The following is a 64,649-nucleotide window of genomic DNA, read 5'->3' as shown; positions in this document are numbered from 1 at the left end:
CCCCTCACTCTGAGCTCCTCTCACACACAGGAGACAGGTCACCCCTCACTCTGAGCTCCTCTCACACACAGGAGACAGGTCACCCCTGACTCTGAGCGCTGTGCGATAATGACACTGTGACTCTGAGCGCTGTGTGATAATGACACTGTGACTCTGAGCGCTGTGCGATAATGACACACTGACTCTGAGCGCTGTGTGATAATGACACGCTGACTCTGAGCGCTGTGTGATAATGACACACTGACTCTGAGCCCGCCTCATCGTGAATACTATGTACAGTCATCTGCCGCAGGGTGGAACAGTGGTCTTCTTTACGCTAAGGGGGGTGGGAGTGTGCAACAAGCCTGGCTGGAGGAGACTGTTGGAAGAAATAGCTGGGCTGTATGTGTTCCCCACTCTCCCTCCCGCTGACACCACCAGAGACTCAGGGGTACGAAACCAAAGCATTTATTTGCAGTTGTTTTGAGTTCCTTACAGAGACATTGTGACTGGAGGATGGAGGAAGGGGTGCAGATGCAGGGTCCTCTGGCGCCCCCTCCTGTCTCTCCCTCTCCCCCCCCAGCAGCAGCCTCACTTTGTGAAGTCTGTCTTGCCCCCTCGTCCCTGCGCCTGCCCTGCTCTCTCGCGCTAGGGGGGGGTCTGTTATTGTAAAAGACCCCCCCAGCCTCTGCCTGCTGGCAGGAGGAGAGAGGGACACAGCTGAGGACGTCAGTCCTGCAGCTCCAGTACAAACTGGGCCCACTGATCACAGCCCCGAGACCAGATCAACGTCACCGCGGTCCTGCTGTCTCTGAGATCGGACCGGTGTCACTGTGGTCCTGCTGTCTCTGAGACCAGATCAATGTCACTGCGGTCCTGCTGTCTCTGAGACTGGATCTGTGTCTCTGCGGTCCTGCTGTCTCTGAGACCGGACCTGCGTCACTGCTGTCTCTGAGATCGGACCGGTGTCACTGCTGTCCTGCTGTCTCTGAGACCAGATCAATGTCACTGCGGTCCTGCTGTCTTTGAGACCGGACCGGTGTCGCTGCGGTCCTGCTGTCTCTGAGACCGGACCTGTGTCACTGCTGTCTCTGAGTCTGGATCTGTGTCACTGCGGTCCTGCTGTCTCTGAGATCGGACCGGTGTCACTGTGGTCCTGCTGTCTCTGAGACCAGATCAATGTCACTGCGGTCCTGCTGTCTCTGAGACCAGATCAATGTCAGTGTGGTCCTGCTGTCTCTGAGACCGGACCTGCGTCACTGTGGTCCTGCTGTCTCTGAGACCGGACCGGTGTCACTGCGGTCCTGCTGTCTCTGAGACTGGATCAATGTCAGTGTGGTCCTGCTGTCTCTGAGACCAGATCAATGTCAGTGTGGTCCTGCTGTCTCTGAGACCGGACCTGCGTCACTACTGTCTCTGAGACGGGATCTGTGTCTCTGCGGTCCTGCTGTCTCTGAGACCGGACCGGTGTCGTTGCGGCCCTGCTGTCTCTGAGACCGGACCGGTGTCGCTGCGGTCCTGCTGTCTCTGAGTCTGGATCTGTGTCACTGCGGTCCTGCTGTCTCCAAGACCGGACCGGTGTCACTGCTGTCCTGCTGTCTCTGAGACCGGACCGGTGTCGCTGTGGTCCTGCTGTCTCTGAGACCGGACCTGTGTCACTGCTGTCTCTGAGACTGGATCTGTGTCACTGCTGTCCTGCTGTCTCTGAGACCGGACCGGTGTCGTTGCGGTCCTGCTGTCTCTGAGACCGGACCTGCGTCACTGCTGTCTCTGAGACCGGACCTGTGTCACTGCTGTCTCTGAGACTGGATCTGTGTCACTGCGGTCCTGCTGTCTCTGAGACCGGACCAGTGTCGCTGCTGTCCTGCTGTCTCTGAGACCGGACCAGTGTCGCTGCGGTCCTGCTGTCTCTGAGACCGGACCGGTGTCACTGCGGTCCTGCTGTCTCTGAGACCGGACCAGTGTCGCTGCTGTCCTGCTGTCTCTGAGACCGGACCAGTGTCGCTGCGGTCCTGCTGTCTCTGAGACCGGACCGGTGTCACTGCGGTCCTGCTGTCTCTGAGACCGGACCGGTGTCGCTGCTGGAACGGGAGCTGCTCTCAGTCAGAGCTGAGGGAGAGAGAGGAGCAGGAGGGAGAGAGGGAGAGAGGCGGTTTGTTCAGAAGGTAGCTTTATTGGGTGAAGAGCTCCCTGCCCACACGCCCGCAGTCGCCTCTCTCTGCCGGTCCCGTTACGGGACAGTCCGGTGTGGGGAGGGGGATCTGTACAGCGCGACAGGGAGGGGCGGGGCGGGGCGGGGGGCAGGGAGGAATGCAGTCAGGACGGGGAGCGGAGGGAGAGGTCGGGACGAGACTCTACTCCTCCTTCTCCTCTCCGTGTGTGATGACGTAGCAGATGTTCTTGTAGTCGACATTGCCGGCCACATCTGGAGGGAAGGCAGTCCAGAGGTTCTTCATCTGAGAGAGAGAGAGAGAGAGGGGTTAATACAGACACACTGACTGGACACTCCAGTACATGAACACTGCACTGAGAGAGAGAGGGGTTAATACAGACACACTGACTGGACACTCCAGTACATTAACACTGCACTGAGAGAGAGAGGGGTTCATACAGACACACTGACTGGACACTCCAGTACATTAACACTGCACTGAGAGAGAGAGGGGTTAATACAGACACACTGACTGGACACTCCAGTACATTAACACTGCACTGAGAGAGAGAGAGGGGTTAATACACACACACTGACTGGACACTCCAGTACATTAACACTGCACTGAGAGAGAGGGGTTCATACACACACTGGACACTCCAGTACATTAACACTGCACTGAGAGAGAGGGGTTAATACACACACACTGACTGGACACTAGAGTACATTAACACTGCACTGAGAGAGAGAGGGGTTAATACAGACACACTGACTGGACACTCCAGTACATTAACACTGCACTGAGAGAGAGAGGGGTTCATACAGACACACTGACTGGACACTCCAGTACATGAACACTGCACTGAGAGAGAGAGAGGGGTTAATACAGACACACTGACTGGACACTCCAGTACATTAACACTGCACTGAGAGAGAGAGGGGTTAATACAGACACACTGACTGGACACTCCAGTACATTAACACTGCACTGAGAGAGAGAGGGGTTAATACAGACACACTGACTGGACACTGCAGTACATTAACACTGCACTGAGAGAGAGGGGTTAATACACACACACTGACTGGACACTAGAGTACATTAACACTGCACTGAGAGAGAGAGGGGTTAATACAGACACACTGACTGGACACTCCAGTACATTAACACTGCACTGAGAGAGAGAGGGGTTCATACAGACACACTGACTGGACACTCCAGTACATGAACACTGCACTGAGAGAGAGGGGTTAATACAGACACACTGACTGGACACTCCAGTACATTAACACTGCACTGAGAGAGAGAGGGGTTAATACAGACACACTGACTGGACACTCCAGTACATTAACACTGCACTGAGAGAGAGGGGGGTTCATACAGACACACTGACTGGACACTCCAGTACATGAACACTGCACTGAGAGAGAGGGGTTAATACAGACACACTGACTGGACACTCCAGTACATTAACACTGCACTGAGAGAGAGAGGGGTTAATACAGACACACTGACTGGACACTCCAGTACATTAACACTGCACTGAGAGAGTCAGAGAGCTGAAACAGTGATAACTAGACATACTCCTATTACCTCTTCTGGAGAGAACCTATCACACTGGGTGGTCAGGAGCTCCTCCAGGCTACAAAGAGAGACAAAATGGCTTTTCAAAAACTGGTTTACTGACTTGATTGTGGGTATTGTATACAGTGGAAGTTGAGTAAATACTATATATAAACGCTCCATATGATATTACAGAAATCTGTAGGTGATGGCTGGCTAGGCAGGTACTCACAAGGCCTTCTTGATGGTGCCAGTACCCTGTGGGTCGAGCACCTTGAAGGCACCAAGAATGACGTCTTCTGGGTCAGCGCCTGAAGAGAGAGAGAGGGGTTCATACAGACACACTGACTGGACACTCCAGTACATTAACACTGCACTGAGAGAGAGAGGGGTTAATACAGACACACTGACTGGACACTCCAATACATTATCACTGCACTGAGAGAGAGAGGAGTTAATACAGACACACTGACTGGACACTCCAGTACATTAACACTGCACTGAGAGAGAGGGATTAATACAGACACACTGACTGGACACTCCAGTACATTAACACTGCACTGAGAGAGAGAGAGAGAGAGAGAACCTTAAACAGACAATACACACTAGCTGAATATTTGACCAAAATAAAAAATAACAAACAGAAACAGACCCTGACGAAGTACAGGCTCAGTGACCACAACCTGGCCATAGAAACTGGGCGACACAGGCAGACCTGGCTGCCCAGAGAGGACAGGCTGTGCTCCCACTGCCACCAGGGAGAAATAGAGACAGAGGTGCACTTCCTACTGCACTGTGACAGATACTCTGGGATTAGAGAAACATTCTTCCCGAAATTCAGAAATCTAATCCCAGAGTTCCCACACCTGCCAAAACCACAACAGGTCCCAATCCTACTGGGAGAGGGAGGAGGGAACTCAGTTGATCTGGCAGCCCAGTATGTGATCTCCTGTCACAGCCTGAGGAACAGTGAGTCCGTCTCCCAATAATGCTCCAGCTGCCTACAGTATGTCAATATTATATAATATGTCTTTGTTGTAAATGTCTGTAACATGTCTGTAGATTTTATTTTACTTCTATTTTTTGTTTTGTTCTATGTTAATTTTATTATTTTTATTTGCTTTGGCAACACTGATTGTACCCATCGGTCATGCTAATAAAGCACCTTGAATTGAATTGAATTGAGAGAGAGAGAGAGAGAGAGAGAGAGAGAGAGAGAGAGAGAGAGAGAGAGAGGGGTTAATACAGACACACTGACTGGACACTCCAGTACATTAACACTGCACTGAGAGAGAGGGGTTAATACAGACACACTGACTGGACACTCCAGTACATTAACACTGTACTGAGAGAGAGAGGGGTTAATACAGACACACTGACTGGACACTCCAGTACATCAACACTGCACTGAGAGAGAGAGGGGAAGAGAATGTCACCTCTGAGTTTCTCTCCGAACATGGTGAGGAACACAGTGAAGTTGATGGGTCCACTGGCTTCCTTGACCATGGCATCCAGCTCCTCACTCTTCATGTTGGTGCCTGCAGAGAGCCAGAGGGTGGTAAGCACACTGTCGCACTGTCGCACTGTCGTGGCTCAGGGCTCAGGGGGCTCAGGGTTCAGGGCTCAGGGGACTCAGGGGGTGTGGGGGCTCAGGGCTCAGGGGGCTCAGGGTTCAGGGCTCAGGGGACTCAGGGGGTGTGGGGGCTCGGGGCTCAGGGGGCTCAGGGCTCAGGGCTCAGGGGGCTCAGGGGGTGTGGGGGCTCGGGGCTCAGGGGGCTCAGGGCTCAGGGCTCAGGGGGCTCAGGGGGTGTGGGGGCTCAGCTCAGCGGTGTCTAGGAAGAGAGGTTAAAGCAGTTACCCATGGCAGCCAGGGTGTCTCGGAGGTCATCCTTGCTGATGATCCCGTCTCTGTTCTGGTCGATCACAGTGAAGGCCTGCGAGAAACAGACAGGTCAGGGGAGAAGGATTCATGGAAACACTGGAAACACTGGAAACACTGGAAACAGTCCAGCTGGGTCCAGCTCTCTCAGTGTCAGTGGAGTCAGACTATAATCCCAGTTCAGAACTCATCCAGCTCCCAGTCCAGTCAGTCCAGTCCAGCCTGGAGAGTCTGAGACTGCTCTGTCAGTGTCAGTGGAGTCTGATTCTAATCCCAGTTCAGAACTCATCCAGCTCCCAGTCCAGTCAGTCCAGTCCAGCCTGGAGAGTCTGAGACTGCTCTGTCAGTGTCAGTGGAGTCTGATTATAATCCCAGTTCAGAACTAAGGCAGATCCCAGCAACTCTGCCAGTGTTAAAATATTCCCTTGGGAACCTGATCCCCTGCAGCTGTGCTCGGTGCTGTACTTATACGGCCGGGAGCAGTGTAGCCCTGCTGTGTAAGACATTCCCAGGAGTCTCTCAAGGTGCTGGTGTCAGTTACGCCTTCCTGACCCCCCGCCCCCCTGTTCGCGTCAGTCAACGGCCCCCCTCTCCAAATCAACAGCAGTCAGGACACCCCTACTCTTACTGACAGTGTCCTGGGATCTGTACTGACCAGTGGACTGGACACCCCTACTCTTACTGACAGTGTCCTGGGATCTGTACTGACCAGCGGACTGGACACCCCTACTCTTACTGACAGTGTCCTGGGTTCTGTACTGACCAGCGGACTGGACACGCCTACTCTTACTGACGGTGTCCTGGGATCTGTACTGACCAGCAGACTGGACACCCCTACTCTTACTGACGGTGTCCTGGGATCTGTACTGACCAGTGGACTGGACACCCCTACTCTTACTGACAGTGTCCTGGGATCTGTACTGACCAGCGGACTGGACACCCCTACTCTTACTGACAGTGTCCTGGGATCTGTACTGACCAGCAGTCAGGACACCCCTACTCTTACTGACAGTGTCCTGGGATCTGGACTGACCAGCAGACTGGACACCCCTACTCTTACTGACAGTGTCCTGGGATCTGTACTGACCAGCAGACTGGACACCCCTACTCTTACTGACAGTGTCCCGGGATCTGTACTGACCAGCGGACTGGACACCCCTACTCTTACTGACAGTGTCCTGGGATCTGTACTGACCAGTGGACTGGACACCCCTACTCTTACTGACGGTGTCCTGGGATCTGTACTGACCAGCAGACTGGACACCCCTACTCTTACTGACGGTGTCCCGGGATCTGTACTGACCAGTGGACTGGACACCCCTACTCTTACTGACGGTGTCCTGGGATCTGTACTGACCAGCGGACTGGACACGCCTACTCTTACTGACAGTGTCCTGGGGTCTGTACTGACCAGCAGTCAGGACACCCCTACTCTTACTGACAGTGTCCCGGGATCTGTACTGACCAGCGGACTGGACACCCCTACTCTTACTGACAGTGTCCTGGGATCTGTACTGACCAGCAGTCAGGACACCCCTACTCTTACTGACAGTGTCCCGGGATCTGTACTGACCAGCGGACTGGACACCCCTACTCTTACTGACAGTGTCCTGGGATCTGGACTGACCAGCGGACTGGACACCCCTACTCTTACTGACAGTGTCCCGGGATCTGTACTGACCAGCGGACTGGACACCCCTACTCTTACTGACAGTGTCCTGGGATCTGGACTGACCAGCAGTCATATATATGCCCACAGGGACAAAACTGTTTTTTCTCTGCTTTTCCTGACCAGGGCTCTGTGTGTGTCAGTGTGTGTCAGTGTGTGTCAGTGTGTGACAGTGTCTGACAGTGTGTGTCACTGTGTGTCACTGTGTGTCGGTGTGTGTTGGTGTGCATCACTGTGTGACAGTGTGTGTCAGTGTGTGTCAGTGTCTGACAGTGTGTGTCACTGTGTGTCGGTGTGTGACAGTGTGTGACAGTGTGTGTCAGTGTGTGACAGTGTGTGTGTCACAGTAACACGCACCTCCTTGTACTCCTGGATCTGGCTCTGCTCGAACATGGAGAACACATTGGAGGAACCGCCCTCTGCTGTCTGCCTCCTCTTGGCCTTCTTGGGTGCCTGTAGTGTAAAACAGACACTGCGTCAGACACAGACCTACACACTGTAGACACAACACCGACACTGCGTCAGACACAGACCTACACACTGCAGACACAGCACCGACACTGCGTCAGACACAGACCTACACACTGCAGACACAGCACCGACACTGCGTCAGACACAGACCTACACACTGTAGACACAACACCGACACTGCGTCAGACACAGACCTACACACTGCAGACACAGCACCGACACTGCGTCAGACACAGACCTACACACTGCAGACACAACACCGACACTGCGTCAGACACAGACCTACACACTGCAGACACAGCACCGACACTGCGTCAGACACAGACCTACACACTGTAGACACAACACCGACACTGCGTCAGACACAGACCTACACACTGCAGACACAACACCGACACTGCGTCAGACACAGACCTACACACTGCAGACACAGCACCGACACTGCGTCAGACACAGACCTACACACTGCAGACACAGCACCGACACTGCGTCAGACACAGACCTACACACTGCAGACACAGCACCGACACTGCGTCAGACACAGACCTACACACTGCAGACACAACACCGACACTGCGTCAGACACTTCTTCATTATTGAACACTGACCATCAAGTCACAACTGTCGACTGTCCTTTAACTTTCAATGAGAATCTGAGGGGAAATATTTATCTATGTTGGTTTTGAATATCAGCTTTAATTGCATCCATCAGGGATCAACTGTCTTCCAACTCCACTGAGATCAGGGCTGTAAAAGAGCTGTGTCTCTATGTGTGACAGTAATAGAGATCAGTGCTGTAAAAGAGCTGTGTCTCTATGTGTGACAGTAATAGAGATCAGTGCTGTAAGAGAGCTGTGTCTCTGTGTGGGACAGTAATAGAGATCAGTGCTGTAAGAGAGCTGTGTCTCTGTGTGGGACAGTAATAGAGATCAGTGCTGTAAAAGAGCTGTGTCTCTGTGTGGGACAGTAATAGAGATCAGTGCTGTAAGAGAGCTGTGTCTCTGTGTGACAGTAATAGAGATCAGTGCTGTAAGAGAGCTGTGTCTCTGTGTGGGACAGTAATAGAGATCAGTGCTGTAAGAGAGCTGTGTCTCTGTGTGGGACAGTAATAGAGATCAGTGCTGTAAAAGAGCTGTGTCTCTGTGTGACAGTAATAGAGATCAGTGCTGTAAGAGAGCTGTGTCTCTGTGTGGGACAGTAATAGAGATCAGTGCTGTAAGAGAGCTGTGTCTCTGTGTGGGACAGTAATAGAGATCAGTGCTGTAAGAGAGCTGTGTCTCTGTGTGGGACAGTAATAGAGATCAGTGCTGTAAAAGAGCTGTGTCTCTGTGTGGGACAGTAATGAGATCAGTGCTGTAAAAGAGCTGTCTCTCTGTGTGGGACAGTAATAGAGATCAGTGCCGTAAAAGAGCTGTGTCTCTGTGTGACAATAACAGAGATCAGTGCTGTAAAAGAGGTGTGTCTCTGTGTGGGACAGTAATAGAGATCAGTGCTGTAAGAGAGCTGTGTCTCTGTGTGGGACAGTAATAGAGATCAGTGCTGTAAGAGAGCTGTGTCTCTGTGGGACAGTAATAGAGATCAGTGCTGTAAGAGAGCTGTGTCTCTGTGTGGGACAGTAATAGAGATCAGTGCTGTAAGAGAGCTGTGTCTCTGTGTGGGACAGTAATAGAGATCAGTGCTGTAAAAGAGGTGTGTCTCTGTGTGGGACAGTAATACTGTTGGTAATAAGTAGTAGTAGTTCAGGTGGGTAGCTGCGTCAGCATGCGTAGGCTGCAAAGGAACAAGTAATAGGTTTATTCCATGCTGAAAAAAAGAAGAAAGAGAACACAACGTTTCGGCCGTGGAGCCTTCTTCACACCTGAAGAAGGCTCCACGGCCGAAACGTTGTGTTCTCTTTCTTCTTTTTTTCAGCATGGAATAAACCTATTACTTGTTCCTGTTGGTAATAAGGTTGTCAATAACCTGACGTGGAAAATTAGCTCTAGAACAGCCTGGTTTGGGACAGCAGAGAACTTCGTGTCTCTTAAGCCCTGTCCTCAATGAACTGACGCATGACTGACGTCTTCGCACAATAGCTCAGTCTACCCCCAGAAGAGTGAAACCCGTGTGTCTTTTGAAAGCCAGACTAGACGTTTCAGAAGGCGTGTGCGAGTGTCTCCTGTGTGCCCAGGCTCAGACAGCACTGGGGCGGTGGGGTGGCTCTGGGGCTCAGGACCTGCACCCGGGGCTGGGAGGTTGCTGGTACGAATCCCACGGCCGGGTGTGTGTGTGTCTCCTGGAGAGCTGGGGCCCCTGAGATAGGCCCCTGACCCCCAGCTCCTCTCCCTGTGTGTGTGTCTCCTGGAGAGCTGGGGCCCCTGAGCTAGGCCCCTGACCCCCAGCTCTTCTCCCTGTGTGTGTGTGTGTGTGTGTGTGTGTGTCTCCTGGAGAGCAGGGGCCCCTGAGCCAGGCCCCTGACCCCCAGCTCCTCTCCCTGTGTGCGTGTGTGTGTCTCCTGGAGAGCAGGGGCCCCTGAGCCAGGCCCCTGACCCCCAGCTCCTCTCCCTGTGTGCGTGTGTGTGTCTCCTGGAGAGCAGGGGCCCCTGAGTCAGGCCCCTGACCTCCAGCTCCTCTCCCTGTGTGTGTGTGTCTCCTGGAGAGCTGGGGCCCCTGAGTCAGGCCCCTGACCCCCAGCTCCTCTCCCTGTGTGTGCGTGTGTGTGTCTCCTGGAGAGCTGGGGCCCCTGAGCCAGGCCCCTGACCCCCAGCTCCTCTCCCTGTGTGTGTGTGTGTGTCTCCTGGAGAGCAGGCTGGGGTCTGAGACACGAGAGACAAGAGCTGGCCCATCCAGGGGGCTGATCTGATCCTGCTGCTCCGTCAGGGAATAGCCCAACAGCTGGGCTGCCCTGCGCCCCCACCCTCCCCCCTCACACAGACTCAACTCTCCCAGGAAACCCCTCGGAGCGTGCGTGGAGTGGCAGGAAAGCCAGGATACTCACCATGCTGTGCTGGGATCGGAGCTTGGAGGTTCGGGATGAGAGAGGAGCCTGCGCCGGACCACGAGGGAGAGCTGACTGACATGAGGGCACCGGTCCCCCGGGACTTATATACCCCGGCCTCCGGGGGCTAACTATAGCAGCGCCGTGGGGCTTGTCCAAGAAGGAGGGAGAGAGAGCAGGAGGGCTCGTCTTTCACCTCAGAAATAGCCCCGTGTCTTGGAATGGGACGGCAGCGCGTCGCTGGCGTGTACTAATATGGACAGAGCCGGGACCATCGGTGGGCATTCCTGAGTCAGGTCTGCCTGTCCCTCCCAGCAGCCTCCAGGAGTCTCTGAGCACAGCCCTGCGCTTTCTGAGCTGCTCAAGTCACCCCTCACTCCTCACCCCCTCACTCATCCCTCACTCCCCTCACACCTCACTCCCCTCACCCCCCTCACTCCCCTCACACCTCACTCCCCTCACCCTCTCTCACTCCTCACTCCCCTAACCCCTCACACCTCACCCCCCTCACCCTCTCTCACCCCTCACTCCCCTCACACCTCACTACCCTCACTCCCCCCTCACACCTACCTGTTCACCCCTCAGTCCCCTCACACTCCTCACACCTCACTCATCCCTCACACTCCTCACCCCTCGCTCTCCTCACCCCTCACACCTGTTCACCCCTCACCCGTCACTGTTCACCCCTCACCCCCTCATCCCTCACAAACCTCACCCCTCACACCCACTAACTCCTCTCACCCCTCACAAACCTCACCACTCACTCCTACCTGTTCACCCCTCACTCATCACCTCACACTCCTCACCCCCAACCTCTCACTCCTACCTGTTCACTCCTCACCCCCTCTCACTCCTCTCACCCCTCACTCCTACCTGTTCACCCCTCACTCCTCACAAAGTCCTCACCCCCTCCCACCCCTCCCCGCTCACTCTTCACATGACTGAACAGTAAACCACACACAGAGCACAGCTGTCCTGTCCAGGGTGTGTGTGTGTGTCCTGTGACGGACCGCAGTCAGGAAGAGAGGGGTCGAGAGTTGATAAAGAGATGGAGGGGTGGACAGATGGACAGATGGACAGGTGGACGTCGCCTCATGTCCACTGGCCCTGTGGCACTGGAGGCTGAGAGCAGGCAGAGGGTGAGTCTGGACAGCCCAGTTCAGCAGTCCCTGTGACCCCTGTGGCCCCTGTGGCCCCAGTCCCCGCCGGCCCCCAGCCCTCCGCACGCAGCCGTGACCAGAGAGAGTCTCAGACCTGGGTCACCCGCTGGAGCCTGACGGGGGCGATGATGGGGGCCACAGGTCTGGGGGTGCTCATTGGCTCTGCTGGGGTGACGTTCGTGAGACCGCAGTCAGGGGAGAGAGTTTCTCCACAGCAGGGGGGTCAGGACTCGCTGGGTCTCAGGGGCGCGGGGTGACACCCCGAGAGCTGTGCCCGGGGTGTTGGGGGTGTCAGGAGGTGTGAACGGGGGAGCAGTGGAAAGCAGTGGTCATGTTGACAGCTGATGATTTTATGTGTTGAGTGCGGGAGGGGGAGGAGGGAGACTCCGTTTGTTGTTTGTTGTTTGTTTTTGGTTTTGTTGTTCTAATGGAATGAAGGTCTTTTTAAAACCTCAACCCTCTCTCTCTCAGTGCAGTGTTAATGTACTGGAGTGTCCAGTCAGTGTGTGTGTATTAACCCCTCTCTCTCTCTCAGTGCAGTGTTAATGTACTGGAGTGTCCAGTCAGTGTGTGTGTATTAACCCCTCTCTCTCTCAGTGCAGTGTTAATGTACTGGAGTGTCCAGTCAGTGTGTCTGTATGAACCCCTCTCTCTCTCTCAGTGCAGTGTTAATGTACTGGAGTGTCCAGTCAGTGTGTGTGTATTAACCCCTCTCTCTCTCAGTGCAGTGTTAATGTACTGGAGTGTCCAGTCAGTGTGTCTGTATGAACCCCTCTCTCTCTCTCAGTGCAGTGTTAATGTACTGGAGTGTCCAGTCAGTGTGTCTGTATTAACCCCTCTCTCTCTCAGTGCAGTGTTAATGTACTGGAGTGTCCAGTCAGTGTGTCTGTATTAACCCCTCTCTCTCTCAGTGCAGTGTTAATGTACTGGAGTGTCCAGTCAGTGTATGTGTATTAACCCCTCTCTCTCTCAGTGCAGTGTTCATGTACTGGAGTGTCCAGTCAGTGTGTCTGTATTAACCCCTCTCTCTCAGTGCAGTGTTAATGTACTGGAGTGTCCAGTCAGTGTGTCTGTATTAACCCCTCTCTCTCTCAGTGCAGTGTTAATGTACTGGAGTGTCCAGTCAGTGTATGTGTATTAACCCCTCTCTCTCTCAGTGCAGTGTTCATGTACTGGAGTGTCCAGTCAGTGTGTCTGTATTAACCCCTCTCTCTCAGTGCAGTGTTAATGTACTGGAGTGTCCAGTCAGTGTGTCTGTATTAACCCCTCTCTCTCTCTCAGTGCAGTGTTAATGTACTGGAGTGTCCAGTCAGTGTGTCTGTATTAACCCCTCTCTCTCAGTGCAGTGTTAATGTACTGGAGTGTCCAGTCAGTGTGTCTGTATTAACCCCTCTCTCTCTCAGTGCAGTGTTAATGTACTGGAGTGTCCAGTCAGTGTGTCTGTATTAACCCCTCTCTCTCAGTGCAGTGTTAATGTACTGGAGTGTCCAGTCAGTGTGTGTGTATTAACCCCTCTCTCTCTCTCAGTGCAGTGTTAATGTACTGGAGTGTCCAGTCAGTGTGTGTATTAACCCCTCTCTCTCAGTGCAGTGTTAATGTACTGGAGTGTCCAGTCAGTGTGTCTGTATTAACCCCTCTCTCTCTCAGTGCAGTGTTAATCAGTGTGTCTGATGCTCTCAGCTGTAGATGGACAATCAGAGCCTGGATCAGCTCTCCCAGTGGGAGGGCGACAGCAGGCAGGCGAGATAATGAGGGAAGAGAATGAGGGGGGAGGGGGGAGGGGGGACAGACAAGGGAACAGCTGAAAGAGACAGAAATAGACTGACTTTCCCTGTCAGAACTGAGACCCCTCTCTCACTTTCCCAGCTGGCTTCAGTGTGAAAGTACTCTCGCATCCTGCCACTGTGCACAACGCCAATCAGTATCATAAACTTATATATAAACATTATATAGCGCCTTTAAAATAGCTTCTAAAGCACTTTAAAGACAAAGAAAAAGACACAGAGACAGGCGATTACAGAGTTCGAGGAACTGAAACCAGGGATTCAAACCGAAGTCGAAGAGGAAGAGACACAGACCTGAGTCAGTAAAAGCGTTTCCGAAGAGGAAGGTTGAGTCTGGATCTGAAGGGGTTTAGAGAAGGAGACTCTCTGATGTCCTTGGGGAGAGAGTCCAGAGCTTGGGGGCGCAGCAGGAGAAGCCCTGTCACCCCTAGAGTGTCGAGGGGCTTGGGGGACAGACAGGAGAGCAGAATCAGAGGAGCGAAGGTGGTGAGGTGGGGAGCAGGGCGACAGCAGCTCAGACAAGCAGAGCCTTACAGGCGAGCAGGAGGATTTCGAAGTCGACACGAAGCCTGACGGGAAGCCAGTGCAGGGACTCCAGGACAGGAGTGATGGGATCACTTGCATTGGACCTGGTCAGGATTGTGGCTGGCGGATTCTGGACAGACTGGAGTTTGTTCAGTGTGGATTTAGAAACCCCAGAGAGTAGAGCATTGCAGGAATCACTCTGAGAGAAAACGAACGTGTTGACCTGCTCTTCAGTTCTAGTCAGAGACAGCAAAGGCTGCAGACTGGCGATATCTCTGAGGCGGACGAATCATGGTTTTACACACCTCTGCCCACGAAGGTCAAAATTCAAGCCTGGATCAAAGATCACCCCCAAGTTATTCCATTTAGAGTGTGTTAATTTACTGTATGTGTTACTATAATTGAATTTAAATAATCTGTTAACTCCCAGGCAGTCAGTGTGCCTTTCTGCAGTGTATGACTGTGTGGTGGGAGACTCGGGGAAGGAAACGTGTTCAGAGGGGAGAGAAGGAAATCACTGTCCCTTCAGGCTCAGGTATGAAGTCTCCTGGCTTTGGAACGAAGGGACACCGTGGTGATCAGTAGCGCCATCTGGTGGTGACTCCCAAAAGGAGGGTCCGCAGGTGGAGACAGACTGTCTCTGAAACTGGAGGGCTCTGTGGTTTCTGGAGACACCAGTTCGACACGCTGGTCAGGCTGGGCTCCTGCAGGGCGCGCAGTGAGAAGCTGGACCTGATTCTCAGGGTGTCTGAGTCTGGGTAGTGATGTCCCGGCTGAACAGCGACACAGGCTTCGAAGACCGAGGGCAGACAGTGAGGTTCTGGTTCAGATCCGCTCCAGAGCACAGGTTCTGGAGCTCGAGATCCAGACTGTGTTCAGAGAGCCGGCTGTTCTGTTGTTTTGGGAAACTCGTGACTTCCTGTGTAGAGAACCCCAGAGGTAGAACCTGTCTCTCCTGGTTTGTGGGCGGAGCTGTCTTTGTGACTCAGGACCTGCGCCTGTGACTGGAAGGTTGCCGGTTCGAATCCTGCGGCCGGCAGAGGAATCCTACTCCGTTGGGCCCCTGAGCGAGGCCCCTGAACCCCAGCTTCTCTCCGTGTGTGTGTGTGTGTGTGTGTGTGTGTGTGTGTGTGTGTGTGTGTGTGTGTGTGTGTCTATACAGTGTGTCTGTACTCCAGGTGTGTGTGTGTGTCCTGGAGAGTTGGGCCCCTGAGCCAGGCCCCTGAACCCCAGTTGCTCCAGGGGTGCTGTATAAATGTGTGACCTTGCACTCTGACCCCCAGCTTCTCTCCCTGTGTGTGTCTCCTGGAGAGCTGGGGCCCCTGAGGGAGGCCCCTGAACCCCAGCTGCTCCAGGAGTGCTGTATAAATGTCTGACCCTGCGCTCTGACCCCCAGCTTCTCTCCCTGTCTGTGTGTGAGTCTCCTGGAGAGCTGGGGCCCCTTAGTGAGGCCCCTGAACCCCAGCTTCTCTCCCTGTGTGTGTCTATACAGTGAGTCTGTACTCCAGGTGTGTGTGAGTCTCCTGGAGAGCTGGGGCCCCTGAGCAAGGCCCCTGACTCCCAGCTTCTCTCCCTGTGTGTGTGTCTATACAGTGAGTCTGTACTCCAGGTGTGTGTGTGTGTCTATACAGTGAGTCTGTACTCCAGGTGTGTGTAATGTAACAGTAAGGGAATTATAAAAAATAGTGAAAACAGTCATAATTTGTAAAATAGTTTTCAATAATAATTTTGTCTATACACACTACGCTTCTTTGCATGTTGTTAATTTGTAGACGTCTGCCTGCTGTCCAGAAGCAGAGACGTTGGGAGCACAAAGTACAGACTCACTGTATAGACACACACACACACCTGGAGTACAGACTCACTGTATAGACACACACACACCTGGAGTACAGACTCACTGTATAGACACACACACACACACACACACACCTGGAGTACAGACTCACTGTATAGAGACAGACACACACCTGGAGTACAGACTCACTGTATAGAGACAGACACACACCTGGAGTACAGGCTCACTGTATAGAAACACACACACACCTGGAGTACAGACTCACTGTATAGACACACACACACACCTGGAGTACAGACTCACTGTATAGACACACACACACACCTGGAGTACAGATTCTTTTAGAGACACTCAAAACAAAAAAAAGTTTGAAAAAAAAGTTCAAAACAGGAACCTAAACAGGAAATTGCCCTGTGGTTCAAGCTGTGAAGTGGTTGATACAAAAACGGAAAGTATATATTTCCTTCCTGTATATCTTATTCTTAATAATACTTGTCTGTATCACTCCAGTACATTAACACTGCACTGAGAGAGAGAGGGGTTAATACACACACACTGACTGGACACTCCAGTACATTAACACTGCACTGAGAGAGAGAGGGGTTAATACACACACACTGACTGGACACTCCAGTACATTAACACTGCACTGAGAGAGAGAGGGGTTAATACACACACTGACTGGACACTCCAGTACATTAACACTGCACTGAGAGAGAGGGGTTAATACACACACACTGACTGGACACTCCAGTACATTAACACTGCACTGAGAGAGAGAGGGGTTAATACACACACACTGACTGGACACTCCAGTACATTAACACTGCACTGAGAGAGAGAGGGGTTAATACACACACTGACTGGACACTCCAGTACATTAACACTGCACTGAGAGAGAGGGGTTAATACACACACACACTGACTGGACACTCCAGTACATTAACACTGCACTGAGAGAGAGAGGGGTTAATACACACACACTGACTGGACACTCCAGTACATTAACACTGCACTGAGAGAGAGAGAGGGGTTAATACACACACACTGACTGGACACTCCAGTACATTAACACTGCACTGAGAGAGAGAGGGGTTAATACACACACTGACTGGACACTCCAGTACATTAACACTGCACTGAGAGAGAGGGGTTAATACACACACACACTGACTGGACACTCCAGTACATTAACACTGCACTGAGAGAGAGAGGGGTTAATACACACACACTGACTGGACACTCCAGTACATTAACACTGCACTGAGAGAGAGAGAGGGGTTAATACAGACACACTGACTGGACACTCCAGTACATTAACACTGCACTGAGAGAGAGAGGGGTTAATACACACACACTGACTGGACACTCCAGTACATTAACACTGCACTGAGAGAGAGAGGGGTTAATACACACACACTGACTGGACACTCCAGTACATTAACACTGCACTGAGAGAGAGGGGTTCATACAGACACACTGACTGGACACTCCAGTACATTAACACTGCACTGAGAGAGAGGGGGGTTAATACAGACACACTGACTGGACACTCCAGTACATTAACACTGCACTGAGAGAGAGAGGGGTTAATACAGACACACTGACTGGACACTCCAGTGCATTAACACTGCACTGAGCGAGAGAGGGGTTAATACAGACACACTGACTGGACACTCCAGTACATTAACACTGCACTGAGAGAGAGGGGGGTTAATACACACACACTGACTGGACACTCCTGTACATTAACACTGCACTGAGAGAGAGAGGGGTTAATACAGACACACTGACTGGACACTCCAGTGCATTAACACTGCACTGAGAGAGAGAGGGGTTAATACAGACACACTGACTGGACACTCCAGTGCATTAACACTGCACTGAGAGAGAGGGGTTAATACACACACTGACTGGACACTCCAGTACATTAACACTGCACTGAGAAAGAGAGGGGTTAATACAGACACACTGACTGGACACTCCAGTGCATTAACACTGCACTGAGAGAGAGAGGGGTTAATACAGACACACTGACTGGACACTCCAGTGCATTAATACTGCACTGAGAGAGAGGGGTTAATACACACACTGACTGGACACTCCAGTACATTAACACTGCACTGAGAGAGAGGGGTTAATACAGACACACTGACTGGACACTCCAGTACATTAACACTGCACTGAGAGAGAGAGGGGTTAATACAGACACACTGACTGGACACTCCAGTACATGAACACTGCACTGAGAGAGAGGGGTTAATACAGACACACTGACTGGACACTCCAGTACATGAACACTGCACTGAGAGTTATGAGTTGTAAATAGAGTTTATTCACAGAAAACAATATGAACACATGTGATAATTCACACTCACATTCACACACCGCCGGCCAGAGGACCAGCAGAGCGAAGCAGACTGGGACACCGGTCCGAGGTCCGGAGCCCGGTTCCCCGTCCGCTCGGGCCGTGACGCAGCGTGGGGGTACCTTGAGCCTAGAGGTCGGAGCAGCTCTGAGCCCTGTGATCCTGAGTCTTTAAGAATCTGTAGTTTCCGCTGACCTTGGGGAGAACTACAGGTCCCATGATGCCCTGGGTTTCCTGTCTCAGCCGTGAGGGACCGGCTGGCGTCTCACTGAGCGAAGACAAGTCAGAGTTTCTGCTGGACCGTAGAAGGGTCAGCGTGAGGTACTGGGGTGTCTCTCAGGGATCCCACTTGCTTTGATCTGTATTAGCAGAGGGAGCCTGCTGGAGCTGTGGTCCGGTTTCTGTAGAAGGCTTGAGCTGGAGAACTCTGCTGCCGTGTCCCTGGTACAGTGTTGTGACCCAGCGAACCCTGATGTCAACGAGTCCCTGTCCTCCCTCCTCCTGGAGGACGGCCTTCCTCACCCAGTACAGCCCCTGCGTCTCTCCTGCGTCTCTCTCCTGTGTCTTTCCTGCGCAGTCCCTGCGTCTCTCTCCTGCGTCTCTCCTGCGCAGCTCCTGGAGCAGGATTCTACTCTTGGGTGATGTCATCAGCGAGCGCCGAGACCGGGACAGCCCCTCGGTGACCTGGCGCAGCTGATACAGCAGGGGTCCGATGGCGAGAGAGCAGAGCACTCCTGAGAGCGCACAGCCCTGCTGCCCCCCTGCTCCTGCAGCACACTGAGGAGGTCACCGGTGCCGAAGGCCTCTTCCTGCTCCAGCCCAGTGAGACCAGTATCCAGGTCCAGTAGTCTGGAGGTGGCCAAAACTTGTTATCAAAGACTGACCAGCCAGGCGACTGGTCAGAGAACCACTGACCGCAGCACTACCCCCAGCCTGATGGCCAGCACCCTGGACAAGAGCTTAGAGTCCGCAGAGAGCAGGGAGACAGACGTCCAGCAGGAGGGTGAGGAGGTGAGGGGCTCCAGCAGGAGGGTGAGGAGGGTGAGGGGCTCCATCAGGAGAGTGAGGAGAGTGAGGAGGGTGAGGGGCTCCAGCAGGAGGGTGAGGAGGGTGAGGAGGGTAAGGAGGTGAGGGGCTCCAGCAGGAGGGTGAGGAGGGTGAGGAGGGTGAGGGGCTCCAGCAGGAGGGTGAGGAGAGTGAGGAGGGTGAGGGGCTCCAGCAGGAGGGTGAGGAGGGTGAGGGGCTCCAGCAGGAGGGTGAGGAGAGTGAGGAGGGTGAGGGGCTCCAGCAGGAGGGTGAGGAGGGTGAGGAGGGTGAGGGGCTCCAGCAGGAGGGTGAGGAGAGTGAGGGGCTCCAGCAGGAGGGTGAGGAGGGTGAGGAGGTGAGGGGCTCCAGCAGGAGGGTGAGGAGGTGAGGGGCTCCAGCAGGAGGGTGAGGAGGGTGAGGAGGGTGAGGAGGTGAGGGGCTCCAGCAGGAGGGTGAGGAGGTGAGGGGCTCCAGCAGGAGGGTGAGGAGGGTGAGGAGGTGAGGGGCTCCAGCAGGAGGGTAAGGAGGTGAGGAGCTCCAGCAGGAGGGTGAGGAGGGTGAGGGGCTCCAGCAGGAGGGTGAGGAGGGTGAGGAGCTCCAGCAGGAGGGTGAGGAGGGTGAGGGGCTCCAGCAGGAGGGTGAGGAGGTGAGGGGCTCCAGCAGGAGGGTGAGGAGGGTGAGGAGGTGAGGGGCTCCAGCAGGAGGGTGAGGAGGGTGAGGAGGGTGAGGGGCTCCAGCAGGAGGGTGAGGAGGGTGAGGGGCTCCAGCAGGAGGGTGAGGAGGGTGAGGAGGTGAGGGGCTCCAGCAGGAGGGTGAGGAGGTGAGGAGCTCCAGCAGGAGGGTGAGGAGGGTGAGGGGCTCCAGCAGGAGGGTGAGGAGGGTGAGGAGCTCCAGCAGGAGGGTGAGGAGGGTGAGGGGCTCCAGCAGGAGGGTGAGGAGGGTGAGGAGGTGAGGGGCTCCAGCAGGAGGGTGAGGAGGGTGAGGAGGGTGAGGGGCTCCAGCAGGAGGGTGAGGAGGGTGAGGAGCTCCAGCAGGAGGGTGAGGAGGGTGAGGGGCTCCAGCAGGAGGGTGAGGAGGGTGAGGAGGTGAGGGGCTCCAGCAGGAGGGTGAGGAGGGTGAGGAGGGTGAGGGGCTCCAGCAGGAGGGTGAGGAGGGTGAGGGGCTCCAGCAGGAGGGTGAGGAGGTGAGGGGCTCCAGCAGGAGGGTGAGGAGGGTGAGGAGGTGAGGAGCTCCAGCAGGAGGGTGAGAAGGTGAGGGGCTCCAGCAGGGGGGTGAAGAGGGGAGGGGCTCCAGCAGGGGGGTGAGGAGAGTGAGGAGGTGAGGGGCTCCAGCAGGAGGGTGAGGAGGGTGAGGAGGTGAGGGGCTCCAGCAGGAGGGTGAGGAGGTGAGGGGCTCCAGCAGGAGGGTGAGGAGGGTGAGGAGGTGAGGGGCTCCAGCAGGAGGGTAAGGAGGGTGAGGAGGTGAGGGGCTCCAGCAGGAGAGTGAGGAGGTGAGGGGCTCAGCAGGAGGGTGAGGAGGGTGAGGAGGTGAGGGGCTCCAGCAAGAGGGTGAGGAGGGTGAGGGGCTCCAGCAGGAGGGTGAGGAGGTGAGGAGCTCCAGCAGGGGGGTGAGGAGGTGAGGGGCTCCAACAGGAGGGTGAGGAGGTGAGGGGCTCCAGCAGGAGGGTGAGGAGGGTGAGGGGCTCCATCAGGAGGGTGAGGAGGTGAGGGGCTCCAGCAGGAGGGTGAGGAGGGTGAGGAGCTCCAGCAGGAGGGTGAGGAGGGTGAGGAGGTGAGGGGGTCCAGCAGGAGGGTGAGGAGGTGAGGAGCTCCAGCAGGAGGGTGAGGAGGTGAGGAGGGTGAGGAGGTGAGGGGCTCCAGCAGGAGGGTGAGGAGGGTGAGAGGCTACAGCAAGAGGGTGAGGAGGGTGAGGAGGTGAGGGGCTCCAGCAGGAGGGTGAGGAGGGTGAGGAGCTCCAGCAGGAGGGTGAGGAGGTGAGGGGCTCCAGCAGGAGGGTGAGGAGGGTGAGGGGCTCCAGCAGGAGGGTGAGGAGGGTGAGGAGGGTGAGGGGCTCCAGCAGGGGGGTGAGGAGGTGAGGGGCTCCAGCAGGAGGGTGAGGAGGGTGAGGAGGGTGAGGAGGTGAGGGGCTCCAGCAGGAGGGTGAGGAGGGTGAGGAGGTGAGGGGCTCCAGCAGGAGGGTGAGGAGGTGAGGAGCTCCAGCAGGAGGGTGAGGAGGTGAGGAGCTCCAGCAGGAGGGTGAAGAGGGTGAGGAGGGTGAGGAGCTCCAGCAGGAGGGTGAGGAGGGTGAGGAGGTGAGGGGCTCCAGCAGGAGGGTGAGGAGGGTGAGGGGCTCCAGCAGGAGGGTGAGGAGGTGAGGAGCTCCAGCAGGGGGGTGAGGAGGTGAGGGGCTCCAGCAGGAGGGTGAGGAGGGTGAGGGGCTCCAACAGGAGGGTGAGGAGGTGAGGGGCTCCAGCAGGAGGGTGAGGAGGGTGAGGGGCTCCATCAGGAGGGTGAGGAGGTGAGGGGCTCCAGCAGGAGGGTGAGGAGGGTGAGGAGCTCCAGCAGGAGGGTGAGGAGGGTGAGGAGGTGAGGGGCTCCAGCAGGAGGGTGAGGAGGTGAGGAGCTCCAGCAGGAGGGTGAGGAGGTGAGGAGCTCCAGCAGGAGGGTGAAGAGGGTGAGGAGCTCCAGCAGGAGGGTGAGGAGGTGAGGAGGGTGAGGAGGTGAGGGGCTCCAGCAGGAGGGTGAGGAGGTGAGGGGCTCCAGCAGGAGGGTGAGGAGGGTGAGAGGCTCCAGCAGGAGGGTGAGGAGGGTGAGGAGGTGAGGGAATCCAGCAGGAGAGTGAGGAGGTGAGGGGCTCAGCAGGAAGGTGAGGAGGGTGAGGAGGTGAGGGGCTCCAGCAGGAGGGTGAGGAGGGTGAGGGGCTCCAGCAGGAGGGTGAGGAGGTGAGGGGCTCCAGCAGGAGGGTGAGGAGGGTGAGGAGGTGAGGGGCTCCAGCAGGAGGGTGAGGAGGGTGAGGGGCTCTATCAGGAGGGTGAGGGGCTCCAGCAGGAGGGTGAGGAGCTCCAGCAGGAGGGTGAGGAGGGTGAGGAGGTGAGGGGCTCCAGCAGGAGGGTGAGGAGGTGAGGAGCTCCAGCAGGAGGGTGAGGAGGGTGAGGAGCTCCAGCAGGAGGGTGAAGAGGGTGAGGAGGGTGAGGAGGTGAGGAGCTCCAGCAGGAGGGTGAGGAGGGTGAGGAGCTCCAGCAGGAGGGTGAGGAGGTGAGGGGCTCCAGCAGGAGGGTGAGGAGGGTGAGGAGCTCCAGCAGGAGGGTGAGGAGGGTGAGGGGCTCCAGCAGGGGGGTGAGGAGGTGAGGGGCTCCAGCAGGAGGGTGAGGAGGGTGAGGAGGTGAGGGGCTCCAGCAGGAGGGTGAGGAGGTGAGGGGCTCCAGCAGGAGGGTGAGGAGGGTGAGGAGGGTGAGGGGCTCCAGCAGGAGGGTGAGGAGGTGAGGAGGTGAGGGGCTCCAGCAGGAGGGTGAGGAGGGTGAGGGGCTCCAGCAGGAGGGTGAGGAGGGTGAGGAGGTGAGGGGCTCCAGCAGGAGGGTGAGGAGGTGAGGAGCTCCAGCAGGAGGGTGAAGAGGGTGAGGAGGGTGAGGAGCTCCAGCAGGAGGGTGAGGAGGTGAGGAGGTGAGGGGCTCCAGCAGGAGGGTGAGGAGAGTGAGGAGGGTGAGGAGGTGAGGGGCTCCAGCAGGAGGGTGAGGAGGGTGAGGAGGTGAGGGGCTCCAGCAGGAGGGTGAGGAGGTGAGGGGCTCCAGCAGGAGGGTGAGGAGGTGAGGGGCTCCAGCAGGAGGGTGAGGAGGGTGAGGAGGGTGAGGAGCTCCAGCAGGAGGGTGAGGAGGTGAGGAGGTGAGGGGCTCCAGCAGGAGGGTGAGGAGAGTGAGGAGGGTGAGGAGGTGAGGAGGGTGAGGAGCTCCAGCAGGAGGGTGAGGAGGTGATGAGGTGAGGGGCTCCAGCAGGAGGGTGAGGAGAGTGAGGAGGGTGAGGAGGTGAGGAGGTGAGGGGCTCCAGCAGGAGGGTGAGGAGGGTGAGGAGGTGAGGGGCTCCAGCAGGAGGGTGAGGAGGGTGAGGAGGGTGAGGGGCTCCAGCAGGAGGGTGAGGAGGGTGAGGGGCTCCAGCAGGAGGGTGAGGAGGTGAGGGGCTCCAGCAGGAGGGTGAGGAGGGTGAGGGGCTCCAGCAGGAGGGTGAGGAGGGTGAGGAGGGTGAGGGGCTCCAGCAGGAGGGTGAGGAGGTGAGGGGCTCCAGCAGGAGGGTGAGGAGGGTGAGGGGCTCCAGCAGGAGGGTGAGGAGGGTGAGGAGGGTGAGGAGCTCCAGCAGGAGGGTGAGGAGGTGAGGGGCTCCAGCAGGAGGGTGAGGAGGTGAGGAGGTGAGGGGCTCCAGCAGGAGGGTGAGGAGAGTGAGGAGGGTGAGGAGGTGAGGAGGGTGAGGGGCTCCAGCAGGGGGGTGAGGAGGGTGAGGAGGTGAGGGGCTCCAGCAGGAGGGTGAGGAGGGTGAGGAGGTGAGGAGCTCCAGCAGGAGGGTGAGGAGGTGAGGAGCTCCAGCAGGAGGGTGAGGAGGGTGAGGAGCTCCAGCAGGAGGGTGAGGAGGGTGAGGAGGGTGAGGAGCTCCAGCAGGAGGGTGAGGAGGTGAGGAGCTCCAGCAGGAGGGTGAGGAGGTGAGGGGCTCCAGCAGGAGGGTGAGGAGGGTGAGGAGGTGAGGAGCTCCAGCAGGAGGGTGAGGAGGTGAGGAGCTCCAGCAGGAGGGTGAGGAGGGTGAGGGGCTCCAGCAGGAGGGTGAGGAGGTGAGGAGGTGAGGGGCTCCAGCAGGAGGGTAAGGAGGGTGAGGAGGGTGAGGGGCTCCAGCAGGAGGGTGAGGAGGTGAGGGGCTCCAGCAGGAGGGTGAGGAGGGTGAGGAGGTGAGGGGCTCCAGCAGGAGGGTGAGGAGGTGAGGAGCTCCAGCAGGAGGGTGAGGAGGGTGAGGGGCTCCAGCAGGAGGGTGAGGAGGTGAGGAGGTGAGGGGCTCCAGCAGGAGGGTAAGGAGGGTGAGGAGGGTGAGGGGCTCCAGCAGGAGGGTGAGGAGGGTGAGGGGCTCCAGCAGGAGGGTGAGGAGGTGAGGGGCTCCAGCAGGAGGGTGAGGAGGGTGAGGAGGTGAGGGGCTCCAGCAGGGCGGCGAGGGGCTCCTCTCTCTAACAGCACGTCCCCAGCTCCCACCCTCTCCTGTCCTCCGGCGCTCCTCTCTTCTCTTCTCCTCTCCTCTCCTTTCTTCCAGAGCTCCTCACCTCTAGAGCTCCTCTCCTCTCCTCCGGCGCTCCTCTCCTGTCCTCAGGTGCTCCTCTCCTCCAGAGCTCCTCTCCTGTCCTCCAGAGCTCCCGTCTCCAGAGCAGTGCTGTCCCCTTAGACCCCCGGTGGTGTGAAGTGGGGGGGACCAGCCCCCCCCGGCCACGGTGTCACACTGAATAAAACACAACACGCACAAACCCCACATTCCCCACAAACACACAGAAACACACTCCATGCACTTCCAGCCCCGCGGCCCCGGAGCGAGAGAGCTGGGGGTCGTGAGGGGGCGCCCCGGGGCGCATTGGGGCGCAGACCTCCTCACCCGAAGTCGATCAGGTCCAACGTCTCCGCCCCCTCCTCCTGACCCCTCCCACTGTCCCGCCCCTCGCGCCGGCCCAGCCAATCGGCTCGCAGCTCCCGGACCTCCCGCCCGTAGTGCTCGTGCAGTTCGCTGAAGGCCTCCAGTGGCTCCGCCCCCAGGCCGGGCCAAGCCCCTGGGCCCCAGCCCGTGGCCCCGGCGCAGGGGGGGCCCGGCTCAGGCAGGGGGGCCACCTGCGCCTGCCGCCGGGGCCACAGCTTGGGGGACCTCCGGCAGGGCCTGCTGGTGGGGGGCAGGGCCTGCAGGCGGGGGCCGCTGTCAGTCCTCGGCTCCCGGGGGCCCAGCCCCAGGCCCTGGGCGAGCCGCTCGGCGTCGGGTCCGATCACAGCGCAGCGCTGGTAGGAGGCCCCAGAGTAGGCTTCCCGTCGGGCCCCTGAGAGGGAGAGAGCCGAGTCAGGGGTCTTCCTCACAGCCGCCAGCTCCACACCTACTGCACACCCCCACACCCCTGTCAGACACTCGGGGTCACCCCCACACCCCCACACCCCTGTCAGACACTCGGGGTCACCCCCACACCCCCACATCCCCACACCCCTGTCAGACACTCGGAGTCACCCCCACATCCCCACACCCCTGTCAGACACTCGGGGTCACCCCCACACCCCTGTCAGACACTCGGGGTCACCCCCACACCCCCACACCCCTGTCAGACACTCGGAGTCACCCCCACATCCCCACACCCCTGTCAGACACTCGGGGTCACCCCCACACCCCTGTCAGACACTCGGGGTCACCCCCACACCCCCACACCCCCACACCCCTGTCAGACACTCGGAGTCACCCCCACATCCCCACACCCCTGTCAGACACTCGGGGTCACCCCCACACCCCCACACCCCTGTCAGAGAGCCCCCTCTGTACCACACCAGTCACCTCACACAGGGACACACTGGTGTATTCAGACAGTCCCTCTGTACCACACCGGTCACCTCACACAGGGACACACTGGTGTATTCAGACAGTCCCTCTGTACCACACCGGTCACCTCACACAGGGACACACTGGTGTATTCAGACAGTCCCTCTGTACCACACCGGTCACCTCACACAGGGACACACTGGTGTATTCAGACAGTCCCTCTGTACCACACCAGTCACCTTACAGAGGGACACACTGGTGTATTCAGACAGTCCCTCTATACCACACCAGTCACCTCACACAGGTGCAGCCATGACCACGGTCAACAGCACCGGGCGCGAGCTGCTCCAGCTCTGTCAAGGGCTGGGCCTGTACATCGTCAACGGCAGGACTAGAGGGGACTCTCTAGGCAGGTTCACCTACAGCTCAGCTCTGGGCAGCAGTGTGGTGGACTACGCCATCACCGACCTGGACCCCTCCTGTATCGGTGCCTTCACTGTCAGGTCACAAACTCCTCTCTCTGACCACAGCCAGATCACACTCTACATGAAGAGAGCACACCAGCACAGAGACACACTGACACAGCCCAGCCAGCTGTATGACCTCAACCAGGCATACAGATGGGACACAGACAGCCTAGACAGATACCAAACTGCACTGGGCCATGACGAAACTCAGACACTGATGGACACATTCCTAAACACTCCGTATCAAACCAACAAATTAGGCATAAACTTGGCCACACAAAAACTAAATCACCTATATTCCACAAACTAGCATCAAAATCTAAGCTAAAAACAACTAAATCAAAAAACTACCAAAAAACAAAAGCAAAAGAAAAGTGGTTTGATACGGAGTGCAAAAACATCAGAAATGCACTACGAAAAGTCTCAAATGAAAAACACAGACAACCACACAACACAGATCTGCGACTCAGGTACTGTGACATGGTAAAACTTTACAAACACACGCTGAAAAAGAAAAGAAACACATACATAAACAAACAACTTGCAGAAATTGAGGAGTCACTAAATCAGAACTGTTTCTGGGAGAAGTGGAACAATTTAAACAAATCAAACCCAGAAGAATTGGCCATCCAAAATGGAACAATCTGGCAAACATACTTTGAAAATCTCTATCAAAAGCTTCCAAATACTAATCAATCAGACCAAAACACCATTTATGAAAAACTCAAAAGTTTGGAATTGGCTATCAAAGACAACCAAAACCCCTTAGACTCCCCAATCACTGAGCAGGAGCTACTGGACAAACTCCAGGCCCTCAGACCACGCAAAGCCTGTGGCCATGATGGTGTCATAAATGAGATGCTAAGACACAGCAGCCCAAAGTTGCAACAAGCCCTGCTCAAACTCCTCAATCTCATCATGACAGCTGGATGTTTCCCCGAGGCCTGGAACCAAGGACTGATCACGCCCATCTATAAGAGTGGAGATAAACTCGATCCCAACAACTACCGGGGCATCTGTGTGAACAGTAACCTGGGGAAGGTATTCTGCAGTATCCTAAATACACGAATACTGGCCTTCCTTACTGAACACAATATCCTGAGTAAAAGTCAGATTGGCTTCTTGCCAGATCACCGCACATCTGATCACATTTACACCCTACACACACTGATAGACAAACACGTCCACCAAAAACACAAAGTAAAATTTTTGCCTGCTTTGTCGATTTCAAAGAAGCATTTGACTTGATTTGGCATGAGAGATTGTTTTATAAACTACTCCAAAGTGGCATAGGGGGCAAAGTGTACGACATCATTAAATCAATGTATTCAGAGAGCAAATGTGCAGTGAAAATTGGAAACAAAAGGACCAAATTCTTCACCCAAGGCCGCGGGGTGAGACAGGGCTGCAGCCTGAGCCCAACACTGTTCAATATCTATATCAATGAATTAGCAGGAATGTTGGAGCAGTCTGCAGCTCCTGGTCTCACACTACACCACACAGAAATCAAGTTCCTGCTCCACGCAGATGACCTGGTCCTGCTGTCGCCCACAGAACAGTGGCTGCAGCAGAGCCTGGCACTGCTGGAGCAGGACTGTCAGACCTGGGCACTGACAGCCCATCTGGACCCAGAACAGCAGAACCTGGCACTGCTGGAGCAGGACTGTCAGACCTGGGCACTGCCAGTCAATCTGGACCCAGAACAGCAGAACCTGGCACTGCTGGAGCAGGACTGTCAGACCTGGGCACTGACAGTCAATCTGGACAAGAGTGTAGGAGAAAGAGAGAGAGACTGGCACACTGCAAGAGAGAGAGAGAGAAAAGAGAGAGAGAGAGAAAAGAGAGAGCGAGAGACTGGCACACTGCAAGAGAGAGAGAGAAAAGAGAGAGAGAGAGACTGGCACACTGCAAGAGAGAGAGAGAGAAAAGAGAGAGCGAGAGACTGGCACACTGCTGTACTGACCCTCGTACTGCCTCTCCAGGTCCTGCACCAGCTGGCTCATGTAGCTGTGGCTGGCTGACATCAGTGCCTTGATCCAGCTCTCCTGCCCATCCGGGCTCTCCGCGGCCAGCTTGTAGGTCCTGAGGCCGGGGCCCGGGAAGACCAGGGCGAAGGCGAACTGCTCGTCCGACTCGCAGAGCTGCACGGAGCAGCCCTCCAGCACGATGACCCCCAGCGCCTCACCGCCCAGTCGCTCCAGGTAGAACAGCAGGTTCCCCTTGAGGACGAACCAGCGCTTCTGGTACGAGGTGTTTCTCTCGCCCTGAGAGAGACCGGGGCCAGGACACCGTTAGTCACAGTCCACCGCAGTACCCCAACTACACCACTGACCACAGTCCACCGCAGTACCCCAACTACACCACTGACCACAGTCCACTGCAGTACCCCAACTACAACACTGACCACAGTCCACTGCAGTACCCCAACTACACCACTGATCACAGTCCACTGCAGTACCCCAACTACACCACTGACCACAGTCCACTGCAGTACCCCAACTACAACACTGACCACAGTCCACTGCAGTACACCAACTACACCACTGACCACAGTCCACTGCAGTACCCCAACTACAACACTGACCACAGTCCACCGCAGTACCCCAACTACACCACTGACCACAGTCCACCGCAGTACCCCAACTACACCACTGACCACAGTCCACCGCAGTACCCCAACTACACCACTCATCACAGTCCACCGCAGTACCCCAGCTACACCACTGACCACAGTCCACCGCAGTACCCCAACTACACCACTGACCACAGTCCACCGCAGTACCCCAACTACACCACTGATCACAGTCCACCGCAGTACCCCAGCTACACCACTGATCACAGTCCACCGCAGTACCCCAGCTACACCACTGACCACAGTCCACCGCAGTACCCCAACTACACCACTGACCACAGTCCACTGCAGTACACCAACTACACCACTGATCACAGTCCACTGCAGTACCCCAACTACACCACTGACCACAGTCCACTGCAGTACACCAACTACACCACTGACCACAGTCCACTGCAGTACCCCAACTACACCACTGACCACAGTCCACTGCAGTACCCCAACTACACCACTGATCACAGTACACTGCAGTACCCCAACTACACCACTGATCACAGTCCACCGCAGTACCCCAACTACACCACTGACCACAGTCCACCGCAGTACCCCAGCTACACCACTGATCACAGTCCACCGCAGTACCCCAGCTACACCACTGACCACAGTCCACCGCAGTACCCCAACTACACCACTGACCACAGTACACCGCAGTACCCCAACTACACCACTGACCACAGTCCACCGCAGTACCCCAGCTACACCACTGACCACAGTCCACCGCAGTACCCCAACTACACCACTGACCACAGTCCACCGCAGTACCCCAACTACACCACTGACCACAGTCCACCGCAGTACCCCAACTACACCACTGACCACAGTCCACCGCAGTACCCCAACTACACCACTGACCACAGTCCACCGCAGTACCCCAACTACACCACTGATCACAGTCCACCGCAGTACCCCAACTACACCACTGACCACAGTCCACCGCAGTACCCCAGCTACACCACTGATCACAGTCCACCGCAGTACCCCAACTACACCACTGACCACAGTCCACTGCAGTACCCCAACTACACCACTGACCACAGTCCACTGCAGTACCCCAACTACACCACTGATCACAGTACACTGCAGTACCCCAGCTACACCACTGATCACAGTCCACCGCAGTACCCCAACTACACCACTGATCACAGTCCACCGCAGTACCCCAACTACACCACTGACCACAGTCCACCGCAGTACCCCAGCTACACCACTGATCACAGTCCACCGCAGTACCCCAGCTACACCACTGATCACAGTCCACCGCAGTACCCCAACTACACCACTGACCACAGTCCACCGCAGTACCCCAACTACACCACTGACCACAGTCCACCGCAGTACCCCAACTACACCACTGACCACAGTCCACCGCAGTACCCCAACTACACCACTGATCACAGTACACTGCAGTACCCCAACTACACCACTGACCACAGTCCACTGCAGTACCCCAACTACACCACTGATCACAGTCCACTGCAGTACCCCAACTACACCACTGATCACAGTCCACTGCAGTACCCCAACTACACCACTGACCACAGTCCACTGCAGTACCCCAGCTACACCACTGATCACAGTCCACCGCAGTACCCCAACTACACCACTGATCACAGTCCACTGCAGTACCCCAACTACACCACTGATCACAGTACACTGCAGTACCCCAACTACACCACTGACCACAGTCCACTGCAGTACCCCAACTACACCACTGACCACAGTCCACTGCAGTACCCCAACTACACCACTGACCACAGTCCACTGCAGTACCCCAACTACACCACTGATCACAGTACACTGCAGTACCCCACCTGGACCCAGAACAGCAGAGCCTGGCACTGCTGGAGCAGTACTGTCAGACCTGGGCACTGCCAGCCCATCTGGACCCAGAACAGCAGAACCTGGCACTGCTGGAGCAGGACTGTCAGACCTGGGCACTGCCAGTCAATCTGGACCCAGAACAGCAGAACCTGGCACTGCTGGAGCAGGACTGTCAGACCTGGGCACTGCTGGAGCAGTTCTGTCAGACCTGGGCGCTGACAGTCAATCTGGACCCAGAACAGCAGAACAGTACACTGCAGTACCCCAACTACACTGTTAATCACTGGGAATACTGGTACCTTCTTGTAGAGGTATCCCTCTTTGTCCACCGGTGAATCACAAGTCAGGTAGTGAACCAAGATCTTCTCATGCAGCTTCATACTGACAGCGCCCCCTGGCTGCAGGAAAGGTGTAGTACAGCAGCTGAAATAGGGAACAGCAGACAGATCTGTGAGCCCTAAGACTGACAGGAACATCTGTATGATCATTATGTGAATCCACAATCCTACACCAGGACTACTGTCAGTCTGACAGTATGCGCACTGTACACACAGGGTACAGAAACTGTATTGAATACTGTGCACTGTACACAGGGTACAGAAATTGTATTGAATATTGAATACTGCACACTGTACACAGGGTACAGAAACTGTATTGAATACTGTGCACTGTACACAGGGTATAGAAACTGTATTGAATATTGAATACTGCACACTGTACACAGGGTACAGAAACTGTATTGAATACTGTGCACTGTACACAGGGTATAGAAACTGTATTGAATATTGAATACTGCACACTGTACACAGGGTACAGAAACTGTATTGAATACTGTGCACTGTACACAGGGTATAGAAACTGTATTGAATATTGAATACTGCACACTGTACACAGGGTATAGAAACTGTATTGAATATTGAATACTGCACACTGTACACAGAGTATAGAAACTGTATTGAATATTGAATACTGCACACTGAACACAGTGTATAGAAACTGTATTGAATACTGTGCACTGTACACAGGGTACAGAAATTGTATTGAATACCACACACTGTACACAGGGTATAGAAATTGTATTGAATACTGCGCACTGAACACAGGGTATAGAAACTGTATTGAATATTGAATACTGCACACTGTACACAGGGTATAGAAATTGTATTGAATACTGCGCACTGTACACAGGGTATAGAAACTGTATTGAATAATGTGCACTGTACACAGGGTACAGAAATTGTATTGAATACCACACACTGTACATAGGGTATAGAAATTGTATTGAATACCGCACACTGAACACAGGGTATAGAAACTGTATTGAATACTGCACACTGAACACAGAGTATAGAAATTGTATTGAATACTGCGCACTGTACACACAGGGTACAGAAACTGTATTGAATATTGAATACTGCACACTGAACACAGTGTATAGAAACTGTATTGAATACTGCACACTGAGCACACAGTGTATAGAAACTGTCTTGAATACTGCACACTGAACACAGTGTATAGAAACTGTATTGAATACAGCACACTGAACACAGTGTATAGAAACTGTATTGAATACTGCACACTGAGCACACAGTGTATAGAAACTGTATTGAATACTGCACACTGAACACAGTGTATAGAAACTGTATTGAATACTGCACACTGTACACTGGGTATAGAAAGTGTATTGAATACTGCACACTGAACACAGTGTATAGAAACTGTATTGAATACTGCACACTGAACACTGGGTATAGAAAGTGTTTGCAAACTGGTTTCTTACCGGAGTCTCAGGTAAGCAGCTCCCGGTGCCCAGTCTGCGTGTCCGCGGCCGTGTGCTGACGTGCGCGTCACGGGCGGCGGTACTGTACCTGCGCGGGGTGGGGCAGCGGCGGCACACCTGCGCGTCACACCTGCGCGTCACTTCCAGGTGCGGCTCCGCGCGTGCGAGCGGCGCCTGTCGGCTCACCTGCAGCGCCGGCGGCGGAGCAGCAACACGCCTGCGGGTCGAGTCTGAGCGCCTTCCCTCCCGGCCGCCGCACTTCCCCGTTTCTCAACCACTTTCAAACTCACAGAGCTTTATTGGCATGACGGCTGAGTCACAGTGCCGCCAAAGCAGCAAAAGTGAGTCAACATTTAAAAAACTGTCGGCTACATGACACAACACTACTGAGAGACAGGCTGCGTGCTCCTCAGGCTGGGACAGGAGATCACACACTGTGTTATTATTATTGAGAGACAGGCTCACTGTCTGTTCCTCAGGCTGGGACAGGAGATCACACACTGTGTTATTATTATTGAGAGACGGGCTCACTGTCTGTTCCTCAGGCTGGGACAGGAGATCACACACTGTATTATTATTATTGAGAGACGGGCTCACTGTCTGTTCCTCAGGCTGGGACAGGAGATCACACACTGTATTATTATTATTGAGAGACAGGCTCACTGTCTGTTCCTCAGGCTGGGACAGGAGATCACACACTGTATTATTATTATTGAGAGACAGGCTCACTGTCTGTTCCTCAGGCTGGGACAGGAGATCACACACTGTATTATTATTATTGAGAGACAGGCTCACTGTCTGTTCCTCAGGCTGGGACAGGAGATCACACACTGTATTATTATTATTGAGAGACGGGCTCACTGTCTGTTCCTCAGGCTGGGACAGGAGATCACACACTGTATTATTATTATTGAGAGACAGGCTCACTGTCTGTTCCTCAGGCTGGGACAGGAGATCACACACTGTATTATTATTGAGAGACAGGCTCACTGTCTGTTCCTCAGGCTAGGACAGGAGATCACACACTGTATTATTATTACTGAGAGACGGGCTCACTGTCTGTTCCTCAGGCTGGGACAGGAGATCACACACTGTATTATTATTATTGAGAGACAGGCTCACTGTCTGTTACTCAGGCTGGGACAGGAGATCACACACTGTATTATTATTGAGAGACAGGCTCACTGTCTGTTCCTCAGGCTGGGACAGGAGATCACACACTGTATTATTATTACTGAGAGACGGGCTCACTGTCTGTTCCTCAGGCTGGGACAGGAGATCACACACTGTATTATTATTATTGAGAGACAGGCTCACTGTCTGTTCCTCAGGCTGGGACAGGAGATCACACACTGTATTATTATTATTGAGAGACAGGCTCACTGTCTGTTCCTCAGGCTGGGACAGGAGATCACACGACAGGCTCACTGTCTGTTCCTCAGGCTGGGACAGGAGATCACACACTGTATTATTATTATTGAGAGACGGGCTCACTGTCTGTTCCTCAGGCTGGGACAGGAGATCACACACTGTATTATTATTATTGAGAGACGGGCTCACTGTCTGTTCCTCAGGCTGGGACAGGAGATCACACACTGTATTATTATTGAGAGACAGGCTCACTGTCTGTTACTCAGGCTGGGACAGGAGATCACACACTGTATTATTATTGAGAGACAGGCTCACTGTCTGTTCCTCAGGCTGGGACAGGAGATCACACACTGTATTATTATTACTGAGAGACGGGCTCACTGTCTGTTCCTCAGGCTGGGACAGGAGATCACACACTGTATTATTATTATTGAGAGACAGGCTCACTGTCTGTTACTCAGGCTGGGACAGGAGATCACACACTGTATTATTATTGAGAGACAGGCTCACTGTCTGTTCCTCAGGCTGGGACAGGAGATCACACACTGTATTATTATTACTGAGAGACGGGCTCACTGTCTGTTCCTCAGGCTGGGACAGGAGATCACACACTGTATTATTATTATTATTGAGAGACAGGCTCACTGTCTGTTCTTCGGGCAGGGACAGGAGATCACACGCTGTATTATTATTATTGAGAGACAGGCTCACTGTCTGTTCCTCAGGCTGGGACAGGAGATCACACACTGTGTTATTATTATTGAGAGACGGGCTCACTGTCTGTTCCTCAGGCTGGGACAGGAGATCACACACTGTATTATTATTATTGAGAGACAGGCTCACTGTCTGTTCCTCAGGCTGGGACAGGAGATCACACACTGTATTATTATTGAGAGACAGGCTCACTGTCTGTTCCTCAGGCTAGGACAGGAGATCACACACTGTATTATTATTACTGAGAGACGGGCTCACTGTCTGTTCCTCAGGCTGGGACAGGAGATCACACACTGTATTATTATTATTGAGAGACAGGCTCACTGTCTGTTACTCAGGCTGGGACAGGAGATCACACACTGTATTATTATTGAGAGACAGGCTCACTGTCTGTTCCTCAGGCTGGGACAGGAGATCACACACTGTATTATTATTACTGAGAGACGGGCTCACTGTCTGTTCCTCAGGCTGGGACAGGAGATCACACACTGTATTATTATTATTGAGAGACAGGCTCACTGTCTGTTCCTCAGGCTGGGACAGGAGATCACACACTGTATTATTATTATTGAGAGACAGGCTCACTGTCTGTTCCTCAGGCTGGGACAGGAGATCACACGACAGGCTCACTGTCTGTTCCTCAGGCTGGGACAGGAGATCACACACTGTATTATTATTATTGAGAGACGGGCTCACTGTCTGTTCCTCAGGCTGGGACAGGAGATCACACACTGTATTATTATTATTGAGAGACGGGCTCACTGTCTGTTCCTCAGGCTGGGACAGGAGATCACACACTGTATTATTATTGAGAGACAGGCTCACTGTCTGTTACTCAGGCTGGGACAGGAGATCACACACTGTATTATTATTGAGAGACAGGCTCACTGTCTGTTCCTCAGGCTGGGACAGGAGATCACACACTGTATTATTATTACTGAGAGACGGGCTCACTGTCTGTTCCTCAGGCTGGGACAGGAGATCACACACTGTATTATTATTATTGAGAGACAGGCTCACTGTCTGTTACTCAGGCTGGGACAGGAGATCACACACTGTATTATTATTGAGAGACAGGCTCACTGTCTGTTCCTCAGGCTGGGACAGGAGATCACACACTGTATTATTATTACTGAGAGACGGGCTCACTGTCTGTTCCTCAGGCTGGGACAGGAGATCACACACTGTATTATTATTATTATTGAGAGACAGGCTCACTGTCTGTTCTTCGGGCAGGGACAGGAGATCACACGCTGTATTATTATTATTGAGAGACAGGCTCACTGTCTGTTCCTCAGGCTGGGACAGGAGATCACACACTGTGTTATTATTATTGAGAGACGGGCTCACTGTCTGTTCCTCAGGCTGGGACAGGAGATCACACACTGTATTATTATTATTGAGAGACAGGCTCACTGTCTGTTCCTCAGGCTGGGACAGGAGATCACACACTGTATTATTATTATTGAGAGACAGGCTCACTGTCTGTTCCTCAGGCTGGGACAGGAGATCACACACTGTATTATTATTATTGAGAGACGGGCTCACTGTCTGTTCCTCAGGCTGGGACAGGAGATCACACACTGTATTATTATTATTGAGAGACAGGCTCACTGTCTGTTCCTCAGGCTGGGACAGGAGATCACACACTGTATTATTATTATTGAGAGACAGGCTCACTGTCTGTTCCTCGGGCAGGGACAGGAGATCACACGCTGTATTATTATTATTGAGAGACAGGCTCACTGTCTGTTCCTCAGGCTGTGACAGGAAATCACACACTGTATTATTATTGTTAATATTAGAATTGAGGGACACTGTACAGTCAGGGGGCCATCTACAGTCTCTCGTGTGAGGAGTCTGTCTTGTCACAGATCCCAGCCTGCCCTCCAGGAGACACACACACACACACAGGGAGAGCAGCTGGGGGTCAGGCCCTGGCTCACGGGCCCAATGGAGTAGGATTCCTCTGCGGCCGCAGGATTCGAACCAGTAACCCCCAGCCACAGGCACAGATCTTGAGCTCCAGAGCCACCACACCATCCCGCCCCAATACAACGCCTTCCTTCGAGCAGTCAGTGGTACAATCTGGGGTACAGTCTGGGGTTCAGTCTGAGTTATAGTCTGTAATGAAGCAGTGCAGTCTGGGGTACAGACTGGGGTACAGTCTGAGGTACAGTCAGGGGTACAGTCTGGGGTACAGTGTGGGGTACAGACTGGGGTATAGTCAGGGGTACAGACTGGGGTACAGTCGGAGGTACAGTCAGGGGTACAGTCAGGCTGTGGAGTCTTCCCTGGGAGTGCGGGACACACTCTTCAGGACACACCTGGAGAAGACCCTGCAGCCGAAGCTGTGTTTTCTCTCTTCTCTCCTCAGCAGGATTGTGGGAATGGGAAGGCAGAAGCCAGAAATGTATTTTGGTTCTGTCCTGTTTGCTCGTGGCTATGACTGTGATGAGGCAGCGGAGCACTTTTAGTGACACACTGCTCCAGCTGCGGTGTTCAAGGGAACGTTTCCGCAGGTCCTTCCTCCCGGCATATACCCATGCACATTTTGCACATCTTTTATTGTTTGACAGTGACTATGAGCATATTTTGCTTACTCTATTTATTTGATTTTGTATTGCTGTACTTGTTTTAATTTTCCGTCTAGTCCGATGTCTGTTCTTGCTCGTCTTGGGCTGGGCTGCTGTAACGCCTCAGTTTTACTTCGGGATCAATAACTCATCTCGTCTCATCTATCTATTGTAAAAACCTTCTGGACTGATTTGCAAACTTATATAAAAAAGAGGCGAATATTAATCATATTTAAAGAAACAGACGTGATGTTGAACTTCAATCCCATTGGAACTAAACGAAAATATATTTTGTAATTGACGATTATTATACCGGGACGTTATTCTACCCAGGAAGAGTCCTGTGTCTGAACATAGATGTGAGGGCGTATTTGTAGACTGTTTCGAAATGTGAAAACATGAAAGCGGTGCGGACCTTATCTCTATTTACTCTGTTTAAACGATGTTATCGATATGTTTTACGAACTCTTGTTTATACTGTATTTCCTTTTGTTGTTTAAATAAAAAAAAGACTGTGGATCGGGGCTCAGACACGATGCTGTAAGATCTGTATCTTTTCCCAGATCGATGAGCACCAATGAGTCTTTTTTACTGGGGTTACTGGTAATCTCTCTTGAGCGGGCCGCGTCGTGCCTCGAGTCTGAGGCGAAAACGTCACTGTTATGATAAGAGCTAAATTTTGTGAGTTTGACATATGTTTGTAAAATATTTTAAAATATTTTATTTAAACACCAGAAATACAAAAAATGAGACAGAATAATGAAATATATACAGAAATAGACACTTCAAAGCCAGAGGAATCCACAGTTGTAAAAACTAAAAATTATACTTATTAGATATATCTTTTACAAAGGTCTGGCACGGCCGGATCGACATGACGTCAATAATCTGCGACTGTTCCCGTTCTTCTCAAAGGAAGGAGGTTACTTCCTCCCTCGGCGGCGCTGTTTATCTACGTCACTTCCTCTTGTTTGCGCATTGTGGCGCTGTAATAATTCACGTCGTGAGCACAGCTGTAAAATAAAGGTAAATAATATTACATATCAGTACTAATGATAAGCACAATCGTACGGAATTCTCATTGGGTCTGTCCTCATGTTTTTTTCTGTTTGGTGCTGTGAAAGTAACTCTGGATAGTAATACTGTTGGAGCTGTGTGATCATCTCCAGTAAATACTGGAGAGATTCAGAAATTAAAGAGACCTACTGTCACTTCAAAGTACACTTGTCTGTTGGGATTACATTCAGATTGTTATTCTGTGGTTAATCATGTTATTGAATCGTTAAATCAGTCAGTGCGTCTGTATTAACCCCTCTTTCTCTCTCAGTGCAGTGTTAATGTACTGGAGTGTCCAGTCAGTGTGTCTGTATGAACCCCTCTCTCTCAGTGCAGTGTTAATGTACTGGAGTGTCCAGTCAGTGTGTGTGTATTAACCCCTCTCTCTCTCAGTGCAGTGTTCATGTACTGGAGTGTCCATTCAGTGTGTGTGTATTAACCCCTCTCTCTCTCAGTGCAGTGTTGATGTACTGGAGTGTCCAGTAAGTGTGTCTGTATTAACCCCTCTCTCTCTCAGTGCAGTGTTAATGTACTGGAGTGTCCAGTCAGTGTGTGTGTATGAACCCCTCTCTCTCTCAGTGCAGTGTTAATGTACTGGAGTGTCCAGTCAGTGTGTCTGTATTAACCCCTCTCTGCCTTATTCCTCTGTCTCCCTCAGGATGTCGAAGCGCAGGGTGATGTTTGAGGATGAGAATGGAGAGTACAGTCTGGAGAATGACCCTCCAAATAAGAAGGTTCAGTACTCTTTCTCAGCAGAAATACCATATGGTTAATACAGTCCTGAGTAGAGACCCTGTCTGGAGGGTATGAGACTGTATGTGAACACAGTACTGAGTGTGACAGTTTCTCGCTCTCTCTGCGGGTGTGTGTCTGTGTGTTTGTCTCTCTCTGCAGGTGTGTGACTGTGTGTCTCTCTCTCTCTGCGGGTGTGTGTCTGTGTGTCTCTCTCTCTCTGCGGGTGTGTGACTGTGTGTCTCTCTCTCTGCGCGGGTGTGTAACTGTGTGTCTCTCTCTTTCTGCGGGTGTGTGACAGTTTTTGTCTCTCTTTCTGCGGGTGTAACAGTGTGTGTGATTCTCTCTCTCCCTGCTGCAGGTGTGTGACAATGTCAGTGGCCCTGGCTCCAGGTTCAAGGGTAAACATTCCCTGGACAGTGATGAGGAGGAAGAGGAAGAGGGACAGAAGTATGACATGCTGGCCAGTGACGATGTGGAGGGTACTGTCTCACTCTGTCGTCGCCGTGTGAGTGCGGCTCACTCTGTCTGCTCTCTCACTCCCCCGCTGTCTCCCCTGTGCAGGCCAGGAATCGGCGACCCTGGACTTTGACGAGGGGGTGCGCATCACACCCTTTAACCTGGAAGAGGAAATGCAGGAGGGACACTTTGATTCGGAGGGAAACTACTTCCTCAACAAGGAGCAGCAGATTCGAGACAACTGGCTGGACAACATCGACTGGGTGAGACTGGAGCTGGTCACACCACAGCCGGGCCAGACCGTAGCACTGGGTCACACCACAACCGGGCCAGGCCGTAGCACTGGGTCACACTGGAACCAGGCCAGACTATAGCACTGGGTCACACCACAACTGGGCCAGGCCGTAGCACTCTGTCACACTGGAACCAGGCCAGACTATAGCACTGGGTCACACCACAACCGGGCCAGGCCGTAGCACTGGGTCACACCACAACCGGGCCAGGCCGTAGCACTGGGTCACACCACAGCTGGGCCAGGCAGTAGCACTGGGTCACACTGGAACCAGGCCAGACTATAGCACTGGGTCACACTGGAACCAGGCCAGGCCGTAGCACTGGGTCACACCACAGCTGGGCCAGGCCGTAGCACTGGGTCACACTGGAACCAGGCCAGACTATAGCACTGGGTCACACCACAACTGGGCCAGATCTTAAAACTGGATTATAGCAGGTCAGACTGTAGACCAGGTCACACTGGACCTGGGTGGTACTGGGGGCTGCGTCTTCTGGTGTGAGTGTGTGTCTTCTGCAGGTGAGAGGGGGCGGAGGGACGGGCTCGGTAGGTGTGGGTGTGAGGGGCGGGGTCTGTAGGTGTGGGTGTGAGGGGCGGGGTCTCGTGTGGGTGTGAGGGGCGGGGTCTCGTGTGGGCGTGAGGGGCGGGGTCTCGTGTGGGTGTGAGGGGCGGGGTCTCGTGTGGGCGTGATGGGCGGGGTCTCGTGTGGGCGTTCAGGGGCGGGGTCTTCTGCAGGTGAAGGAGTGGGCTTGTATTCCAATGAGGGCGAAACTCCTCTAGTACACCGTACGTACACGAGAGAGAATCTGGAATGGCGTCAATGACCCTGTCCCTGTCCCTGTCCCTGTCCCCCTCTCCCTCTCCCTCTCCCTCTCCCCCTGTCCCTGTCCCTCCTGCCAGGTGAAGATCCGAGAGCGTCCCCCACAGCGCCGCCGGGGGCTGTCGGCCAAGCGCCGGCGCAGAGCGGGCGACGAGGACGAGGCGCAGGAGGAGCTGGAGAGGGAGCAGCGGGCCGGGGAGGGCGGGGGCGGGGGCGAGGGCGAGGGCGAGGGCGGGGGCGCCCCAGACACCAGCGCCGACGCCCCGCCCGACCCCCTGGCCTCCCTCAGCCGCCAGCAGCTGACGCAGGCCGTGGTGGAGCTGCTGCTGCCGGGGGAGACGGTGGCCAGGGCGCTGCGCAGGCTGGGCGGGCTGGGGGCGGGCGGCCGGGACGCCCCGGCGCTGGACCGGCTCACCGCGCTGGCCGACAGGCTGGTGGGCGGCGGCGACTTCGAGATCTACCAGCAGACCTACGAGAGCCTGGCCTACAGGTCGAAGGTCAAAGCCCCGGCGGGCGGCGGGCGGGGCGAGGAAGACGAGGAGGACGAGCAGCTGGACATGTTCGCTGACAAGATTGACGGGACTGAAGGGGAGAAGAGGAAGGAGGAGGAGGAGAGAGAGACAGGTGGGAGAGAGAGAGTGTGTGTGTGCGAGAGTGTGCATGAGTGTGTGTGTGAATGTGTCTCTGTGAGTGTATCTAGGTAAGTGTGTAAAAGTGTGTCTGAGTGTGTGTCTCTGTGACTTAGTGTATGTGTTTGAGTGAGTGTGTGTCTGAGTGAGTTTGTGCGAGTGTGCATCTGTGAGTGTGAGGGAGTGTGTGCATACCTGTGTGAGTGTGTGTGTGTGTTTGAACCTATTTCACTGGTCACGAAGTACTGCACGTGCACCTGACCCCACGTGTTCTGAATGTTCAGAGTTTCCTCTCTGTGTTTCTCTCTCAGTGAGCCAGGAGGTCATGTGGGAGTACAAGTGGGAGAACAAGGAGAACTCAGAGCTGTACGGGCCTTTCAGCAGCCAGCAGATGCAGGTTAATATATCAGTGCAGTGTTAATGTACTGGAGTGTCCAGTCAGTGTGTGTGTATGAACCCCTCTCTCTCTCAGTGCAGTGTTAATGTACTGGAGTGTCCAGTCAGTGTGTGCATTAACCCCTCTCTCTCTCAGTGCAGTGTTAATGTACTGGAGTGTCCAGTCAGTGTGTCTGTATTAACCCCTCTCTCTCTCAGTGCAGTGTTAATGTACTGGAGTGTCCAGTCAGTGTGTGTGTATGAACCCCTCTCTCTCTCAGTGCAGTGTTAATGTACTGGAGTGTCCAGTCAGTGTGTGTGTATGAACCCCTCTCTCTCTCAGTGCAGTGTTAATGTACTGGAGTGTCCAGTCAGTGTGTGTGTATGAACCCCTCTCTCTCTCAGTGCAGTGTTAATGTACTGGAGTGTCCAGTCAGTGTGTGTGTATTAACCCCTCTCTCTCTCAGTGCAGTGTTAATGTACTGGAGTGTCCAGTCAGTGTGTCTGTATTAACCCCTCTCTCTCTCTCAGTGCAGTGTTAATGTACTGGAGTATGTCCAGTCAGTGTGTCTGTATTAACCCCTCTCTCTCAGTGCAGTGTTAATGTACTGGAGTGTCCAGTCAGTGTGTCTGTATTAACCCCTCTCTCTCTCAGTGCAGTGTTAATGTACTGGAGTGTGTCCAGTCAGTGTGTCTGTATTAACCCCTCTCTCTCTCAGTACAGTGTTAATGTACTGGAGTGTCCAGTCAGTGTGTCTGTATTAACCCCTCTCTCTCTCTCAGTGCAGTGTTAATGTCCTGTGTGTAATGTAACCCTGATCTCTCTCTCTCTCAGGACTGGGTTGATCAGGGCTATTTTAAAGAAGGAGTTTATTGCCGGCGAATTGGACATCCCAGTGCACAGTTCTACAACTCCAGGAGACTGGACTTCGAGCTCTATACCTGACATCTGCAACTACACACTCACAGAACCAGGAATATTCTTACACACATACAATGATACACAAATATTCTTACACACATATGCTCCTACACACACATACACTCTTAAACGCACATATACTGATACACTCACAAATACTCCTCCACACACACTATTACACACACAGTCCCATGCACTGACACACTCTTGTGCACATCGACAGCTGACATACAGCTGTTCTCCATGGTGATGTTCTGTATCTGTACAGTTCTGCTCAGTTTGTAATAAAGGAAAGAGGATGACTTTAGATTTAAACATGCAGTTATGTTCATTTTTGTGTATTTTTTACTTTGTATTTTTTTTATTTATAGTGTATATGTGATTTGTATTTCAAGCTCAGTGTGTCTGTACAGAGTGACCACTCCAGTCCAGTGTCTCTGTATGGACACTGACCAGTCCAGCAGAGCTCTGTCTAGTGTGTCTGTACACACACTGACCAGTCCACCACAGTGTGTCTGTACGCAGTGACCAGTCCACCACAGTGTGTCTGTACAGAGTGACCACTCCAGTCCAGTGTCTCTGTATGGACACTGACCAGTCCAGCACAGTGTGTCTGTATGCAGTAACCAGTCCAGTACAGTGTGTCTGTACGCAGTGACCAGTCCACCACAGTGTGTCTGTACGGACACTGACCAGTCCAGCAGAGCTCTGTCTAGTGTGTCTGTACACACACTGACCAGTCCACCACAGTGTCTCTGTACGGACACCGACCAGTCCAGTACAGTGTGTCTGCACGCAGTGACCAGTCCACCACAGTGTGTCTGTACGCAGTGACCAGTCCACCACAGTGTGTCTGTACGGAGAGCGACCAGTCCAGTACAGTGTGTCTGTATGGACACTGACCAGTCCGGCAGAGTTCAGGACAGTGTGTCTCTATCTGTATGATAATTGAACAATTTCTCCTTTTGAATTGACAAATCTCAGTCTCTGTGAAACCAGCCCCGATCGAGCGAGGGCGGCTCCTTGAAGAGCGAACGGTGAAGCTCCAGCCTGCGCACACAAACACCGCTGTCCGTAAGAAGTCAGTGTCGCACAAACTGCGTCACTGCTGCGCCGCACGGCTGCGGCTAATGACCCCTTCAACGTCCAAGTCCCGCCTCAACAGAAACAATCAGATCCCGCCCTCTCGAAGTTTGCGTACTTCTGATTGGGCAGCGCTTCACGTCCTAGTGCGCCGATTGGTAGACTTTCCAAGTTTCTGCGAGGATGAAAGCCCAGCTCCATTTGCTCAGCTCCCATTGGCCTGCCTTCTGAAGGAAACGGCTCCCATTGGCTAGGCCGTTGCTGCCCTACTGCTTCTCATTGGCTGGGCTCTCCGCCAGAGCAGAGGGGCGGGCGCTGGCGGACGAGAGCGAGAGGTGATTGGCCAGCAGCGGGGCCGGAGGCTGGGTTAGGTTGTGCGTGAGAGGCGGCGCAGTGGCGGCGACGGCTGTGCTGGTCTGTTTACGGGTTGGTGGACAAACAGGGGAACAGCGTCGCGGCGCGCAGGTTCGTGTTGTTACTCGCGGGGGGAATCACGCTTTGAAACAGTCTGGGAGAGGAAGCGAGTGTTGTGTCTCTGCAGAAGATGGGCGCAGCCCGAAAAGCCGTGGAGAGGCGCTCGCGCATCTAGGGTGCGGACCCCGACCGGACCCGACCCGACCCGACCCGGTGCGCGTGTCCGTGGGCAGGGTCCCAGTACACCCACGGGTGGGCCCGGGCTCCTGACTCGGGCTGGGATTTTGCCGGGTTCGGTGTCTCCCGGACCCGTCCTGCTGCCGCGTCGCGTCAGGAAGCGGAGTTCGGACTGGAAGCGGCTCTCTGACGTCACCCGGAGCCCGCGCGAGAGCGAGGTATGTCGGTTTATTGGTTTGGTATCGATCGATCGATTGATTGGTTAGAAGTGCACACAGCTCCCGTCTCCGGCCCACGCACAGCGCGCCTGTTTCTAGGCGAACCGAGCCTTTGAAGCGCTGCTGCTGGTGGGTCTGTGAGTGTGAAGTTATAGATGAGCCAGTCAGTGAGCTGGGCACATGTGTTAGGGGTCACACTGTACCCCTCCAGTCCAGAGATCAGTGGTCCAGTCTGGGTCACACTGTACCCCTCCAGTCCAGTCTGGGTCACACTGTACCCCTCCAGTCCAGAGATCACTGGTCCAGTCTGGGTCACTCTGTACTCCTCCAGTCCAGTCTGGGGTCACACTGTACCCCTCCAGTCCAGAGATCACTGGTCCAGTCTGGGTCACTCTGTACTCCTCCAGTCCAGTCTGGGGTCACACTGTACCCCTCCAGTCCAGAGATCACTGGTCCAGTTTGGGTCACTCTGTACTCCTCCAGTCCAGTCTGGGGTCACACTGTACCCCTCCAGTCCAGAGATCACTGGTCCAGTCCAGTCGGGGTCACACTGTACCCCTCCAGTCCAGTCTGGGGCGCACTGTACCCCTCCAGTCCAGAGATCACTGGTCCAGTCTGGGTCACACTGTACCCCTCCAGTCCAGAGATCACTGGTCCAGTCCAGTCTGGGTCACACTGTACCCCTCCAGTCCAGTCTGGGTCACACTGTACCCCTCCAGTCCAGAGATCACTGGTCCAGTCTGAGTCACACTGTCCTCTCCAGTCCAGTCTGGGGCACACCGTACCCCTCCAGTCCAGAGATCACTGGTCCAGTCCAGTCTGGGTCACACTGTACCCCTCCAGTCCAGAGATCACTGGTCCAGTCTGGGTCACACTGTACCCCTCCAGTCCAGAGATCACTGGTCCAGTCCAGTCTGGGTTACACTGTACCCCTCCAGTCCAGTCTGGGTCACACTGTCCCCCTCCAGTCCAGAGATCACTGGTCCAGTCCAGTCTGGGTCACACTGTACCCCTCCAGTCCAGTCTGGGGCACACTGTACCCCTCCAGTCCAGAGATCACTGGTCCAGTCTGGGTCACACTGTACCCCTCCAGTCCAGAGATCACTGGTCCAGTCTGGGTCACACTGTCCCCCTCCAGTCCAGTCTGGGGCACACTGTACCCCTCCAGTCCAGTCTGGGGTCACACTGTACCCCTCCAGTCCAGAGATCACTGGTCCAGTCTGAGTCACACTGTCCTCTCCAGTCCAGTCTGGGGCACACCGTACCCCTCCAGTCCAGAGATCACTGGTCCAGTCCAGTCTGGGTCACACTGTCCCCCTCCAGTCCAGAGATCACTGGTCCAGTCTGGGTCACACTGTACCCCTCCAGTCCAGAGATCACTGGTCCAGTCCAGTCTGGGTCACACTGTACCCCTCCAGTCCAGGGATCACTGGTCCAGTCTGGGTCACACTGTCCCCCTCCAGTCCAGTCTGGGTCACACTGTACCCCTCCAGTCCAGAGATCACTGGTCCAGTCTGGGTCACACTGTACCCCTCCAGATCGGTCTGGGTCACACTGTACCCCTCCAGTCCAGAGATCACTGGTCCAGTCTGGGTCACACTGTATCCCTCCAGTCCGGTCTGGGTCACACTGTAACCCTCCAGTCCAGAGATCACTGGTCCAGTCTGGGTCACTCTGTACCCCTCCAGTCCAGTCTGGGTCACTCTGTACCCCTCCAGTCCAGAGATCACTGGTCCAGTCTGGGTCACTCTGTACCCCTCCAGTCCAGTCTGGGTCACTCTGTACCCCTCCAGTCCAGAGATCACTGGTCCAGTCTGGGTCACTCTGTACCCCTCCAGTCCGGTCTGGGTCACACTGTAACCCTCCAGTCCAGAGATCACTGGTCCAGTCTGGGTCACTCTGTACCCCTCCAGTCCGGTCTGGGTCACTCTGTACCCCTCCAGTCCAGAGATCACTGGTCCAGTCTGGGTCACTCTGTACCCCTCCAGTCCAGTCTGGGTCACACTGTACCCCTCCAGTCCAGAGATCACTGGTCCAGTCTGGGTCACTCTGTACCCCTCGTCCAGTCTGGGTCACTCTGTACCCCTCCAGTCCAGAGATCACTGGTCCAGTCTGGGTCACTCTGTACCCCTCCAGTCCAGTCTGGGTCACTCTGTACCCCTCCAGTCCAGAGATCACTGGTCCAGTCTGGGTCACTCTGTACCCCTCCAGTCCGGTCTGGGTCACACTGTAACCCTCCAGTCCAGAGATCACTGGTCCAGTCTGGGTCACTCTGTACCCCTCCAGTCCAGAGATCACTGGTCCAGTCTGGGTCACACTGTACCCCTCCAGTCCAGAGATCACTGGTCCAGTCTGGGTCACTCTGTACCCCTCCAGTCCGGTCTGGGTCACACTGTAACCCTCCAGTCCAGAGATCACTGGTCCAGTCTGGGTCACTCTGTACCCCTCCAGTCCAGTCTGGGTCACTCTGTACCCCTCCAGTCCGGTCTGTTTCTCAGTGTGAAGTGTTGTGTTGTTGCAGAGCGGAGCTGTGGAGGAGACGCTGGGGGTCCAGACAGCCTCCTTTAGGCCCCACTGTCTGTTCTATGGAAGGAACATCTGGGGCGTCCTTTCCCCCTCACTGTACCCCCCCTCGCCCAGGAGCCCAGCGCTGCCTGCACCCCTCAGAATCACTGTCACCCAGGTACACTTTCCTGTCTCCTCCGGCTCACCCCTCCTGTCTCCTCCAGCTCACCCCTCCAGCTCACCCCTCCTGTCTCCTCCAGCTCACTCCTCCAGCTCACTCCTCCAGCTCACTCCTCCTGTCTCCTCCAGCTCACCTCTCCAGCTCACCCCTCCTGTCTCCTCCAGCTCACCCCTCCAGCTCACCCCTCCTGTCTCCTCCAGCTCACTCCTCCAGCTCACCCCTCCTGTCTCCTCCAGCTCACCCCTCCAGCTCACCCCTCCTGTCTCCTCCAGCTCACCCCTCCAGCTCACCCCTCCAGCTCACCCCTCCAGCTCACCCCTCCAGCTCACTCCTCCAGCTCACCCCTCCTGTCTCCTCCAGCTCACTCCTCCTGTCTCCTCCAGCTCACCCCTCCAGCTCACCCCTCCTGTCTCCTCCAGCTCACCCCTCCAGCTCACCCCTCCGGCTCACCCCTCCAGCTCACCCCTCCTGTCTCCTCCAGCTCACCCCTCCAGCTCACCCCTCCAGCTCACTCCTCCTGTCTCCTCCAGCTCACTCCTCCTGTCCCCTCCAGCTCACCCCTCCAGCTCACCCCTCCAGCTCACCCCTCCGGCTCACCCCTCCAGCTCACCCCTCCTGTCTCCTCCAGCTCACCCCTCCAGCTCACCCCTCCAGCTCACTCCTCCTGTCTCCTCCAGCTCACTCCTCCTGTCCCCTCCAGCTCACCCCTCCAGCTCACCCCTCCGGCTCACCCCTCCAGCTCACCCCTCCTGTCTCCTCCAGCTCACTCCTCCAGCTCACTCCTCCAGCTCACTCCTCCAGCTCACCCCTCCTGTCTCCTCCAGCTCACCCCTCCTGTCTCCTCCCGCTCACCCCTCCCGCTCACCCCTCCCGCTCACCCCTCCCGCTCACCCCTCCAGCTCACCCCTCCTGTCTCCTCCAGCTCACCCCTCCGGCTCACCCCTCCTGTCTCCTCCAGCTCACCCTTCCAGCTCACTCCTCCTGTCTCCTCCAGCTCACCCCTCCAGCTCACCCCTCCAGCTCACCCCTCCTGTCTCCTCCAGCTCACCCCTCCAGCTCACCCCTCCTGTCTCCTCCAGCTCACCCCTCCAGCTCACCCCTCCTGTCTCCTCCAGCTCACCCCTCCAGCTCACCCTTCCTGTCTCCTCCAGCTCACTCCTCCAGCTCACTCCTCCAGCTCACTCCTCCAGCTCACCCCTCCTGTCTCCTCCAGCTCACCCCTCCTGTCTCCTCCAGCTCACTCCTCCAGCTCACTCCTCCAGCTCACTCCTCCTGTCTCCTCCAGCTCACCCCTCCTGTCTCCTCTGCAGGCGCTGTGAAGATGAAGATGATGAAGATGGGGTTAAAAGTGGGCAGTGGTGCACAGAGGAGCAGAAGAGAGGAAGAGGACAGAAGAGACTCAGACTGGAGAGCAAGAAAGAGAGGTCTTCACCTACACACCATCCTGTGAGTGTCTGTATTCACCCTCCACCCCTCTCTCAGTGCAGTGTTAATGTACTGGAGTGTCCAGTCAGTGTGTCTGTATTAACCCCTCTCTCTCTCAGTGCAGTGTTAATGTACTGGAGTGTCCAGTCAGTGTGTGTGTATTAACCCCTCTCTCTCTCAGTGCAGTGTTAATGTACTGGAGTGTCCAGTCAGTGTGTGTGTATGAACCCCTCTCTCTCTCTCAGTGCAGTGTTAATGTACTGGAGTGTCCAGTCAGTGTGTGTGTATTAACCCCTCTCTCTCTCAGTGCAGTGTTAATGTACTAGAGTGTCCAGTCAGTGTGTCTGTATTAACCCCTCTCTCTCTCAGTGCAGTGTTAATGTACTGGAGTGTCCAGTCAGTGTGTCTGTATGAACCCCTCTCTCTCTCAGTGCAGTGTTGATGTGCTGGAGTGTCTCCAGTGGGGTGTGTGAATTCAGACAGTGAGGGGGATGGGTGTGTGGTTCTGCTGGTCTGTGTGGGGGTGTGTATCAGGACTCTGTCTCCCTTTCAGGAGAAGAGGCCGGCCGGCGTGTCCAGGCGAGGTGTGACCGACACCGTGGCTGCTGGTCTCAGGTGGGTCGCTGTCTGTTTCACAGGGTCCCGAGGGACGCGAAAGAGACCCTTGACCGTGTGTGTGGTGATCTCATTCACAGGCACAGAGGAGCCAGGGGCAGGCACAAACGCACAGCCAAATCCCACCAATCAGAAAGCGTTCTGAGACGGGGGGAGGGGCTTGAGCACCCAGACCTGGAGAAGAGCCAATCGGAATTAAAACTGGAGCTCCAGTCCGATGGCCAATCTGATCTGTGTCCAGGTAAGATAACAAGTACTAGTACAGTGGGTTGTGTCTCTACAGTGAGTCTGTACTCCAGGTGTGTGTGTGTGTGTGTGTGTCTCTACAGTGAGTCTGTACTCCAGGTGTGTGTGTGTGCGTGTGTGTGTCTCTACAGTGAGTCTGTACTCCAGGGGTGTGTGTGTGTGTCTCTACAGTGAGTCTGTACTCCAGGGGTGTGTGTGTGCGTGTGTGTCTCTACAGTGAGTCTGTACTCCAGGTGCGTGTGTGTGTGTGTGTGTTTGTGTGTGTCTGTCTCTATACAGTGAGTCTGTACTCCAGGTGTGTGTGTTTGTGTGTCTCTACAGTGAGTCTGTACTGCAGGTGTGTGTGTTTGTGTGTCTCTACTGTGAGTCTGTACTGCAGGTGTGTGTGTTTGTGTGTCTCTACTGTGAGTCTGTACTGCAGGTGTGTGTGTTTGTGTGTCTCTACTGTGAGTCTGTACTCCAGGTGTGTGTGTGTGTGTGTGTGTGTGTGTGTGTGTCTCTACTGTGAGTCTGTACTCCAGGTGTGTGTGTGTGTGTGTGTGTGTGTGTGTGTGTGTGTCTGTGAGTCAGGCCTGAGACACTGCTGTGGCAGTGGTGACCTTTAACCCTCCTGCCCCTGCTGTCCCGCCCTCCTAGCTGAACTTCCCCTTTCCTCTTCCCCGCAGCTCTGATTGGCGGCCGTGACCCTGACAGCCCGCCCCCGGCCGCCCTGCGGAGCTTCTTCCAGTCCCTCAGGTCCAAGGTGGCCAGTTTCACCGAGATCGTCATGTCTCCCGTGCGGCTGCTGAAGCACAGCGAGGCGCTCCTGGGGGGCCCCCAGGGGACCCCCGGCCCCCGCGCGCGGATCCGGCTGCAGCTGGACGGGCTCCCCGCGCAGGGCCCCGCCCCCGCCCTCTGCACGCCCGCCACCCCCGAGTCCGTGGGGGAGCAGGTCTTCAGGACCCCCCCCGAGGGGCTCTGTGCGCAGGAGGGCGCGGGCACGTCGCCTGTGGGGGGCGCTGGAGAGGAGGGCAGGGGAGCGGGGCGGTCTGCTCCGCCCGGGGCCCCCCCGGCCCCCCAGGAGAGCGTCGAGGGGGAGGGCCAACACAAGGAGGGCGGGGCCGAGGGGCGGGGCCGGCGCTCGGAGGGCGGGGCTGAGGGGGAGGGCCAACACAAGGAGGGCGGGGCCCAGGGGCGGGGCCGGCGCTCGGAGGGCGGGGCTGAGGGGGAGGGCCAACACAAGGAGGGCGGGGTCGAGGGGCGGGGCCGGCGCTCGGAGGGCGGGGCTGAGGGGGAGGGTCAACACAAGGAGGGCGGGGCCGAGGGGCGGACACCCACGCGGGCATCAGCCCGCAGGGCCAGCTGGGGGGTGTCCGAGACGGAGAGGGAGGTCCCGACGGCGGGCGCCGGGCGCAGGGCAGCCTCCCTCTCCCCGGGGGGGGCACTGTGGGGCTCGCTGGCCTTGAAGGCGGCCGTGGTCAGGATCTCCCGGCAGCCCCTGCCCGCCCCCTGGGGGGCGCGGTCCGGCCGCGGGCCGCCTGCTGTGCGCCGCCCGCCCGACAGGGGGCTCTGCTCGGCCCCGGGCCCCTCCGGCTCCGGCAGCCCGGCTCCCAAGAGGGGGCGGGGGTCCCTGCGGCTCCCGGGGGCCCCGGAGACGGCCCCCCTGCTGCGGAGGGCGGTGGTGGAGCTGGGGTGCCGCGTCCGGCTGCCCCCTGGGGGGGGTGGGACGGCGCCCCCCTCCTCTGCGGGCCGCAGGGGGAGGCCCCCGGGCAGGCGGAGGAGGAGGGGGGGGGCGGCGGGGACCCCCCCGGCGGACCCCCCGGGGCGCCCCCCCCGCGCCCCCCGGCTGCTGCGCAGCTTCTCCTGCCCCGAGATCCGCGCGCCCCCCGGCCCCCCGGCCCCCTCCTGCCCCGCCCCCCCGCCCCGCCCCTCCCCCGCCAGGCGGCCGCGGCGCCACACCGTGTGCAGCCTGGAGCTGGCGCGGGAGATCGCCCCCCTGTGTCTGCGCAAGGAAGTGCACCCCCGGCCCTGCTGCGCCCCCTGCCCTTCCTCCTGCTGCTCCCCCTCCTCCCCCTCCTCCTCCAGTCTGTCCGCCCGGGCCACCTGCTTCCTGTCCAGCCCGCTGGCCTTCCTGTCTCGACGCCATGGCGACCAGGAGCGGGGCGGGGCCAGGGGTGACCTCACTTCCTGCTCCTCCCCTGCCCCGGCCTTCCTGGTCCCGGGATCCTCCGCCTGTGTCCCGGCTGGACCCAGCTGCTCCCCTGAGACCCCCTCCTGCTACAGGTAACCCTAACCCTCCCCGCTGTGTGTGTGTGTGTCTCTCCCTTCCACACTGTACCAGTCTGTCCCAGCTTGTGTGCGCGTGTGTCGCTGTGTAGCGGTGTGCATGTGCGTGTAGCGGTGTTTCCCAGCGCGCGTGTGTGTGTGTGTGTGTGTGTGTCGGTGCGTGCGTGCGTGCAGTGTGTCGATGTGTAGCGGTGTGTCCCGGCGTGTGTGACAGTGTGTAGCAGTGTGTCCCGGGGTGTGTGACAGTGTGTAGCAGTGTGTCCCGGGGTGTGTGTGTGTGTGACAGTGTGTAACGGTGTGTCCCGACATGTTTGCGCGTGCGTCGGTGTGTCCTGGCGTGTGTGTGTGTGTGACGGTGTGTAGCAGTGTGTCCCGGCATGTGCGTGTGACGGTGTGTCCCGGCGTGGGTGTGTCGGTGTGTAGCAGTGTGTCCAGGCGTGTGTGTGTGCGTGTGATGGTGTGTAGCGGTGTGTCCCGGCGTGGGTGTGTCGGTGTGTAGCAGTGTGTCCCGGCGTGTGTGTGCGTGTGACGGTGTGTAGCAGTGTGTCCCGGCGTGGGTGTGTCGGTGTGTAGCAGTGTGTCCCGGCGTGTGTGTGCGTGTGTCGGTGTGTAGCGGTGTGTCCCGGCGTGTGTGTGTGTGTGCGTCGATGTGTCCCGACTTGTGTGTGCGTGTGACGGTGTGTAGCGGTGTGTCCCGGTGTGTGTGTGTGTGTGTGTCGCTGTGTAGCTTGACTCATCTGCACAGACTGCTGCTTGATTCCTGCCTCCCCTCTGAGAGCGCTTGTGTCTCAGCACCTCCTGTCTGTGTGCCTCGTGTCCAGGCAGGGACCTGCGGAGCAGGCTGGGGGTGAGAGGTCAGGGGTCGTGACCCTACAAGAAGACGGAGGGGATTTCTCTCTAGAGCTCGAAGTCACAGAGACCAGAGACGAGAGGCTACTGTCTGACTCTGTGATCAAGGTAAACTAAAATCCCATTTTCCACAGGAGAGAGCACTATAAACTATTCATGTTGGGCAGTATCTCCTATTAAAATAGAAATATGTATCACATATTAAAATAGAGTATAACTCAGTACAGGGCAGTGTCACCTGTTACAGTACAGTATAACTCAGTACAGAGCAGTTTCACCTGTTACAGTACAGTATAACTCAGTACAGAGCAGTGTCACCTGTTACAGTACAGTATAACTCAGTACAGAGCAGTGTCACCTGTTACAGTACAGTATAACTCAGTACAGAGCAGTGTCACCTGTTACAGTACAGTATAACTCAGTACAGGGCAGTGTCACCTGTTACAGTACAGTATACCTCAGTACAGGGCAGTGTCACCTGTTACAGTACAGTATAACTCAGTGTGGGGCAGTGTCACCTGTTACAGTACAGTATAACTCAGTACAGGGCAGTGTCACCTGTTACAGTACAGTATAACTCAGTACAGGGCAGTGTCACCTGTTACAGTACAGTATAACTCAGTACAGGGCAGTGTCACCTGTTACAGTACAGTATAACTCAGTGCAGGGCAGTGTCACCTGTTACAGTACAGTATAACTCAGTACAGGGCAGTGTCACCTGTTACAGTACAGTATAACTCAGTACAGGGCAGTGTCACCTGTTACAGTACAGTATAACTCAGTACAGGGCAGTGTCACCTGTTACAGTACAGTATAACTCAGTACAGGGCAGTGTCACCTGTTACAGTACAGTATAACTCAGTACAGGGCAGTGTCACCTGTTACAGTACAGTATAACTCAGTACAGGGCAGTGTCACCTGTTACAGTACAGTATAACTCAGTGTAGGGCAGTGTCACCTGTTACAGTACAGTATAACTCAGTACAGGGCAGTGTCACCTGTTACAGTACAGTATAATTCAGTGTGGGGCAGTGTCACCTGTTACAGTACAGTATAACTCAGTACAGAGCAGTGTCACCTGTACAGTACAGTATAACTCAGTGTAGGGCAGTGTCACCTGTTACAGTACAGTATAACTCAGTACAGGGCAGTGTCACCTGTTACAGTACAGTATAACTCAGTGTAGGGCAGTGTCACCTGTTACAGTACAGTATAACTCAGTACAGAGCAGTGTCACCTGTTACAGTACAGTATAACTCAGTGTGGGGCAGTGTCACCTGTTACAGTACAGTATAACTCAGTGTAGGGCAGTGTCACCTGTTACAGTACAGTATAACTCAGTACAGAGCAGTTTCACCTGTTACAGTACAGTATAACTCAGTACAGAGCAGTGTCACCTGTTACAGTACAGTATAACTCAGTGTGGGGCAGTGTCACCTGTTACAGTACAGTATAACTCAGTGTAGGGCAGTGTCACCTGTTACAGTACAGTATAACTCAGTACAGAGCAGTTTCACCTGTTACAGTACAGTATAACTCAGTACAGAGCAGTGTCACCTGTTACAGTACAGTATAACTCAGTACAGAGCAGTGTCACCTGTTACAGTACAGTATAACTCAGTACAGAGCAGTGTCACCTGTTACAGTACAGTATAACTCAGTACAGGGCAGTGTCACCTGTTACAGTACAGTATACCTCAGTACAGGGCAGTGTCACCTGTTACAGTACAGTATAACTCAGTGTGGGGCAGTGTCACCTGTTACAGTACAGTATAACTCAGTACAGGGCAGTGTCACCTGTTACAGTACAGTATAACTCAGTACAGGGCAGTGTCACCTGTTACAGTACAGTATAACTCAGTACAGGGCAGTGTCACCTGTTACAGTACAGTATAACTCAGTGCAGGGCAGTGTCACCTGTTACAGTACAGTATAACTCAGTACAGGGCAGTGTCACCTGTTACAGTACAGTATAACTCAGTACAGGGCAGTGTCACCTGTTACAGTACAGTATAACTCAGTGTAGGGCAGTGTCACCTGTTACAGTACAGTATAACTCAGTACAGGGCAGTGTCACCTGTTACAGTACAGTATAATTCAGTGTGGGGCAGTGTCACCTGTTACAGTACAGTATAACTCAGTACAGAGCAGTGTCACCTGTACAGTACAGTATAACTCAGTGTAGGGCAGTGTCACCTGTTACAGTACAGTATAACTCAGTACAGGGCAGTGTCACCTGTTACAGTACAGTATAACTCAGTGTAGGGCAGTGTCACCTGTTACAGTACAGTATAACTCAGTACAGAGCAGTGTCACCTGTTACAGTACAGTATAACTCAGTGTGGGGCAGTGTCACCTGTTACAGTACAGTATAACTCAGTACAGGGCAGTGTCACCTGTTACAGTACAGTATAACTCAGTACAGGGCAGTGTCACCTGTTACAGTACAGTATAACTCAGTACAGGGCAGTGTCACCTGTTACAGTACAGTATAACTCAGTGTAGGGCAGTGTCACCTGTGACATACTCCTCTGCAGTGTCATGAACAGCGCAGTGTATTCAGTACAGTGCACTGTGACATACTCCTCTGCAGTGTCATGAACAGCGCAGTGTATTCAGTACAGTGCACTGTGACATACTCCTCTGCAGTGTCATGAACAGCGCAGTGTGTTCAGTACAGTGCACTGTGACATACTCCCCTGCAGTGTCATGAACAGCGCAGTGTGTTCAGTGTGTTCAGGATGCTCTCTGGGTGCAGGGTGACTGTCTCCAGCCAGGCACGAGGGGGATGGTGTCGCGTTTCCGCATCCGCAAAACTCTGCCCAAACCTCCTGCCAACCTCACGCCAATGGGCCTGCCCAGACCTGTCAGGTGTGTGTCTGTGTGTCCCCCTGTGTGTGTGTGCGAGAGGAGTGTCCCCCCGTGTGTGTGTGTGCAAGAGGAGTGTCCCCCCGTGTGTGTGTGTGTGTGTGCGAGAGGAGTGTCCCCCCGTGTGTGTGTGCAAGAGGAGTGTCCCCCCCGTGTGTGTGTGCGAGAGGAGTGTCCCCCCGTGTGTGTGTGTGCGAGAGGAGTGTCCCCCCGTGTGTGTGTGTGCGAGAGGAGTGTCCCCCCGTGTGTGTGTGTGCGAGAGGAGTGTCCCCCCGTGTGTGTGTGTGTGTGTGTGTGTGTGTGCGTGCGTGTGCGAGTGCGAGAGGAGTGTCCCCCCGTGTGTGTGTGCGAGAGGAGTGTCCCCCCCGTGTGTGTGTGCAAGAGGAGTGTCCCCCCGTGTGTGTGTGCGAGAGGAGTGTCCCCCCGTGTGTGTGTGTGTGTGTGTGTGTGTGTGTGTGCGCGAGAGGAGTGTCCCCCCGTGTGTGTGTGCGAGAGGAGTGTCCCCCCCTGTGTGTGTGCGAGAGGAGTGTCCCCCCTGTGTGTGTGCAAGAGGAGTATCCCCCCTGTGTGTGTGTGTGCAAGAGGAGTGTCCCCCCTGTGTGTGTGCGAGAGGAGTGTCCCCCCCGTGTGTGTATGTGTGCGAGAGGAGTGTCCCCCCCGTGTGTGTATGTGTGCGAGAGGAGTGTCCCCCCTGTGTGTGTGTGCGAGAGGAGTGTCCCCCCAGTGTGTGTGTGTGCGAGAGGAGTGTCCCCCCCATGTGTGTGTGCGAGAGGAGTGTCCCCCCCATGTGTGTGTGCGAGAGGAGTGTCCCCCCGTGTGTGTGTGCGAGAGGAGTGTCCCCCCCGTGTGTGTGTGCGAAAGGAGTGTCCCCCCCGTGTGTGTGTGAGAGGAGTGTCCCCCCCGTGTGTGTGTGCGAGAGGAGTGTCCCCCCGTGTGTGTGTGCGAAAGGAGTGTCCCCCCGTGTGTGTGTGCGAGAGGAGTGTGTCCCCCCCATGTGTGTGTGTGCGAGAGGAGTGTCCCCCCAGTGTGTGTGTGTGTGTGTGCGAGAGGAGTGTCCCCCCAGTGTGTGTGTGTGTGTGTGCGAGAGGAGTGTCCCCCCAGTGTGTGTGTGTGTGCGAGAGGAGTGTCCCCCCGTGTGTGTGCGCGAGGGGAGTGTACCCCCGTGTGTGTGTGTGCGAGAGGAGTGTCCCCCCGTGTGTGTGTGTGCGAAAGGAGTGTCCCCCCTGTGTGTGTGTGTGAGGGGAGTGTCCCCCCTGTGTGTGTGTGTGAGGGGAGTGTCCCCCCTGTGTGTGTGTGAGGGGAGTGTCCCCCCCGTGTGTGTGTGCGAGAGGAGTGTCCCCCCTGTGTGTGTGTGCGAGAGGAGTGTCCCCCCTGTGTGTGTGTGCGAGAGGAGTGTCCCCCCTGTGTGTGTGTGAGGGGAGTGTGTTCTTGTGTGTGTTTGAGAGAGAGGAGTGTGTCCCAGTGTGTGCGAGAGGAGTTTGTATAGTGTGTGTAGCCAGTTGGCACTGTGTGTGTAGTGTGTTTTTGGTAGTTGCTGCGGGGGGGTGTAGTTGGTGTAGTGGGTGTGTGTGTAGTTGGTGTAGTGGGTGTGTGTGTGGGGGGTGTAGTTGGTGTGTGTGTGGGGAGTTTAGTTGGTGTTGTGTGTGTTTTGGGGGGTATAATTGGTGTGTGTAGTTGGTGGTGTGTGTGTGGGGGGTGTGGTTGGTGCTGTGTGTTTTGTGTGTGTAGTTGGTGCTGTGTGTAGTTGCTGTTGTGTGGGGGGTGTTTACAGTCTGTTTACTGTGCCTTCAGGCTGAAGAAGAAGCAGTTCAGTCTGGAAGAGATTTACACCAACAAGAACTTCCGCCTGCCTCCCGAGGGGTGAGTCTGACCCCCTCTCTCCTGTCTCCTGTCTCTCTCCTGTCTCCTGTCTCTCCTGTCTCCCGAGGGGTGAGTCTGACCCCCTCTCTCCTGTCTCCTGTCTCTCCTGTCTCCCGAGGGGTGAGTCTGACCCCCTCTCTCCTGTCTCCTGTCTCTCCTGTCTCCCTGTCTCTGCTGCCTCCTGAGGGGTGAGTCCGACCCCCTCTCTCCTGTCTCCTGTCTCTCCTGTCTCCCTCTCTCTCCTGCCTCCTGAGGGGTGAGTCTGACCCCCTCTCTCCTGTCTCCTGTCTCTCCTGTCTCCCTCTCTCTCCTGCCTCCCGAGGGGTGAGTCTGACCCCCTCTCTCCTGTCTCCTGTCTCTCCTGTCTCCCTCTCTCTCCTGCCTCCTGAGGGGTGAGTCTGACCCCCTCTCTCCTGTCTCCTGTCTCCCTCTCTCTCCTGCCTCCCGAGGGGTGAGTCTGACCCCCTCTCTCCTGTCTCCTGTCTCTCCTGTCTCCCTCTCTCTCCTGCCTCCTGAGGGGTGAGTCTGACCCCCTCTCTCCTGTCCCCCCCTCTCTCTCCTGTCTCTGCTGTCTCCCTGTCTGCCTCTCTCTCCTTTCTCCTGTCTCCCTGTCTCTCTCTCCTCTCTCCTGTCTCTCTCTCTCTCCTCTCTCCTGTCTCCCTCTCTCTCCTGCCTCCTGTCTCCCTCCCTCTCAATTCAGTTCAATTCAAGGTGCTTTATTAGCATGACCGATGGGTACAATCAGTGTTGCCAAAGCAAATGAAAATAATAAAATTCACATGAAACAAAAAAATAAAAAATAAAAGTAAAATAAAATCTACAGACATATTACAGACATTTACAACAGACATATTATAAATATTGACATATACTGTAGACAGATGGAGCATGTCTCCCTCTCTCTTCTCTCTCCTGTCTCCCTCGCTCTCTCCTGTCTCCCTCGCTCTCTCCTCTCTCCTGTCTCCTGTCTCCCTCGCTCTCTCCTGTCTCCTGTCTCCCCTCCCTCTCTCTCCTGTCTCCTGTCTCCCTCGCTCTCCCTCGCTCTCTCCTGTCTCCTGACTCCCTCGCTCTCTCCTGTCTCCTGACTCCCTCGCTCTCTCCTCTCTCCTGTCTCCCTCGCTCTCTCCTGTCTCCTGTCTCCTGTCTCCCTCGCTCTCTCCTCTCTCCTGTCTCCTGTCTCCCTCGCTCTCCTGTCTCCTGTCTCCCATCCCTCCCTCTCTCTCCTGTCTCCTGACTCCCCTCTGCTCTTTCCTGTCTCCTGTCTCCTGACTCCCTCGCTCTCTTCTCTCTCCTGTCTCCCATCCCTCCCTCTCTGTCCTGTCTCCTGACTCCCCTCTGCTCTCTCCTGTCTCCTGTCTCCTGTCTCCCTCGCTCTCTCCTGTCTCCTGTCTCCCTCGCTCTCTCCTGTCTCCTGTCTCCCATCCCTCCCTCTCTCTCCTGTCTCCTGACTCCCCTCTGCTCTCCTCAGCCGGCTGGAGACCATCTTCGAGGTGCCGGTCAGTGGGCGGGACGGGGCGCTCTCCCTGATCGGCCCGCGGCGGCTCAGGCGCGCGCTGGACTTCCCGGAGGCAGGCGTGGCGCGGAAGCCCAGGAGGCTGCTGGGAAGCTGCAGGCGGGCGGGGGCCGCCCGAACGCGTCGGGCAGGGAGGAGCCCGCTCTCGCCCTCGCTGCCGGAGCTGGACTCGCTGCTGTCCGCTAAACTGGACCAGCTGGAGGCCTGGATCGCCCTGGAGGAGTCAGGGGCGCCCTCTGACCCCTGACCCCTGACCCAGGAAGTGGACAGCCACCCTTCAGGAGTCCTCAGCGCTGCAGAAACTCTCCCTGCAAACAGACCGACAGCTGGGGCGCCTTGGGGGAGTGACTCTGCGCCCGAGGGACTCGTCCGTCCAGGGCTCTACACCTGAGAGACACGTCCCTCCAGGACTCTGTGCTCGAGAGACACGTCCCTCCAGGACTCTGTGCTCCTGTGCCCGAGGGACACCTCCGTCCAAGACTCTGTGCTCTTGCTGTGATTTTTTTTCACTTTTTTACCTGATGTTTGAATAAAGACTTGGTCACACAGCATGTGAGACCTGTGTCAGTGCTTCTGTCTGTCCCAACACTGACCTCGGCTGGTGTGTGTCGGTACGGGGCTGGTGTGTGTCGGTACGGGGTGTTGGGGTACGGACTGGTGTGTGTCGGTACGGGGTGTTGGGGTACGGACTGGTGTGTGTCGGTACGGGGTGTTGGGGTACGGGGCTGGTGTGTGTCGGTACGGGGTGTTGGGGTACGGGGCTGGTGTGTGTCGGTACGGGGTGTTGGGGTACGGACTGGTGTGTGTCGGTACGGGGTGTTGGGGTACGGGGCTGGTGTGTGTCGGTACGGGGTGTTGGGGTACAGACTGGTGTGTGTCGGTACGGGGTGTTGGGGTGCCCCCAGGGGCAGCGGCTCCTCTCCCTCTTGGGTCTTTCCTGGTTCCCAGCATCACCGTGTGGGAGTGGGGACTGGGGATTGAGGCTGGCCTGTCCCTGTCCCTGTCCCTGTCGGGGAGACGTCTCCCACGGCCCCAACACTGACCCCTCCCTCCCCCCAACACCAGCAACGCCCACAGCAGCAGCAGCAACAAGAAGAAGACGAAGACAAAGACCTTTTATTATAAACCCAAGGACACTGTACATCCGGGAGGTAAACGAGCCGGTGTTATTTACAGATCGACTGCGGCCCGCGGCCCCTTTCGGGCCGGGATCGAGTCTTGGGGCGGGGCGCGGACGAGCTCGGAGACGTCCGGGGGTGTGGAGTCCTGAGCGGCAGGAACAGGGTCTGTCCCAATCGCGAGGGGCTTCGGCACGGAGAGAAACCGCCTCGTCCCTGAGGGGGAGGGACGGGAGGGGACCCCCGGGCTGTGAGACCCTTTGAGCCCAGGAGCTGTGTCTCTGTCCAGCTTCAGGGAGTCCGATGTCACACGAACGGGAGCTGAGTCACGGGGGGGGGTTGTGTATAATTTGGCAGAGGGGTAGTTTAGAAATACTAAAAATACACGCCGGGCCGTCCTGCGGTCTGAGACCATGTCCTTCTGTCAGCAGTCTGCCCCCCCTCCTGGCGCAGAGACGTCTCCCCTCTCCTGGGCGCCCCGCCCCCCCTCCTGGCGCAGAGACGTCTCCCCCCTCCTGGGGCAGAGACACAGGCCGAGCGCAGGGGATCATGGACAACACTGCAGAGGGGGGATCATGTCACCGCGGCACAGGGCTTGAGGCAGGACAGCACCCTGGAGGGCACAGGGGGCCAGAGGACAGACAGACATCTCGTCCCTCACAAGGTCAGGCCCTGCTGTCCCACAAGTCTGCCCTCCTCCAGCGTCTTGGTGTCCACGCCTGAGGGCCTGAGGTCTGCGGCGTGCCTTCTCCCAGCAGTCCTGCCGCAGGAGCAGGAGAGGAGCCTTGGGCAGATCCCAGACGCCGGAACAGGATTCTGTTGGAGCCGGTCAGCGCCGGGAGTTTTCCCTTCTGCCAGCTCGGCGTGGGCCTCAGGCACCTCGGAGGAGCTGTCCGTCTGCCCCGCTCGGCCCTCAGTTGACGAGAGTCAGCAGGTACGACACCAGAGCCATGAGCACCAGCGCCAGGGCGATCAGGCCCACCAGCGCGGCCAGGGCTGCGGCGCTGTAGTTCCGCGCGCGTCGGGAGTGGACCTGCGCGCTCTCGGGATCCCTCTCCCTCCTCTCGCGCACCTGGAGCGGACAGGGACACAGGGCGGGGTCAGGGGTCAAGGTCGTGGGTAACCTCACTGGCCTCTCCTGGACAGAGCCCATCAGGGACAGGAGCAGGGGCTGATGGGTAACCTCACTGTCCTCTCCTGGACAGAGCCCATCAGGGACAGGAGCAGGGGCTGATGGGTAACCTCACTGTCCTCTCCTGGACAGAGCCCATCAGGGACAGGAGCAGGGGCTGATGGGTAACCTCACTGGCCTCTCCTGGACAGAGCCCATCGGGGACAGGAGCAGGGGCTGATGGGTAACCTCACTGTCCTCTCCTGGACAGAGCCCATCGGGGACAGGAGCAGGGGCTGATGGGTAACCTCACTGTCCTCTCCTGGACAGAGCCCATCGGGGACAGGAGCAGGGGCTGATGGGTAACCTCACTGTCCTCTCCTGGACAGAGCCCATCGGGGACAGGAGCAGGGGCTGATGGGTAACCTCACTGGCCTCTCCTGGACAGAGCCCATCGGGGACAGGAGCAGGGGCTGATGGGTAACCTCACTGTCCTCTCCTGGACAGAGCCCATCGGGGACAGGAGCAGGGGCTGATGGGTAACCTCACTGTCCTCTCCTGGACAGAGCCCATCGGGGACAGGAGCAGGGGCTGATGGGTAACCTCACTGGCCTCTCCTGGACAGAGCCCATCGGGGACAGGAGCAGGGGCTGATGGGTAACCTCACTGGCCTCTCCTGGACAGAGCCCATCGGGGACAGGAGCAGGGGCTGATGGGTAACCTCACTGTCCTCTCCTGGACAGAGCCCATCGGGGACAGGAGCAGGGGCTGATGGGTAACCTCACTGGCCTCTCCTGGACAGAGCCCATCAGGGACAGGAGCAGGAGCAGGGGCTGATGGGTAACCTCACTGTCCTCTCCTGGACAGAGCCCATCGGGGACAGGAGCAGGGGCTGATGGGTAACCTCACTGGCCTCTCCTGGACAGAGCCCATCGGGGACAGGAGCAGGGGCTGATGGGTAACCTCACTGTCCTCTCCTGGACAGAGCCCATCGGGGACAGGAGCAGGGGCTGATGGGTAACCTCACTGTCCTCTCCTGGACAGAGCCCATCGGGGACAGGAGCAGGGGCTGATGGGTAACCTCACTGTCCTCTCCTGGACAGAGCCCATCGGGGACAGGAGCAGGGGCTGATGGGTAACCTCACTGTCCTCTCCTGGACAGAGCCCATCGGGGACAGGAGCAGGGGCTGATGGGTAACCTCACTGTCCTCTCCTGGACAGAGCCCATCGGGGACAGGAGCAGGGACTCACCTTGACAGAGCTGATGAGCGCCAGCACGCCCAGGCAGGAGAGCCCGCAGATGATGCTGGCGATGGCCAGGGCCCGGTAGTCCTTCACAGCGTGGGAGGACACATCCCTGGACGACACACGGGGTCCCCCAGTCGTGCCCGGAACTGCGTCCAGTGGAACCATCTCCTCATCAGCAGCCTTTCCGTTGGGCAAAGCTGGTGCCATGGTGCCTGTGGACACAGACGGCCACCGTGAGCTCTGAGCTCGTAATGACAGGACCGGATCTACTTCCTGTTGCAACAGGAAGTCCTGTTACAATAGGAGCTACAGTCCCAGTACAGTACACCAGTCCTGTTACAATAGGAGCTACAGTCCCAGTACAGTAGGACAGTCTGTTACAATAGGGGCTACAGTCCCAGTACAGTAGACCAGTCTGTTACAATAGGAGCTACAGTCCCAGTACAGTAGACCAGTCCTGTTACAATAGGAGCTACAGTCCCAGTACAGTAGACCAGTCTGTTACAATAGGACCTACAGTCCCAGTACAGTAGGACAGTCTGTTACAATAGGAGCTACAGTCCCAGTACAGTAGACCAGTCCTGTTACAATAGGAGCTACAGTCCCAGTGCAGTAGGACAGTCCTGTTACAATAGGAGCTACAGTCCCAGTACAGTACAAACCAGTCTTGTATCAACAGTAAGAGAAATGCGCTGTCTCACAGACACAACACCCTCACACGACACAACCCACTTTCACAGACACAACACAACATACTCACAGACAAAACACCCTCACAGAGAAACAATGCACTTTCACAGACACAATACCCTCACTAAGACACAACCCACTTTCACAGACACAACACAATACCTTCACTAAGACAAAACCCACTTTCACAGACACAACACAATACCCTCACACAGACACGACACACACACAAATAAAACACTCACAGACATGACACACACTCACAGACAGAACCCAACACACTCTCTCACACACAGTCAAACACACTCACAGAAACAATTCACTTTCACAGTCACAACACAATACCATCATACAGAAACAATCCACTTTCACAGACACATCACCCTCACACAGACACAACTCACTTTCACCGACACAACACACTCTCTCACAGACACAACACAACATACTCACAGACACAACACCCTCACACAGACACAACTCACTTTCACCGACACAACACAACACATCACTGACACAACACACTCTCTCACAGACACAACACCCTCACACAGACGCAACCCACTGTCACAGACACAACACAGCATACTCACAGACACAACATAGTCTCACTTGTCCAGATCAAGCACACAGGTACACATGCTACGACAGCACTCAGACAGATCATACACAAGAAATTCTCCGCCAGTCGAAGTAGAAATATTCACACATTCTTGCCTACCTCCTGAATCACAGCTGTCACACAGCTAGTCCGAGCTGAAGGGCTCTGCTCTCCCGCTCTCCTCTCCCTCAGCCTGTGTCCGACAGGGACTCTCAGTATCTCAGGGGACAGCTGATCTCCTGGCCCGGGTGTGTGGTCAGCGAGTGACCGCAGGACAGCTGGTCACCTGGCCTGGGCGTGTGGTCAGCGAGTGACCGCAGGACAGCTGGTCACCTGGTCCGGGTGTGTGGTCAGCGAGTGACCGCAGGACAGCTGGTCTCCTGGCCTGGGCGTGTGGTCAGCGAGTGACCGCAGGACAGCTGGTGTCCTGGCCTGGGTGTGTGGTCAGCGAGGGACTCCCAGTAGCTGGCAGCCGAGCCGGTGGGCAGCTGGACTGACAGTCTCTCAGTGAGGTGTTTCCAGTCTTCAAGACGGCCCTGGAGTTTCTGGATCAACCAGACAAGCAATCCAGCTGGGATTCCAGGAGCAGGCCCGGCCCCTGGCTTTGTTCCGGGGACGAGAGTGAGTTCCTGGGATGGGGCTGCTTCTCCCTGGGCTCTCCTGCACCAACTGTGCCGAGAGGAAATTCCAGAGCGATAACATGAGGACTCATGTTTCCACGCCCCTCTCTGAGCAGGGCCAGACTGCATTCCTGCCAGGTGAGCGCACACACACAGGCACACAGGCACACACAGACACACACACAGGCACACACAGACACACACACACACACACACACACGCTCTGACTGACTGCGCTGGGCTCCGCTGGAGTGAGGGGATATCGAAAGCAATCTCTCTGGAGACAGTCCTGTTCCTCCGGACAGAGCTGCTCCTCAGGACAGACAGGCCTGAGAACAAGATGTTTCTTCGGTATTGTTCTCACACGCAGAGCGATACCTCCCACACTGACAGAAACTGACACTCATTGACACGCACAGTGCACACACAAAACACACCACAGAAACAGCACCCATTGAACCACACAATACACACTGACACACACTAAGTGTATTGTGTGTGTTAATGAGTATGTGTGTGTGTGTAGTGTGTGTATTGTATGTGT

The 64,649-nt window shown here is 55.6% G+C and overlaps 5 protein-coding genes across 11 annotated transcripts; 2 read left to right on the top strand and 3 right to left on the bottom strand.

Moving 5' to 3' along the window:
* Nucleotides 1-2,132: 2,132 nt before the first annotated feature.
* LOC148659526 (myosin regulatory light chain 2, skeletal muscle) lies at nt 2,133-10,848 on the bottom strand. The gene is made up of 7 exons (XM_088637315.1): nt 10,689-10,848; nt 7,598-7,693; nt 5,551-5,626; nt 5,129-5,230; nt 3,925-4,003; nt 3,723-3,771; nt 2,133-2,435 (listed from the first exon to the last, which is right to left on the bottom strand). The coding sequence occupies exons 1-7, from the start codon at nt 10,689-10,691 to the stop codon at nt 2,334-2,336; spliced, it is 507 nt and encodes a 168-aa protein (XP_088493441.1). The 5' UTR covers nt 10,692-10,848; the 3' UTR covers nt 2,133-2,333.
* A 7,419-nt stretch (nt 10,849-18,267) lies between these two features.
* pheta2 (PH domain containing endocytic trafficking adaptor 2) lies at nt 18,268-32,902 on the bottom strand. Of its 5 annotated transcripts, none has more exons than XM_088637301.1 (5): nt 32,641-32,902; nt 31,072-31,195; nt 28,283-28,583; nt 24,938-25,367; nt 18,268-19,172 (listed from the first exon to the last, which is right to left on the bottom strand). In XM_088637301.1, exons 2-5 carry the CDS (start codon nt 31,150-31,152, stop codon nt 18,971-18,973), a joined length of 1,014 nt encoding a protein of 337 aa, XP_088493427.1. In that variant the 5' UTR covers nt 31,153-31,195; nt 32,641-32,902; the 3' UTR covers nt 18,268-18,970. The 5 variants fall into 5 exon arrangements, 4 of the variants coding, with proteins under 4 accessions (XP_088493427.1, XP_088493428.1, XP_088493426.1 ...); XM_088637302.1 differs by having other exon boundaries at nt 32,739-32,902; XM_088637300.1 differs by having other exon boundaries at nt 32,553-32,900.
* Nucleotides 32,903-38,111: 5,209 nt separating this feature from the next.
* Nucleotides 38,112-42,813, top strand: cd2bp2 (CD2 (cytoplasmic tail) binding protein 2). The gene is made up of 7 exons (XM_088637299.1): nt 38,112-38,239; nt 38,928-39,003; nt 39,363-39,483; nt 39,566-39,723; nt 40,653-41,196; nt 41,513-41,598; nt 42,412-42,813. The coding sequence occupies exons 2-7, from the start codon at nt 38,929-38,931 to the stop codon at nt 42,520-42,522; spliced, it is 1,095 nt and encodes a 364-aa protein (XP_088493425.1). The 5' UTR covers nt 38,112-38,239; nt 38,928; the 3' UTR covers nt 42,523-42,813.
* Nucleotides 42,814-43,931: 1,118 nt separating this feature from the next.
* On the top strand, nt 43,932-59,273 carry prr14 (proline rich 14). 3 transcript variants are annotated; one of them, XM_088637277.1, is made up of 10 exons: nt 43,934-44,390; nt 46,912-47,073; nt 48,387-48,522; nt 49,055-49,116; nt 49,197-49,357; nt 50,028-51,624; nt 52,449-52,584; nt 55,235-55,347; nt 57,136-57,204; nt 58,673-59,273. In XM_088637277.1, the coding sequence occupies exons 2-10, from the start codon at nt 46,976-46,978 to the stop codon at nt 58,962-58,964; spliced, it is 2,664 nt and encodes an 887-aa protein (XP_088493403.1). In that variant the 5' UTR covers nt 43,934-44,390; nt 46,912-46,975; the 3' UTR covers nt 58,965-59,273. The 3 variants fall into 3 exon arrangements, with proteins under 3 accessions (XP_088493405.1, XP_088493403.1, XP_088493404.1); XM_088637279.1 differs by lacking the exon at nt 55,235-55,347 and having other exon boundaries at nt 43,932-44,390; XM_088637278.1 differs by lacking the exons at nt 43,934-44,390; nt 49,055-49,116 and having other exon boundaries at nt 46,916-47,073.
* Nucleotides 59,274-59,815: 542 nt separating this feature from the next.
* Nucleotides 59,816-63,811, bottom strand: LOC148659522 (uncharacterized). Its single transcript, XM_088637316.1, has 3 exons — nt 63,606-63,811; nt 62,198-62,406; nt 59,816-60,907 (listed from the first exon to the last, which is right to left on the bottom strand). Exons 2-3 carry the CDS (start codon nt 62,399-62,401, stop codon nt 60,749-60,751), a joined length of 363 nt encoding a protein of 120 aa, XP_088493442.1. The 5' UTR covers nt 62,402-62,406; nt 63,606-63,811; the 3' UTR covers nt 59,816-60,748.
* Between the last annotated feature and the right edge of the window lie 838 nt (nt 63,812-64,649).

This window comes from Lepisosteus platostomus, chromosome 6, assembly GCF_059453375.1.
Source record: "Lepisosteus platostomus isolate fLepPlt1 chromosome 6, fLepPlt1.hap1, whole genome shotgun sequence".
Taxonomy (NCBI): domain Eukaryota; kingdom Metazoa; phylum Chordata; class Actinopteri; order Semionotiformes; family Lepisosteidae; genus Lepisosteus; species Lepisosteus platostomus.
The sequence above is the reverse complement of the archived record's forward strand: the minus strand, read 5'-3'. Positions and strand labels throughout refer to the sequence as shown.

Excerpts from the sequence above, each read along its gene's own strand:
- LOC148659526 (XM_088637315.1), bottom strand. Across the intron at positions 5,627-7,597 it reads AGATCCAGGAGTACAAGGAG|GCCTTCACTGTGATCGACCA; the intron begins GTGCGTGTTACT and ends TGTTTCTCGCAG. Across the intron at positions 2,436-3,722 it reads ATAGGTTCTCTCCAGAAGAG|ATGAAGAACCTCTGGACTGC; the intron begins GTAATAGGAGTA and ends TCTCTCTCTCAG.
- pheta2 (XM_088637301.1), bottom strand. The coding sequence starts at position 31,152 with ATGAAGCTGCATGAGAAGATCTTGGTTCACTACCTGACTTGTGATTCA. Across the intron at positions 25,368-28,282 it reads CCTGGAGAGGCAGTACGAGG|GGGCCCGACGGGAAGCCTAC; the intron begins GTCAGTACAGCA and ends TCTCCCTCTCAG. Across the intron at positions 19,173-24,937 it reads TTGGACCTGATCGACTTCGG|ACTACTGGACCTGGATACTG; the intron begins GTGAGGAGGTCT and ends GGCCACCTCCAG.
- cd2bp2 (XM_088637299.1), top strand. The coding sequence starts at position 38,929 with ATGTCGAAGCGCAGGGTGATGTTTGAGGATGAGAATGGAGAGTACAGT. Across the intron at positions 39,004-39,362 it reads ATGACCCTCCAAATAAGAAG|GTGTGTGACAATGTCAGTGG; the intron begins GTTCAGTACTCT and ends TCCCTGCTGCAG. Across the intron at positions 39,724-40,652 it reads GGCTGGACAACATCGACTGG|GTGAAGATCCGAGAGCGTCC; the intron begins GTGAGACTGGAG and ends CCCTCCTGCCAG.
- prr14 (XM_088637277.1), top strand. The coding sequence starts at position 46,976 with ATGGAAGGAACATCTGGGGCGTCCTTTCCCCCTCACTGTACCCCCCCT. Across the intron at positions 49,358-50,027 it reads CCAATCTGATCTGTGTCCAG|CTCTGATTGGCGGCCGTGAC; the intron begins GTAAGATAACAA and ends TCTTCCCCGCAG. Across the intron at positions 57,205-58,672 it reads TTCCGCCTGCCTCCCGAGGG|CCGGCTGGAGACCATCTTCG; the intron begins GTGAGTCTGACC and ends TGCTCTCCTCAG.
- LOC148659522 (XM_088637316.1), bottom strand. The coding sequence starts at position 62,401 with ATGGCACCAGCTTTGCCCAACGGAAAGGCTGCTGATGAGGAGATGGTT. Across the intron at positions 60,908-62,197 it reads CGCTCATCAGCTCTGTCAAG|GTGCGCGAGAGGAGGGAGAG; the intron begins GTGAGTCCCTGC and ends TGTCCGCTCCAG.